Here is a 72,089-nt window from a genome sequence, read left to right as displayed (position 1 = left end):
CAAAATATCACCCAAAGTTTCTACAGCTTTTTTCTTAGCTATTTCAGAATCTGGAACAATGACTGGGGCTAACTTACTGCTGTCGAGCGATATGAATGTGTGTGATGTACTGCATAAATGCTCGTCACTTCTGCTGCCCAAACTTTGTCAGCCTGTGGGTCATTTGGTTTATTGAAAAACGACTGCATTGATTTGCATGTTTCTTGATGATGTGCCTTTTTTCTGTGGTACTCCCATGCACCATGTCGCTCACGTTGTATTATCCACCATGACCCACAGAAAAACTACTCTCTCTGTTTCGCCATCTACAGGTCTTAACCAAGAGTATTTTACGGTCCATTCGCTATTAAAAGTGCATCTTCTCTTTTTCGTGGCCACACTGGCCATGGCTGCTTAACCTGAGCGAACAGCGCGCACTCTCCAATTTGAGATTGTTGACAGTGTTGAGGAGGCGCACGACTCAGCCTATCGACTAACGCTTTTATTGCTCTCCTCTGAACTATTGGACATAAGTTGACAGTACGCCTATGGACGTATCTGTGTATTTATTAGGCAGGCCAGGGTCGAATGAAAAAGTGGGACAGATGCTCATTTGCGTGAGGCGGGACAAAGGGGAAAACTGCTGTACAGTACAACATAAAGCGGGACAGGTGGTCACTCTATCGAGCCAGTTATTCAGCCAATAAAGTGTAGGCCTATGTATTTCAAAATTGTGTCTAGTGCTATAGAAATTACAAAGGTTTAATTGACATCTTTATTTCAAACGACCCGACCGACCGCAACCCGAATATCATTAAAAATATTTAAAATATAGTCACCTCAGGCACCCGCTCATTTTGGATCAACCCGCGCATCACTGCCGGGCACCACAGCATAAAAGATGCCCACTGCTCTGGGTGTGTGTTCACAATGTGTGTGCTCTTTGGATGGGTTAAATGCAGAGCATGAATTCTGAGTATGGGTCACCACTTGTGCTGAATGTCAACGTCACTTTTTTATTTTATTTTTTATTTGTGGTTAACATGATTTAACTACTTTTTAATTTTTTAATTTAATTTATTTACTTAAATTTAATAGTAAATCCATTGTTAATTTTCTTAAGGGAAGTTGTTAAAGTTAGCCAACTTACATAACATTTCACATTTACAGTAACTGTATATTTTGTCTGATTATTTAGGCTAATAATATCCGAAAAAGCAAAGGACATAGACATGTCCCAGCCTTGCGGTTCCCTTCAACATTTCCTATGTGGTCTGTTCGTATTTTCAGCGCATTTCTGTATTTGGTCGTGCAATCACCAGAAGTGCAACCTTCGATCTCTGTTCTCTTTGCTCCATCTTATCTGTTGACTCTACCTTGGCTCCTCCCACCTTCGGCTCCTCCAGAGATACCCCTTTGTCAGTCATTACTCTGCTAACGCCAAGGACTTAGGGTTAGTTCACCCAATAATCAAAATGAAGTCATTAATAACTCACCCTCATGTCGTTCCAAACCAGTAAGACCTCCGTTCATCTTCAGAACACAGTTTAAGATATTTTAGATTTAGTCCGAGAGCTCTCAGTCCCTCCATTGAAGCTGTGTGTACGGTCTACTGTCCATGTCCAGAAAGGTAAGAAAAAAATCATCAAAGTAGTCCATGTGACATCAGTCAGTTAGAATTTTTTGAAGCATCGAAAATACATTTTGGTCCAAAAATAGCAAAAACTACGACTTTATTCAGCATTGTCTTCTCTTCCGTGTCTGTTGTGAGAGAGTTCAAAACAAAGCAGTTTGTGATATCCGGTTCACGAACGAATCATTCGATGTAACCGGATCTTTTTGAACCAGTTCACCAAATCGAACTGAATCGTTTTAAACGGTTCATGGGGGCCAACCACATGCCTCAGCTGACCTCTCAAACAGATTTATGAAGACCTTGGGGTCATCCTGTGCACCCATCTTATTGAGAGGCACATGAGTGGGCAGGGCTGGGGCAGATGGAGCTCCTGTAGCCGAACATCCCGGCTGTTGAAGATATCTAATAGGACATATGTCAGCTGTGCAGGACAGTCTTTCAGTACATGGCCTGGTATGTCAACAGGACCCGCAGCCTTGCATGGGTTAATCCAAGATAGGGTCTTCCTTACATGGGCTGGAGACAGACAGAGCACATGGTCGTTGGGAGGTGTGGGAATGTTTTGTGCTGGTGTGTCATTCTGCATTTCAAACTGTGAATAAAAGTGGTTGAGTGACTCTGGGAGTGATGTGTCATCATCACAGGCCTGTGGCGGGGGCTTGGTCAGAATGGTCTTAATGGCTTGCCAAAGGCTCTGTGTGTCTCTGTGAAATGGTTGTTCAATATTTTGGCATATGACCATTTTGCATTTTTCATGCCACAAGAAAGATTGGCTTTTGCTGTTTTAAGGGCTGCTTTATCTCCTGATCTTAATGCTTCATCTCTGGTCTTTAGCAGCCCACAAACCTCTGCTGTCATCGACTGCTTTTGGTTTGCACATGTGGTGATGGTCTTGGTGACTGTAAAATCATCAATGCACATCAAAGCACTCATGGTTTCAGTGTACTCCTGCAGGTCTGTGAGGTTGAAGGTGGCTGCCTCTTTAAACATGTTCCAGTCTGTGCACTGAAAGCAGTCATGTAGTTTTGAGGTAGCATCATCTGGCCAAACTGTTATGAGTTTTTGAACCGGTTTGATGAGTTTCAGAAGTGGTCTGTAAACTGGAATTAGCATAACAGAGATCGAGTACCCAAGGTGGGGGCTGTGTACAACCTTGTATGCATGATTTTCTATTGTGTAAACAAAGTCCATTGTGTATTTTCCCCCCTTTTTTCCCCCTTGTTGCATAGTTCAAGGCCGAAGAACATTCTGCTTGGGTTTTAGTCAAGAAATACAAAAAATTGCTGTTAATTTACAGAATTTGAACAGTATAATCCTGTTATGTTCAAAAGCAGTACACAATTGTTTTTTTCTTAGTTTTAGTGAAATTACGTAAACACAATATAACGCCATTTTACTGTTACATTTTACTTTATTACTTGAAGAAAATAAAGCATTACTATCCAGTATTTTTGTAAACTGCAGTGAGCACGCTGGGGCTTTCATCCATCTTGTTAACAGGTAAATTCTCCTTTGCTGTGCACAATTTCATAGACAAAATGCATTACATTTGCTGCTGCAACTAATGTGTAAAGTGGATATCGGAAGTAACACTTTCTTTTTATTTGCTCTTTTCAGTGATAAACACGTCAAATACGACATCATCGAGTGCAACTTGATTTTTGACGCTGATTATATTATTCCAAATTACAGGGTTAGATTTATTCGTCATGAGATAATTCTTATGCAAAGTTAACTTTTCACACACTCAAACACTCTAGTTAAGTGATAGTCATAGAATACTTATTAGCTGGATTTCTGAATTGGAAATCATATGCTTGGAGCACTTAAAATGTAAACACAAAAGCTAAGTATGAGATGTATGAGTATGAGAACCAATTTTTTCATGTGTAAAGCTAGCATGTTTGAAATTGAGTTTTTATTTACCATGAATAAATGTACATTTTAAGTTTAGTACAATATGAGAATGAGTAATTGATGAGAGGGTTTTATTTTGGGGGTGAAATAAATTTGACCCCTGGAATTTTTTTCTTGCATTCATTTGTAATGCAATTTCAAATTAATGTTATGTCAATACTGAAATTAAATGTGAATTAAATTAAGACATTAACTGTGTTTTCAAGGTTCAGGTAAAACATCAGGAAGAAGAATCCAGCACTGGATCAAACAGAGAAATTTCCTATCAAATATTTGAGCCCCAGTGAGCAGTAATAAATAAATGTCAAGGAAATAAAGAAGGACCCATCCTTCTTTAGCATTAAAATGATGATCATGTGCATATGCACCGTGACAATGTTACAGTTCTATCAGACATGTCTGAAATAGTAGGGCAGGGTTATTCAAACCTTGCCCTGGAGGGCCAGTGAACTGTAGAGTTTGGCTCCAACCCCGATCAAACCCACCTACCTGTGTTTTTCTAATGATAACAAAAAGGTGGGGACAAAGGCTGGATGGGTCATATCAAAGCGGAAGGGGAAGTTTACCCAGAATGAGAAAACCATGAACCCTCGTGTCTCCTGTCTGTTGGACAGTGTTATTCCTGCTTCCCGTTTGCCGTGCACTGCGTTCTCAAAACTCAGGCAATTTGATAATACCTAGAATATCAAAATCAACTGCGGCCAGCAGATCCTTTTCCTATTTGGCGCCTAAACTCTGGATTAACCTACCTAACATTGTTCGGGAGGCACACACACTCTTGCAGTTTAAATCTAGATTAAAGACCCATCTCTTTAACCTGGCATACACATAACATACTAATATGCTTTTATTATCCAAATCCGTTAAAGGATTTTTAGGCTGCATTAATTAGGTAAACCGGAACCGGAAACACTTCACATAACACCCTATGTACTTGCTACATCATTAGAAGAATGGCATCTACGCTAATATTTGTCTGTTTCTCTCTTATTCCGAGGTCACCGTGGCCACCAGATCCAGTCTGTGTCCAGATCAGAGGGTCACTGCAGTCACCCGGATCCAGTACGTATCCAGACCAGATGGTGGATCAGCACCTAGAAAGGACCTCTACATCCCTGAAAGACAGCGGAGACCAGGACAACTAGAGCCCCAGATACAGATCCCCTGTAAAGACCTTGTCTCAGAGGAGCACCAGGACAAGACCACAGGAAACAGATGATTCTTCTGCACAATCTGACTTTGCTGCAGCCTGGAATTGAACTACTGGTTTCGTCTGGTCAGAGGAGAACTGGCCCCTGGTTTCTCCCAAGGTTTTTTGGAGTTTTGGTTCCTTGCCGCTGTCGCCTCTGGCTTGCTTAGTTGGGGTCACTTCATTCACAGCGATATCATTGACTTGATTGCAAATAAATGCACAGACACTATTTAAACTGAACAGATATGACATCACTGAATTCAATGATGAACTACCTTTAACTGTCATTTTGCATTATTGACACACTGTTTATGAATGTTGTTCAGTTGCTTTGACACAATGTATTTTGTTTAAAGCGTTATATAAATAAAGGTGATTTGGATATTAAAACCATATTAGTATGTTATGTGTAAGCCAGGTTAAAGAGATGGGTCTTTAATCTAGATTTAAACTGCAAGAATGTGTCTGCCTCCGGAACAATGTTAGATAGGTTATTCCAGAGTTTAGGAGCCAAATAGGAAAAGGATCTGCCGCCCGCAGCAGATTTTGATATTCTAGGTATTATCAAATTGCCTGAGTTTTGAGAACATAGCGGACGTATAGGATTATAATGTAAAAGGAGCTCATTCAAATACTGAGGTGCTAAACCATTCAGGGCTTTATAAGTAATAAGCAATATTTTAAAATCTATACGATGTTTGATAGGGAGCCAGTGCAGTGTTGACAGGACTGGGCTAATATGGTCATACTTCCTGGTTCTAGTAAGAACTCTTGCTGCTGCATTTTGGACTAGCTGTAGTTTGTTTACTAAGCGTGCAGAACAACCACCCAATAAAGCATTACAATAATCTAACCTTGAGGTCATAAATGCATGGATTAACATTTCTGCATTCGACATTGAGAGCATAGGCCGTAATTTAGATATTTTTTTGAGATGGAAAAATGCAGTTTTACAAATGCTGGAAATGTGGCTTTCTAAGGAAAGATTGCGATCAAATAGCAAACCTAGGTTCCTAACAGATGACGAAGAAATGACAGAGCAACCATCAAGTCTTAGAGAGTGTCCTAGGTTATTACATGCAGAGTTATTAGGTCCTATAATTAACACCTCTGTTTTTTCAGAATTTAGCAGTAAGAAATTACTCGTCATCCAGTTTTTTATATCGACTATGCAATCCATTAGTTTTTCAAATTGGTGTGTTTCACCGGGCTGCGAAGAAATATAGAGCTGAGTATCATCAGCATAACAGTGAAAGCTAACACCATGTTTCTAACACATTAATGCCAACAAAGTGTTCAAGTCTATGCAAAAGAATGTTGTGGTCAATTGTGTCAAACGCAGCACAAGATCCAATAAAACTAATAGAGAGATACAACCACGATCAGATGATAAGAGCAGATCATTTGTAACTCTAAGGAGAGCAGTCTCAGTACTATGATACGGTCTAAATCCTGACTGGAAATCCTCACATATACAATTTTTCTCTAAGAAGGAATATAATTGTGAGGATACCACCTTTTCTAGTATTTTGGACAGAAAAGGGAGATTCGAGATTGGTCTATAATTAACTAGTTCTTTGGGGTCAAGTTGTGGTTTTTTATGATAGGCTTAATAACAGCCAGTTTGAAGGTTTTGGGGACATATCCTAATGACAATGAGGAATTAATAATAGTCATAAGAGGATCTAAAAAGAGAAGAAAGGTAATCGGATTTAGCAGTTTTTAATGCTTTTCTGTAGGATAGGTTACTTTCCCACCAAGCAATACGAAATACCCCTAGTTTTGTTTTCCTCCAGCTGCGCTCCATTTTTCGGGCTGCTCTCTTTAGGGTGCGAGTATGCTCATTATACCATGGTGTCATACTGGTTTCCTTAACTTTCCTTAAGCGTAAAGGAGCAACTGTATTTAAAAATGCTAGAAAAGAGAGAGTCCATAGTTTCTGTTACATCATCAAGTTTTTCTGAGGTTTTGGCTTCAAACGAGTTATACTTGAAGCCTGCCCTCTGAGAAATACTGAAAACGTTGTTATAAATTGAAGCAACACCTCCCTATTTGCATTTTAGACGCGGCTCATGTTTATAACAGTAATCTTGGGGGGTGGACTCATTTAAAATAATGTAATCATCAGGTTTTAGCCAGGTTTCTGTCAAACAGAGCACATCTATTTTATGATCAGTGATCATATTATTTACCAAAAGTGTTTTCGTAGAAAGGTATCTGATATTCAATAAGCCAAGCTTTATCATTTGTTTATCCGTATTGCATCTGTGTTTTTTTTGTTGAACCTCAATTAAATTGTTAATGTTAACTTGGTTTGGAAGTTTTTTGTATTTTCTAGTTCGGGGAACAGACACAGTCTCTATAGTGTGATATCTAGGTGAAAGAGTCTCTATGTGCTGAGAATTAGCGGACCTCTGTGACGTGAGGCAGCTAGCAGACGGTCGGTTTAGCCAGTCTGTCTGCTTCCTGACCTGGGCCCCATTTAGTCAAGTATAAACACTAAGACTATTTGCCATATTTCTAGAGAGAAGAGTGGCGCCACCCCAGGAGGGATGAAGACCATCTCTTTTCAACAGGTCAGGTCTGCCCCAAAAGCTCGTCCAGTTGTCTATGAAACCTATGTTATTCTGTGGGCATTGAGTGATGACAATCTGCTATGCATCTCGTCACCATGGTAAGCAGGGAGGGGACCAGAGCATATTACAGTGTCTGACATCGTGCTTGCAAGTTCACACACCTCTTTAATGTTATTTTTAGTGATCTCCGACTGGCGAAGTCGAACATCATTAGCGCCGGCATGAATAACAATCTTACTGTATTTACGTTTAGCATTAGCCAGCACTTTTAAATTTGCCAATATGTCAGGCGCTCTGGCTCCCGGTAAACATTTGACTATGGTGGCTGGTGTCTCTATATTCACGTTCCGTACAATAGAATCACCAATAACTAGAGCACTTTCATCAGGTTTCTCAGTGGGTGCATCACTGAGTGGGGAGAACCTGTTTAATGTTTTGATCGGAACAGAAGAGTGGTGTTTTGACCCACGACTACGCTGCCTCACTGTCACCCAGTTGCCCTGCTGCAGGGGCTCTGTTGCCGGAACCGAACAATGTACAGGAATCCCTGAGCTAGACGCATCCAAAGCCGTATCTAGAGCCCTAACATTCTTACTGTCATCAATTAAAGTTTGGATGCGTTTCTCTAATTCTGAAATCTTCTCTGTCAGCCTAACTATTTCCCTGCACATATCACATTATCACATGTTCCCGTTCCTGTTCCCTTCCTGTTACTTCCCTGTTTGTTTTCTGTTGGATTGTTTTCTGGTTTTGACCTGGCTTATAAAGACCCATCTCTTTAACCTGGTTTACACATGACACACTAATACGCTTCTAATATCCAAAACCATTAAAGGAATTTTTAGGCTGCTTTTTTTTTTCACAAGTTCATCAAACAACCACATTTCATCAAGCACGGTGAGTAATGGCTTCTCCCGTCATTGTTACTTGCACCTCTTGCCACATGTACAGTTTATCTATCTCTGTCGCTGATGAGGGATTCACATGTGATAAATGCAGGGAAATAGTTAGGCTGACAGAGAAGATTTCAGAATTAGAGACACGCATCCAAACTTTAATTGAGGACAGTAAGAATGTTAGGGCTCTAGATACGGCTTTGGATGCGTCTAGCTCAGGGATTCCTGTACATTGTCCGGATCCGGAAACAGAGCCCCTGCAGCAGGGCAACTGAGTGACGGTGAGGCACCGTAGTCGTGGGTCAAAACACCACTCTTCTGTTCCGATCAAAACATTAAACAGGTTCTCCCCACTCAGTGATGCACCCACTGAGAAACCTGATGAAAGTGCTCTAGTTATTGGTGATTCTATTGTACGGAACGTGAATATAGAGACACCAGCCACCATAGTCAAATGTTTACCGGGAGCGCGAGCGCCTGACATCTTGGCAAATTTAAAAGTGCTGGCTAATGCTAAACGTAAATACAGTAAGATTGTTATTCATGCCGGCGCTAATGATGTTCGACTTCGCCAGTCGGAGATCACTAAAAATAACATTAAAGAGGTGTGTGAACTTGCAAGCACGATGTCAGACACTGTAATATGCTCTGGTCCCCTCCCTGCTTACCGTGGTGATGAGATGCATAGCAGATTGTCATCACTCAATGGCTGGATGTCTAAGTGGTGCCCACAGAATAACATAGGTTTCATAGACAATTGGACGAGCTTTTGGGGCAGACCTGACCTGTTGAAAAGAGATGGTCTTCATCCCTCCTGGGGTGGCGCCACTCTTCTCTCTAGAAATATGGCAAATAGTCTTAGTGTTTATACTTGACTAACTGGGGCCCAGGTCAGGAAGCAGACAGACTGGCTAAACCGACCGTCTGCTAGCCGCCTCCCGTCACAGAGGTCAGCTAATTCTCAGCACATAGAGACTCTTTCACCTAGATATCACACTATAGAGACTGTGTCTGTTCCCCGAACTAGAAAAAACAAAAAACGTCCAAACCAAGTTAAGATTAACAATTTAATTGAGGTTCAACAAATAAAAAACAGAAGCAATATGGATAAACAAATGATAAAGCTTGGCTTATTGAATATCAGATCCCTTTCTACGAAAACACTTTTTGTAAATAATATGATCACTGATCATAATATAGATGTGCTCTGTTTGACAGAAACCTGGATAAAACCTGATGATTACATTATTTTAAATGAGTCCACCCCCCAAGATTACTGTTATAAACATGAGCCCCGTCTAAAAGGCAAAGGTGGAGGTGTTGCTTCAATTTATAACAACGTTTTCAGGATTTCTCAGAGGGCAGGCTACAAGTATAACTCATTTGAAGTAATGGTGCTTCATATAACATTATCCAGAGAAACAAATGTTAATGATAAATCCCCTGTTATGTTTGTACTGGCTACTGTATACAGGCCACCAGGGCACCATACAGACTTCATTAAAGAGTTTGGTGATTTTACATCCGAGTTAGTTCTGGCTGCAGATAAAGTTTTAATAGTTGGTGATTTTAATATCCATGTTGATAATGAAAACGATGCATTGGGATCAGCATTTATAGACATTCTGAGCTCTATTGGTGTTAGACAACACGTTTCAGGACCTACTCATTGTCGAAATCATACTCTAGATTTAATACTGTCACATGGAATTGACGTTGATGGTGTTGAAATTATTCAGCCAAGTGATGATATCTCAGATCATTATTTAGTGTTGTGCAAAATTCATATAGCCAAAATTGTAAATTCTACTTCTTGTTACAAGTATGGAAGAACCATCACTTCTAACACAAAAGACTGCTTTTTAAGTTATCTTCCTGATGTAACCAAATTCCTTAGCATATCCAAAACCTCAGAACAACTTGATGATGTAACAGAAACTATGGACTCTCTCTTTTCTAGCACTTTAAATAAAGTTGCTCCTTTACGCTTAAGGAAGGTTAAGGAAAACAGTTTGACACCGTGGTATAATGAGCATACTCGCACCCTAAAGAGAGCAGCCCGAAAAATGGAGCGCAGCTGGAGGAAAACAAAACTAGAGGTATTTCGTATTGCTTGGCGGGAAAGTAACATATCCTACAGAAAAGCATTAAAAACTGCTAGATCCGATTACTTTTCTTCTCTTTTAGAAGAAAACAAACATAACCCCAGGTATTTATTCAATACAGTGGCTAAATTAACGAAAAATAAAGCCTCAACAAGTGTTGACATTTCCCAACACCACAGCAGTAATGACTTTATGAACTACTTTACTTCTAAAATCGATACTATTAGAGATAAAATTGCAACCATTCAGCCGTCAGCTACAGTATCACATCAGACAGTGCACTATAGACCCCCTGAGGAACAGTTCCACTCATTCTCTACTATAGGAGAGGAAGAATTGTATAAACTTGTTAAATCATCTAAACCAACAACATGTATGTTAGACCCTATACCATCTAAACTCCTAAAAGAGGTGCTTCCAGAAGTCATAGATCCTCTTCTGACTATTATTAATTCCTCATTGTCATTAGGATATGTCCCCAAAACCTTCAAACTGGCTGTTATTAAGCCTCTCATCAAAAAACCACAACTTGACCCCAAAGAACTAGTTAATTATAGACCAATCTCGACTCTCCCTTTTCTGTCCAAGATACTAGAAAAGGTGGTATCCTCTCAATTATATTCCTTCTTAGAGAAAAATGGTATATGTGAGGATTTCCAGTCAGGATTTAGACCGTATCATAGTACTGAGACTGCTCTCCTTAGAGTTACAAATGATCTGCTCTTATCATCTGATCGTGGGTGTATCTCTCTATTAGTTTTATTGGATCTTAGTGCTGCGTTTGAAACAATTGACCACAACATTCTTTTGCATAGACTTGAACACTTTGTTGGCATCAGTGGAAGTGCATTAGCATGGTTTAAATCGTACTTATATGACCGCCATCAGTTCATAGCAGTGAATGAAGATGTATCCTATAGATCACAAGTGCAGTATGGAGTACCTCAAGGCTCAGTACTAGGGCCGCTACTCTTCACGCTTTATATGTTACCCTTGGGAGATTTCATCAGGAAACATGGTGTTAGCTTTCACTGTTATGCTGATGATACTCAGCTCTATATTTCTTCGCAGCCCGGTGAAACACACCAATTTGAAAAACTAATGGATTGCATAGTCGATATAAAAAACTGGATGACGAGTAATTTTTTACTGCTAAATTCTGAAAAAACAGAGGTGTTAATTATAGGACCTAAAAACTCTGCTTGTAATAACCTAGAACATTGTCTAAGACTTGATGGTTGCTCTGTCAATCCTTCGTCATCAGTTAGGAACCTAGGTGTGCTATTTGATCGCAATCTTTCCTTAGAAAGCCACGTTTCTAGCATTTGTAAAACTGCATTTTTCCATCTCAAAAATATATCTAAATTACGGCCTATGCTCTCAATGTCAAATGCAGAAATGTTAATCCATGCATTTATGACCTCAAGGTTAGATTATTGTAATGCTTTATTGGGTGGTTGTTCTGCACGCTTAGTAAACAAACTACAGCTAGTCCAAAATGCAGCAGCAAGAGTTCTTACTAGAACCAGGAAGTATGACCATATTAGCCCGGTCCTGTCAACACTGCACTGGCTCCCTATCAAGCATCGCATAGATTTTCAAATATTGCTTATTACTTATAAAGCCCTGAATGGTTTAGCACCTCAGTATTTGAATGAGCTCCTTTTACATTATAATCCTCTACGTCCGCTACGTTTCTCAAAACTCAGGCAATTTGATAATACCTAGAATATCAAAATCAACTGCAGGTGGCAGATCCTTTTCCTATTTGGCGCCAAATCTCTGGAATAACCTACCTAACATTGTTCGGGAGGCAGACACACTCTTGCAGTTTAAATCTAGATTAAAGACCCATCTCTTTAACCTGGCATACACATAACATACTAATATGCTTTTATTATCCAAATCCGTTAAAGGATTTTTAGGCTGCATTAATTAGGTAAACCGGAACCGGAAACACTTCCCATAACACCCTATGTACTTGCTACATCTTTAGAAGAATGGCATCTACGCTAATATTAGTCTGTTTCTCTCTTTTTCCGAGGTCACCGTGGCCACCAGATCCAGTCTGTGTCCAGATCAGAGGGTGACTGCAGTCACCCGGATCCAGTACGTATCCAGACCAGATGGTGGATCAGCACCTAGAAAGGACCTCTGCATCCCTGAAAGACAGCGGACAACTAGAGCCCCAGATACAGATCCCCTGTAAAGACCTTGTCTCAGAGGAGCACCAGGACAAGACCACAGGAAACAGATGATTCTTCTGCACAATCTGACTTTGCTGCAGTCTGGAATTGAACTACTGGTTTCGTCTGGTCAGAGGAGAACTGGCCCCCCAACTGAGCCTGGTTTCTCCCAAGGTTTTTTTCTCCATTCTGTCACCGATGGAGTTTCGCTGTCGCCTCTGGCTTGCTTAGTTGGGGACACTTCATCTACAGCGATATCGTTGACTTGATTGCAAATAAATGCACAGACACTATTTAACTGAACAGAGATGACATAACTAAATCCAATGATGAACTGCCTTTAACTATCATTTTGCATTATTGACACTGTTTTCCTAATGAATGTTGTTCAGTTGCTTTGACGCAATGTATTTTGTTTAAAGCGCTATATAAATAAAGGTGACTTTGACGTTGACCTCAGGTCCATTTTGGTGTAGTACTGGGCAGTGCGAAGCTGTTCGAGGGCTGAAGGAACCAACGGAAGTGGGTATCTGAATTTCACTGTCATCTCGTTTAGTCCACGATAATCGATGCAAGGACAAAGACCACCTTCCTTTTTTTCACGAAGAAGAACCCGGACGAAGCAGGGGATGTGGATGGTCTGATGAAACCCTTCTGGAGTTCTTCCTTGATATAATCCTTCATGGCTTCGGACTCAGGTTGAGACAATGGGAAGATGCGACCCTTTGGGGGAGAATGCCCTGGCAGAAGATCGATGGCACAGTCATATTTACGGTGAGGAGGTAAGGTGTTGGCTTGTTCCTTACTGAAGGCCTCCATAAGATCAGCATATTCCTCTGGCAGATCGGGAATGGTGCTGGAGCGAGTGACACGGAACAGACAGGAATAGGTTTGACCAGAGAAAGACAGTTCTGTTGACAATAATTGCTCCACTTCACAACTTGACCCTCTCTCCAGGAAATCTGGGGGTTATGCAGACGCAGCCAGGGTAATCCAAGAATCACGGGTGTGTGAGATGTGGGGAGAATGTAGAATTGAATCCTCTCCTTGTGAAGTAAACCAGCCGCCATCAGGATCTTGCGAGTGAGGTGAGTAATGGATCCAGAACCCAGTGGTCGACCATCTATTGTCTCCACTGAGAGAGAGATAGAGCATGGAATCAGTCGAATGTTATACCTCTTAGCAAACTCCTCAGAAATGAAATTGCCCGCAGCCCCAGAATCGAGTAAAGCGGAAGTAATAACTTGTTTGTCGTTTATCCATAATTCAATGGGAATGCTTATGCACTGAGTATCACACATGGAAGTGAGAGGAGTACTCACCGAGCATTGTGAGGAGGTAGATGCACGAGTGGGGCAGTTGTTACGTTGATGGCCAGGTAATCCACAATACATGCATAGCCTGTTAGAGATACGTCGATCTCTCTCCTCCATAGACAGGTGGTACGTGTTAATCTGCATGGGCTCAGTAGGTTCATGAGACGGCATGAAGACTGGGTGATCCGTGCGACGAGAACTGGATCGTCGGGCACGTTGCAGATTGTCAATGGAGATGGTCAGTTCGATGAAACTATTAAGATCTCTGCCCTCGTCTCTGCATGCTAGCTCAGCTTGAAGATCATAATTCAGACCCTTGCGGAAGAGTACTTTTAACGTGTCGCTCACCCAGTTAGTTTGTGCCGCCAGAGTGCCAAATCGTAGGGCATAATCAGCCGCCGTCATTTTGCCTTGCGGTAACTCCAATAGGCGATCTCCAGCTCCCTTTCCCTCCTTAGGATGATCGAATACGGCCCTGAACTGTTGTAGGAAATCCTGAAAGGAGGTGAATGCAGATCCATTGGAGCCCCATACAGCAGTAATCCATTCCAGTGCTTTCTCAGTCAGCAGTGAACAAACAAAGGCGATCCTCCCAGTATCAGTCGTATACAGCGTGGGTTGCTGTTCAACAAACAGTGAGCATTGTAAAAGAAATCCCTTACACTTGCTGTCGTCACCGTTGTATCTCTCCGGGAAAGCGAGACGGGGATTAACCTGGGATGGCGTCCCTGCAGCGTGGGCAATGGCAAACGCTTCCGGCATTGGTGTGGCCGCGGGAGCTGTATGGAGCCTCTGAACGGCTTTGACGAGTTCCTCTGTGATAGACGTCAGTCGATTCAGCTGAAACTGGTTAGCAGCGATCTGACTGGCTTGGGCCGCCATGGTGGTATGAAGACCTTCATAAGCCACTGGATCTCGTGTTGGCGAAGTCTTCTGTAATGAACCAGAACTCGACAAGGGATCCATATGCAGGCTTTATTGCAGAGACTCGTAGTCGTACAGGCAATGGTCAATACCAGCAATATCAGCAACGTAGGAAGGACAGAGAATCAAAATCCAGTAACAAGCAAGGGTCGTTGGGTAGGCAGCAAAGGTGCGTAAAGGATATCAAACAGGATTGGCAACAGGAAATCAAACACGGGTAATAACGCTCAGAAATGACAGACACAGCAAATCAAGACTTCGCGTTGAGCTGTGGTGATAGTCCAGCTTATATACAAGTCCTGATGATGAGCACCTGTGACGGTGATCAGAGTCCAAAGACGGGGCTTGTGGGAAATGTAGTGTAGTCAGTCTAGATGATTGAGTGGATGCGTGTGTGTCAGTATTCAGTATTCACACACACACATCAGACACACACTCTCGCTCTCTCTCTCTCTTTCTCTATCACACACACATACACAGTCACTTGGATCTCTAATTTTTTTCAGGTATTCATTACTTTCTATTCACTCAAAAACATTTACTCAAGTGTTCTGTAAGTTTTTCACTTAATCTTTGTTTCCAGCAGGGCTCTGAACCGGTTCAAGGAATGAAAATGAAAACCGGAAACGAACGAAATTTTGACAGGAACAGAAACAGAAACAGAAACAATATCAAATTTTATAGTTCCGAACAGAACCGAAAATTTTAAATGGCCATTTACCGGTTAATAACGTTATTTTATCATTCCATTTAATATTTGAAATTTGCTGTCAACCAATGACGACTTCCAGTAGTACGGCATATGCAAATGGGACGCTGAAGCCAACGAGTGAAATGTCCGTTCAGCTGTGAACATAGGCATGTCTCAATGGCAATGCACCACCTTCAGGGCCGGATTAAGACCAAATTAGGCCTGATGACGCAGTGCAAAAATGGTGCATGTGCATTCGACACTCAAGCACCAGCATGCTTAGCCTTTCCTGCCCAACTGAGGACCGCAGCTCTCCTTTGATTATTGTCAACTTTGAGAAGCTCTGCTTGCCGGTGGCATTGGACATCATCATGCACAGATAGATGCACAACCCAATTTCTACATTTGGAAACGTCTGAGAAAGATTTAACAATGACAAAAGCTCGTACAAACTCTGATGATTCGTTCACAGTCACCGTTTTCTGAGTGTGCATAAATGCAGCAAACTGTATCAGCTAACCAATTAATAATCAGTTAAACGGTTTAAAAAGTCATTTATTTATTTTATGTAAATTTATCTTAAAATATTTAAAAAGGTTTGCTGCATGGTTAAAATACGCTACGTATATATATATATATATATATATATATATATATATATATATATATATATATATATATATATATATATATAAATATAGACAGAGAGAGAAAAACTTGTACATAAGTTTTTTAGAGAAAAAAAAGGATTATTTCTTTCAGAAATAGACATAATGCAGACACAAAATGTTAAAAGGCTAGGCTATAATAAACACTGTCAACATAGCTACGCTATTTCTATAATCATTTGTCATTCAAATAAATTGGGAACACGGAAACATTTGATTTTGTGTTGAATGAGAGAGCCAATGCTGGTTTCAGTTTTGTTTTAGCCTAAATTAATTAGTTTTGGTTTGTTGTTAATATTGCTATAGTTTCTTATATTTGTAATTCTTGTTCTTTTCTAAATACTGTTAATTGAAATGATTTGTTGTGGAGTGAGGGGAACTAAAATCGCCTAGCGGAGCTTCTCAAATTTCCCAGAAGCTGAACAGTTTTCATTTGCTATATTAACCTCAAAATAATTCTTAAGCCCTATTCGGACAGGACTAGTTTTCTAAACTAGGTTTGAGTTTCGATTCTTACCACCCGTCATCTGCGATTTTCATGTACCAATTCAGACGGGACTAACATCTCTGTGTTTATTACAGAGGTGGGAGGGTCTGATTTGTGCATCTGGGCGTCACAGAGATCACGCACTCTGTATACATACAGACGGTTGGTCTGGGAACGCCCCGTCACGTGATGTGAATTTAGCCCGTGGGGGAAAACATTGCCTTGACGCCAATTGAAATACATGGAACAATCATGCCGAAGAGTTGCTGTGTCGTTTTCTGTACCTCCAATAAACTAACAAATTATTAATTAAAGTTCTACATCCTTTCTAATAAACATACAGAACCGGAAAGGAGGACAAAATGGCTACAAGCAATAAATTGTGAGGATGATCAAGGGAAGTTGTGGAATCCCAAGACTAAGCATGTGGGTGTGTGCAGTCTGCCTTTCATCACAGGCAGGCTACGTTAACATTGTGTTCATTATAACGTTATCAAAACTGTGTAAGGTTGTTTCAGAAAGTGGCATGCATATATAATTAGCCTTATTATTCTACCTGAAGCAAAACTATGTAACGTTAGCCTAGTGTCGAACCTAAACTCGCATGAAAACACGTCTGCTAAGAGGTGTAGTCTACATGATACCACTAGAAAAGACCACTTAAAAAAGCATGAGGATACGTAACAACTTAGTTTTGTGTCTGAACTTTTACACTTTTATTCATAAATTCACCCCGTCTGTGTTTGCGAAGCGACACGGATAGAATCGCAGAATCAAGTCACAAATGGACCTGGCTATATAAAACAGAACGTCACGGAATATGGCTATTTTTGAATGAATACATCTACAGTACGGCTGTAAAATGAATCAAATATCGATATGGACTAGTTTATATGAATATTAAAGTTAAAAGAGACTAGAATTGTTCTACGCGTCTCTGGGAATGAGTGCTCAATATGTGCATTTTTGTCATTCAAATACAAACGATGTTCGCTGTGTTTTCCCCCACGCCGACTCCGCCCCCAACTATGACTAGATGCCGACTGTATGTATGCGTGCATTGCATTAATTCAGAATGATTGCCATTAGTATTATTACACAATAAATACTACCGTATGTTTAATTTTCATAAAGGTACATATGTAATTAAAACATTATGTAACTGAGTGCATAAATGAACATGAGTAATCTTACCTGATGCTGATATTACAATAGCCGGTATTAACAGTTTACGTGATCTTGCTCTTGATTTTATTATTTTTTTTATTATTATTTATTTGCCGGTAAGCAAATATATCAAACATGCGCGTGGTAAGAGCATCTACGGTAATTCATGTTGGCCAAAACACACAAGGAAACGCGTTGTGAAATAAAATAACACCGGCAATTACAAACATTCGCATTCGGACGGGAATAGTTTTCTCAGAGGATCACTGAGAAAAACACAGACGTGGCAGATTCGGACGGGATTAAAATCACCAAGTACGTCTGTGAAACACATATTTCTCTAACAACCCCCTGTAAAACTAGTCCCATCCGAATAGAGCTTTAGAATGAAAGTTGGATTCCAACTTTCGGACGCATATACAGCGTTACTTATTACACATTTACTACTATTATACACTCACCTAAAAGATTATTAGGAACACCTGTTCAATTTATCATTAATGCAATTATCTAATCAACCAATCACATGGCAGTTGCTTCAGTGAATTTAGGCGTGTGGTCCTGGTCAAGACAATCTCCTGAACTCCAAACTGAATGTCAGAATGGGAAAGAAAGGTGATTTAAGCAATTTTGAGCATGGCATGGTTGTTGGTGCCAGACAGGCCGGTCTGAGTATTTCACAATCTGCTCAGTTACTGGGATTTTCAAGCACAACTATTTCTAGGGTTTACAAAGAATGGTGTGAAAAGGGAAAAACATCCAGTATGTGGCAGTCCTGTGGGCGAAAATGCCTTGTTGATGCTAGAGGTCAGAGGAGAATGGGCCGACTGATTCAAGCAGATACAAGAGCAACTTTGACTGAAATAACCACTCGATACAACCGAGGTATGCAGCAAAAGGATTTGTGAAGCCACAACACGCACAACCTTGAGGAAGATGGGCTACAACAGCAGAAGACCCCACCGGGTACCATTCATCTCCACTACAAATAGGAAAAAGAGGCTACAATTTGCACAAGCTCACCAAAATTGGACAGTTGAAGACTAGAAAAATGTTGCCTGGTCTGATGAGTCTCTGGTGATTTCTGTTGAGACATTCAGATGGTAGAATCAGAATTTGGCGTAAACAGAATGACAACATGGATCCATCATGCCTCGTTACCACTGTGCAGGCTGGTGATGGTGGTTTAATGGTTTGGGGGATGGAAACATTTGGATTCATGCAGAATGAGAGAGGTAGGCATCAGCTTCAGCTTAAATTAATTTGTTATTTGTTATATACTTTTTGAGTAAAGAAAATGCTATACTTTATTATTATTATATTATTATTATTATTAGGCAAATTATAGGCAAATAATATAGTTTAAAAAAAATAACATTATTAACCGATATTTCTTCCACCCGAACCAGTTTCGGAACGGTAATAATATCAGAGGAACGCAGAACAGAAACATTAACATATCGATTCTGAATCGAAGTGAATCGAAGTGAATTCCAGAGTTCATTTTTTGAAACAATACTTTAAAGCTGTTTTACTTGTGTTACATTTCAAGTTGCTATTTCAAAGGGTAAATATATATTAAAAACTAAGAAGAAAATGTTGTCCTTTTTACTAGCAGGCCATTACTGATCGAGTGAAAAATAGCATAGTATATTTGTATTGTAGTTTACACATTGTTAGTTTAAGTTGTGAAGAAGAGCAAAAAAAGTGTTATACCATATTTACAGTAGTAACAGTAGCCAACAGTAAATTACTGTTAATTTTACAGTAACTTGCTGGCAACCAAGCTGGCAATTCTTTACTGTTTTTTAACAGGAATAATTTTAACGGTGTAACTTATATGGTAACAGTCTTATTCTCTTGCAGGTGCAGGCTGATACAACAGAGAACCACAAAGTCAGACAGGACAATCCACAGATAAGTATTTCTGGAGTATTAAGGAGTCAGTTAATGCTGGGTGAACACCATAAGATAATTGGGCTGATTTCTCCCTTTCTGACAATCCCAGGTAATGTTGGGTTTATCTTGGTGGCTCTAAAGATTATCTTATCAGATTTCCCTGTGGTGTTAGGCATTGAAGAGTGACTGAATCACCTAGGAAGAACGTTGGAAGCACCCCGATTGCAAATTGTAAACATTTAACATGTTAAATATTTATGATCAGAAATCCTGTCTTTTTGCCACATTGCAGCACAACGCACACTATAGGAGCAAAATAGTTAAATCTAGGATTTTTTGTCCTCATCTTAGAAGTCTCTCACATTTTAAAAATTTAGTGTGTATCCAGCATAAGTCATCACAGGATAGTGATCAGTGAGATCAGATGCTTTGCCGTGGTAGAGTGAAGGCTTATATGGGGTGCAGGGATGAGCGATGCAGGTGTGTATGATTAGAATTTTGGTGATTGGGAACGTTTAGTTTAGCTCTAATCCTTATCAAACACACCTGAGCATGCTAATCAATGTCAATCAATGTCTTTGGGATTATTAGAAAATCACAGGCAAGTGACTTTGATCAGGGTTAAGGTGGGCTTACACAGTGCAATTTTTGCTGTCATACGAGTTCACATGAGATTTATTTCAATTGCGTGGAAATCGTCAAGTTAAATCAAGTCACCTTTATTTATATTGCGCTTTAAACAAAATACATTGCGTCAAAGCAACTGAACAACATTCATTAGGAAAACAGTGTGTCAATAATGCAAAATGATAGTTAAAGGCAGTTCATCATTGAATTCAGTGATGTCATCTCTGTTCAGTTAAATAGTGTCTGTGCATTTATTTGCAATCAAGTCAATGATATCGCTGTAGATGAAGTGTCCCCAACTAAGCAAGCCAGAGGCGACAGCGGCAAGGAACTGAAACTCAATCGGTGACAGAATGGAGAAAAAAACCTTGGGAGAAACCAGGCTCAGTTGGGGGGCCAGTTCTCCTCTGACCAGACGAAACCAGTAGTTCAATTCCAGGCTGCAGCAAAGTCAGATTGTGCAGAAGAATCATCTGTTTCCTGTGGTCTTGTCCTGGTGCTCCTCTGAGACAAGGTCTTTACAGGGGATCTGTATCTGGGGCTCTAGTTGTCCTGGTCTCCGCTGTCTTTCAGGGCAGTAGAGGTCCTTTCTAGGTGCTGATCCACCATCTGGTCTGGATACGTACTGGATCCGGGTGACTGCAGTGACCCTCTGATCTGGACACAGACTGGATCTGGTGGCTACGGTGACCTCGGAATAAGAGAGAAACAGACAAATATTAGCGTAGATGCCATTCTTCTAATGATGTAGCAAGTACATAGGTTGTTATGGGAAGTGTTTCCGGTTCCGGTTTACCTAATTAACGCAGCCTAAAAATCCTTTAACGGATTTGGATAATAAAAGCATATTAGTATGTTATGTGTAAGCCAGGTTAAAGAGATGGGTCTTTAATCTAGATTTAAACTGCAAGAGTGTGTCTGCCTCCCGAACAATGTTAGGTAGTTATTCCAGAGTTTAGGCGCCAAATAGGAAAAGGATCTGCCGCCCGCAGTTGATTTTGATATTCTAGGTATTATCAAATTGCCTGAGTTTTGAGAACGTAGCGGACGTAGAGGATTATAATGTAAAAGGAGCTCATTCAAATACTGAGGTGCTAAACCATTCAGGGCTTTATAAGTAATAAGCAATATTTTAAAATCTATACGATGTTTGATAGGGAATCAGTGCAGTGTTGACAGGACCGGGCTAATATGGTCATACTTCCTGGTTCTAGTAAGAACTCTTGCTGCTGCATTTTGGACTAGCTGTAGTTTGTTTACTAAGCGTGCAGAACAACCACCCAATAAAGCATTACAATAATCTAACCTTGAGGTCATAAATGCATGGATTAAAATTTCTGCATTTGACATGGAGAGCATGGGCCGTAATTTAGATATATTTTTGAGATGGAAAAATGCAGTTTTACAAATGCTAGAAATGTGGCTTTCTAAGGAAAGATTGCAATCAAATAGCACACCTAGGTTCCTAACTTATGACGAAGAATTGACAGAGCAACCATTAAGTCTAAGACAGTGTTCTAGGTTATTACAAGCACAGTTTTTAGGTCCTATAATTAACACCTCTGTTTTTTCAGAATTTAGCAGTAAAAAATTTCTCGTCATCCAGTTTTTTATATTGACTATGCATTCCATTCCAAATCGTGTATGCTCGTATGGTAACGGCTCATATCATTTGCGATGAATTATAAGCCGAGCAGAGTGGCTTAAGCCAGGCATACACTGTACGATTTTCATCCAATTTTGAGCCGAATTCTGACTCGTGCGACTCTTTTTCGGGTTGGGCCGATTTTCATCATTGTCGTGCGTCGTTTGTCGTGCAGCGTTCGTGCAGTGTACAAGGGGAAACGAGAGACGATTAACCTCTCCCGACCAGCAATCGGTTGGTCGGATGGATTTCTGACATGTCAGAAATTTTGCTCGCCTCTCGAGAGGTATTGCACTATTGAAGCAGGGCTACGAACCGATTTTCCGCGTTTCCCTCACTAAGCATGCACGAAACCATAAATCAAACCATGGGTGCTTCTGAATTCTTATTTGTGCATCCTCGCTTCCTTTCCTCGTGTCTTAGCTCCACCTCTTCAGGATGCGACGGAAGGACGCAAGGAAAAGACGTGAGGATGGAGGACTTGAATCAAGTGAAATGATTTATCCTCACTCCCTTCAGCGTTACTTCAAAGTGTCATCAGCTGTGATTAAAGGGATGTGCCCTTATGTTAAAGTTTGTTAATTAAGACATTCATAATAAATATGAATAAAGCAAGATGCCCTGTTTGAAATATATGACATGCGTGGTTTATTTGAAGTGAAAAGGTAAAATATAAATAAAAATTATTAAAACAGATGTGAAGGGGGAGGAGAATTTATACGTGCGCCATGTTAAGTCGATAAAAGACTTCCGCATAGGATACACATGTGTATACTCGCTCATCGCTCCTCATGAAGCCTCCTCCCTCCTCGATCCTCGCCTCCTCGTGGTGCAGTTAGAGAATTGAGATGTACTTCAAGATGGCTGTGCTCGATCGGTTTCCGGGTCATAGGATGGAGGACGGAGGAGCGAGGAGATGAAGAGGGATATTGAGAAGCACCCCATGGCGACGCTGCGTGTAGTGTGGGCTGAAGTGATGGAGGGAAAACTTGTGGAGTTATGGCAGCAACATGTAAGCCTTTTCGACGTGTCATCATCAACTTAACACGACAGGAATGCCAGAGAGAAAAGTTGGGCGGATATAGCTGCTGAGCTGTAGCTGCCTGGCTGGCTTTTTATTTGTTTTTTGTTTTTTTTGGACGTTTCAGCACACAGAATTGCGCATATCACCAAAGCAGTGCGTTTATCCCTCTATGGTTTATCCCGGGAAAGCATGTTTATTCTGAAACAGCCACAAACATCCGGGTTCTGAGGGATCCTACGTGTTGATTCCCTACGTATAGTGTGAGCACTCAAATCGCAACTCAACGATCGGACCGTACAGTGAACGCATAATATTCGTGAGCTTTGGCTTTACATCGCATGTGATCTGCTCGTACAGTGTGAGTTGATACCTTGCCGAAATCGCACAGAAATCACACAGTGTATGCCCGGCCTTACGAGCACTTCCCGACCTCCCGATCATTTTTAAACATGTCTACATTGTAATACCTATGTCAGATATTTATAAACCATATACAAGAACATACACACACACACTAGGGTGACCAGACATCCCGGTTTCCTGTTGCTGAAAAAAAACGCGTACGTGTAGGAAACGGTCAAGGCTCATATCAATATATTATATGCAGTTATGAGAGAGGGAGAGCAGTTATATTAGGTGCGTTCGACTTGAAGCAGAGCTGCACAGAATGATCACTTATGACATCAAAGTACCGCGAGAGCGATTCGAATGCATTGGATATAGGCTTGTTTGATTAGCACCTTGCCTCGCCTGAAATGTAGGCGAGAGTAGGCGGCTGCAGTAAGGGGAGGGGTCAAAAAGACCTTTAAAGTCGGACACTTCCTGAATCTCGCTGTTTTGTCACCCGGAAACGTCAGCAATGGAGGAGATCACGTTCGCGTTTTTTATTGCAGATAAACTAATACCACTGTTTTGTCATCATGTGCAGATCACGTCCATAGTATTTTTTCCAAACTTTGCAAGTCAAAGCTGTTTTGTAGCAAACATTCTTCAGAATTGCTTCCCTTGTTTTAAGCCAGACCCTGACACTTCTCAGATGAAACCACACAAAGATGAGGCATAATGGCTAAACAGTCCATTTAGATATGTAAGTGTGCTGTATATATTTAATGGATTGATTTATTAATTCACACAAATATACAATAGAATAAAGTGAAAATTACAACAAGGAAGAAGTCTAATTAAGAGAAAAATAAAATAAACGCATGCCTTAATTCTAAACTTCACTAGGAGTGTTTTGTTTTTGTTTAGTTCGCATTTAAATATAAATGAATAAATGGGTAATCTAATTCTTAGAATAAATAGAAAATGTATCAGTTGACATTCTCAGCCAATGAGCATGAAGCTGATCATGCTTTTGATCAGCGCAGTCGGTGGAGAGCAACTGTGCGCGACTGCTCAATCCAACACAGCTGCCTCGCCGTCGCGAGAGTTTTTTGGCATGACATCAGAGCAAGGCGGACGTAACTTGTACACTTTTCTAACCGGCATGCATCTCGTGGTGATCACCAGTGATCGGTTCTGCGCAAATTTTGCTCATCTCAAACAAGCCTTATGTGTGCTCTCTTATCGCTCTCGCGGTACTTTAATGTCATACAGTGATCCTTCCGTGTGTGCAGCTGTGCTTCAAGTCGAACACGTCTATCAACTTCGTGCGATTGCTTCCGGAATTTGCTGGTCGTAAAAATCGTGTCGTATATCATCTCGTCCATACGATTTTCAGATAAACTCACTCGTGACGTGTGCATAGACATACGAACTTCCGACCATCCGAATTCGCACCGTGTACACCCGCCTTTAGAGCTAAACTCTGCAGCACTTTGGACCTCCAGGGCAAGATTTGAGGAACCCTGTGATATGTTATTTCAGTGACAGAAGTTCAGGTGCAGTAATAATATAACAAAGAGAAAAGAAGAGACTCTTTTGCATCTCACAATCATTGATTTATCATGTTGCTCAAAGAATTATGGACAGAATCTTCCTACACTCTGTTCTTATTCATCAACACATTTTCACTGATGATTTATAATCTATCCAAAACCCAGGATAGAGCGGCTGAGTGAATGTGGACTGGACTGTGTGGATGAGGCTCATTGTGTCAGAGACACTGTAGAAGGACAGAGTTCCTGCACTGTGATCCACAAACACTCCTATTCTCCTGACAATATCATCATCATCATCAAACACTCCTATTCTCCTGCTGATGGGAATCACAGGGAGAACAGTCTCTATGTTATTGTGTCTGAATGAGCAACTGGATGGAGAGCAGAACAAACTCCAGGACTGATCATTACGTCCAAACACACACTCATTGCCCAATCCCTTCCTGCTGATGCTCTTATATGACACTGATATACACACACCGTGATTCCCACTCCACTCCAACTCCCAGTAACAGCGTTCACACACACTCTCTCTACACAACACCTGAGACCACTGATCAAATCTGTCTGGATGATCAGGATATGGCTGCTTTTTGCCAGTGTTTGTAATCGCTCGATTCCTTTCAGACAGACGGAGCCATTTATTCACTGTGTTCAGATCCAGACTGAGCTGATGGGAATCTGATGGAGATAAAAAATTAAAAATATATATATTATTCCTAATCAGAATTAGGAATCTGTTAGATCTTTTCATGTAGAGAACTCTTCATGTTCAATGTACAGTATAATCAGTATATCAGTACAGATGACCAGATATCTGTGCAAATCATCATTTACATCATCAGTTATAAAACTCTTCTTTCAACTTCTACAGGAAGAACATTAAGACACTCAGAGAGCTTTTCTGCTGGTTTTCTTACTGACTTACATTGTAGGAAGTCCTTCCTGATCCTGGGAACAATGTTGGTGAATGTGACTGTGGAAATCAACAGAAATGAACAGTGTGATTCTCATGATCCTGTATCTATTCCTAACACATTTCTAATATGATATTCTCCATGATATGAGATGATGATGGACTGGTTTCTGAGAGCAGATGAATCTCCAGGACTTTACCTCTGTCTGAGATCTTATTGAGGTGCTCTTTGCAGAAATCCTCCAGTTTGTCTCTCAGCTGATGGACAGATTCTCTCAGAGCATCAGAAGAGACGAGATAACTGAAGAGATCTTCATTTACATCTGTAGATTCAGGAGGTGCTGAGAGAGACTGGAAACTCTTAAAAAAAAAAACCCGGAAATCAAAACTCATCAGATCAACACTTCATCCAGTAACCTGCACTAATATCAGATTTTGCTTCTCTTGTTGACTTGACTGATCTTTAGTAAAATACCTTAATCCAGCACTTTCACAGCATCAGCTTCATTCTTTTCATATTTTATATGTCATAATAGAGCTACAGATTCGAGTATTTGCCAGTTATACTATATGTGGACTTTCTAGGAAATAGTTTGGATGCTAAAATATCTGCTAAGAATCGTCTCTAGGTTACATATGTAACCCTAGTTCCTCGAGGGAACGAGACGCTGTGTCAAATGCGCTTTGGGGAACGCGCCCAGCGTGAGCAACTCTGAATATTGTGTGTAATCAGTCCAATGGAAGAGCGTGACGTCACAGGTGGGGTGACGTAAGCGACCAGGAAGCTATAAAAGCACGTGCCGCGCAGCTGGCGTCAGCTTCGAGTACCAGCAAGTGCCGGCAGGGGTGCCGGGGGTATGTCTCCGAGACACAGCGTCTCGTTCCCTCGAGGAACTAGGGTTACATACTTAACCTAGAGACGTTCCTCTTCAGGAACTCGAGCTGCGTCAAATGCGCTTTGGGGAACGAGTATCAACGCCGCCAGACTACCAAACCCCTGCCTAGTGTGTATCCGAAGAGCACAGCTTAGGACGAGAGGACAGAAGCGCCTGGAGTGACTGGCATGTCTAGGCCATAGAATTTAACAAATGTAGAAGGCGTGGACCACCCCGCAGCATTGCAGATGTCCAGCATGGATACACCTGCTAGGAAGGCCTTGGAGGCCGCTATACCCAGAGTAGAGTGAGCCTTGGCTCCCAACAGCGGGGGACGACCAGAGGACTCATAGGTGGCGTTGATAGCCTCGACTATCCAACGACTAAAAGTCTGCTTAGAAGCAGGAGAACCCCTCTTGGGGGGACCGTAGCATACAAGCAATTGGTCCGTTTCTCTCCACAGGGCAGCTCTGTGGACATATGTGTCCAGCGCTCGAACTGGACACATACAATTTAGCTTCGCTTGGTCGGGCTCCCGAAAGGGAGGAGGGCAGAAGGCCTGCAGCACTACAGGTCGTGGTGTAACAGAGGGAACCTTAGGAACATATCCCGCTCGAGGGTATATGAACGCTTTGGTCATGCCAGGTTCAATCAAAAAAAAGTGGGGGCCACAGAGAGGGCCTGAAGATCTCCTACTCTCCGTAGAGAGGTAATAGCCAACAGAAAGGAGGTTTTAAGCGTAAGATGTCTGTCTGAAATATCTTGAATAGGTTCAAATGGGGGTTTGCACATTGCCTCTAACACCACAACCAAGTCCCACGGGGGAATACGGGACCGTACTGGAGGTCTCAGCCTCAGTGCACCGCGGAGGAAACGTGTAACTAGGGGGTGTCTTCCCAAAGACTGGCCATCGAGAAGGACGTGGTAGGCCGCAATGCCTGCCACGTAGACCTTCAGCATGGAGTGGGTCAACCCTGCAGAGAGTCTAGCCTGAAGAAACTCCAGAACTGTACCCTCAGGGGTCACACCCACAGCTTCCACAACTCCGGGCGAGGGTGAATTATCATACCCTGCACCTGTGAGAGTAGGTCTGCCCTGATCGGTATCTCCTACGGAGAGCCGTTGAGGAGCGAGACTAGATCTGCGAACCATACTCGGCCCGGCCAGAACGACGGATCCCGTCCCGGCGTACTCTCGCCAGAACTCCCGGGAGCAGAGCAATAGGGGGAAAGGTGTACAGACGAAGCCTCAGCCAGGTCTGTACCATAGCGTCCAGTCCCAGAGGAGCTGGATGAACTAGAGGGAACCAAAGGGGACATTGTGATGTCTCTTGAGTCGCAAATAGGTCTACTTGAGCCCTGTCAAATACTCTCCATATCTGCTTCATCACCTCTGGGTGAAGTCTCCATTCCCCGGGCCTCGGCTCCTGCCTCGACAGTATGTCTGCTCCCACATTTAGTTTCCCAGGAATATATACTGCTCTTAATGAGAGGAGTTTGCTCTGGGACCACACCAGGATCTGGTGCGCCAGCTTGTACAAAGGGCGCGAACGCAGACCTCCCTGGTGGTTGATGTAAGAGACCACCGATGTGTTGTCGGTGCGCACCAACACATGGTGACCCCTTAGGTCTGGGAGGAAGTGCTTCAGTGCACGATAAACTGCTAGCATTTCTAGACAATTTATATGCCATGTAAGATGGCGACCACTCCACAGACCACGATCTCTGAAATTGTTTGACAGTGAGTGACTGGCCTACTCTGACTCTCTCGACTGAGATGAGGATCGACTCGATACAAGCAGGGGACAATCGTGCCTGCATTGCGGTCGAATCCCATACTACGCCTAGATAGGTGGTTCTCTGAACCGGAGAAAGCACACTCTTCCTGGTGTTCAGTCTCAAACCCAGCTCCCCCATATGTGCGAGAACGACTGAGCTAACTGACTGAGCTAAAATCAACCAATCGTCAATGTAGTTGAGAATGCGAATGCCCTGCATGCGCAGGGGGACCAGAGCCGCGTCTACACATTTTGTGAACGTGCAGGGTGAGAGTGCAAGGCCGAAGGGAAGTACTCGATATTGGTAAGCTTCACCCCCAAAGCGAACCTCAGAAACTTCCTGTGTTGTGGAAGGATGCATATGTGGAAGTATGCATCTTTGAGATCTATTGGGACAAACCAGTCCTCGGACCTGATCTGAGCTACAACATGCTTGATTGTGAGCATTCTGAACTTCAATCTCATAACTGAATGATTTAAGACCCTCAAGTCTATAATCGGACGCCGCCCCCCATCCTTCTTTGGAACTATGAAATACTGGCTGTAAAATCCGGACTCCCTGTCCTGAGGAGGGACCACCTCGATGGCCTCCTTCTCTAATAGGGTTTTCACTTCCTGTTCCATAACTAGACCCTGCCTGGGGCCGACTATCGTCGGGATGACCCCGTTGAATATTGGCGGCGCGGAGACGAACTGAATACGGTAGCCTTTTTCTACTGTGTGCAGGACCCATTGAGAAACATTTGGCAGTAGTTTCCATGCTGCTAAATAATCTACTAAGGGAATCAGTCTCTCGAGACTGACTTCTGGTGGAAGAGGCCCCCGCAGGGGCGGCGAGCGTCTCAGCCCCGCTACGCGCACGGGCGGAAAATACTGAGACCGATGCTCGCTGGGGACCGCTGCGCCCTGGAACACTGGCAGGGTTGGCAGACCGGCCCCCAGACGGGCACCGTGTACTGCGGTGTGTACCGCTCTACCCCAGCAGAGGCTGCCCTCTGAAACCCTGGGTTTTTGGCGTCAGGGTTTCTTGGCCGAGGACATCTTAGCTTCAATAACTGCCCTCAGATCTTGTTTAGGCTTAGAAGACCTCGGCCGAGAGCGTCGCTGGGACTCTCTGTTTTTGGGCCTCGCGGTACGAGGAGCTAGGGTGCGGCTGGGGCATCTCCCGCCCAGATGCCCAGAAGGAGCGACGAGGGAGGAACTTATGGAACGCCACCGCTTGTTTGCGGGCCTCCTGAAACCTGTCGACGACAGAATTGACTGCGTCGCCGAACAGGCCAGTAGGCTGAATTGGGGCGTCCATGAGGCAGACCCTGTCCCGCTCTTTCATATCGGACAGGGTCAACCATAAGAGCTTCTCCGCGGCCTCCATCGCTGCCATGGACCGCCCAATCGCTCGGGCCTTGGTGGTGCGGAGGGAGAGATCAGCGGTCCTTCTTAGCTCTGAAATATCATGGGACTTGATCTCCTCTCCCTCGTCTAGCTCTTTAAGCAGGTCGGCTTGGTACGCCTGTAACACCGCCATGGTGTGCAGACAAGCAGCAGCCTGACCTGCAGCCGCATACCCTTTGCCCACCAAAACCGATGTTGTTCTGAGGGGCTTTGAGGGCATCCATCCCCACCACATTTCCATAATAATCAGATGAGGGGATGTAGAGGCGGGAAATCGGGGCCGAGAATGGGCGTTTCCACGACCTGGCGATCTCTTCATGCAGGTCGGGAAAGAAAGGAATGCCCCGGCTGGGAGGTGGCTGACTCGCGCGCAGGAAGCGTTCATCGAGCTTGCTTCGCTGCGGTTCGGTTGTCTTTTCGGCGGGCCAATCAATGCTTAACTTGGCCACCGCTCGAGTAACCACCTCCAAGTGCTCCTCATATTGCGGCGAGTGGGTTGGCGAATCCCTGTCTACCGACTCCACATCAACCTCCTCGGAGGAAGAGAGGCGGAGCATCGACCCCTTTCCCTGAGTGGAAGGAACCACAGAGCGTGCTTCCGACTCTAGGGATTGGGTGCCGGATCTGGCAGAAGCGGAAGGAGAGAGTCTCCATTTCCTCCACCAAATCCACTTGCGAACCCCATGAGTGCAGCCGCCGTTCTGCCTCGGCAGAAGCGGGACCAGCACCGCGAGGAAAGCTGGCAAAGGCCCCCTCCTCGAAGAGGGCCCTCCGGGAACGAAGCAGCCGCACTGACATTCGCACACAGTGCGGACAGTCGGCCCCCTCGAGAGCCGACTCAGCATGCCTCGCTCCCAGGCAAACCACGCATAGGCTGTGTGTATCCCCACCCGTTATATATCGCGGGCAGGGAGGAACACACAACCTATAAAGCGATTTGGAATCGCCATCAAAATGCTTAACCTTCGCCTTGCTCTTTGGCATGTCTAGGAGCTCTAACTGGACAGACAACAGTAAATAAGACTCACAAGACAGACAATTGACATTCACACACAGAGCGCTTGCTGAAAGATGCGAAGCTGACGCCAGCTGCGCGGCACGTGCTTTTATAGCTTCCTGGGCGCTTACGTCACCCCGCCTGTGACGTCACGCTCTTCCATTGGACTGATTACACACAATATTCAGAGTTGCTCATGCTGGGCGCATTCCCCAAAGCGCATTTGACGCAGCTCGAGTTCCAGAAGAGGAAATAAATGTCCATCTAACAGCTCAAGCACATCTATGGATTCACATTGTAGGTCTTACAGTGCTCGTTGACTTTGCTTAGTACTCACAGGGATGCGCATCACACAAACATGCCAAATACATATATATATAAAAAAGGATAACAATGTAAAAGAATATTATTGTGTAGGCTACATAAATATAAAAGTGTAATGATGGATAGTCATTGCGTGTATTAGAATTAGGGTACCCATTTGCAATTCAGCCTATTACTACTTATAATGATGAATGAAATTGGCTAATTAATTGAACAATCATGCCAATACACACACATATATATTAACTGACTCATCGCGTGGAGCTATCTGAAAGCCTGCATCCAACGCAGATGACTCAAAGATTGACTGGCCACTTAACAGCAAAACATCACTCGTTGAACTCTTTTAATTAGAACCAAAGCTTTAATGAAAAAAAATAAATACATTTCTATTAATAATAATAACTAATATTCTTCCTCTTTGGGCTCGCAGGCGGGAAGCACCACGGCAAAGGAGGGTAAAGGAGCAGAGGAGCGCAGTGTGGACATGGATCAGGTGGACAGAGAAGAGCCGGTAGAAGGAGGAGTTATTGCAAGAGATGTTGCAGTTGTAATGCGCTTAACTGAATCAGCGAGCCTTCCCACGCTGTCTGCGATGCGTCCGAGGGGCAGCAGCAACATCTCCAAGCGGCTCAAGTGAGTGTTCACATGCCGCATACTCTAATGGAGTGCACCCAATTCCCTCTGCAGCATATTGAAGCTGTCCTGCTGGAGTGTAAGGAATGGGTAGTCTTCATGCCTGACGTTCTCGTGTCGTGCTATATGTCGCCTCGCCTCTCCCCTTAAACTAGATGGTTGTTCCACTGTTACTTCTCCATCCGAAACGTCCCTCTCCTCCTGCCTACTGGGTCCAGCCGAACAATCTTCAGCCAGCAGAGCTGAATGAAATTTCATGTTTATATATTTTATGACTTTTGATAAATAAAATATTTTTGTGCTTGAAATTTGTGTACATTTTCACATTATCATTTCATTAACTTGGACGCCCACCTCTAAGCCCCCAAACCCTTCAATGATTCAGCACTGAGGGTAGAGGCAGTGATGTCCTCCGCTGGCGTTAGGTCTGGAGTGACTGTAGGTGGCCCTCCTCCCGTGGCCACCTGCTGTCTTTTATTAGCAGCAAGCTTTTGTTTTCCCCGTCGCCTGACATCATTGTACTTTTTTCAGCATTGTAAAGCCGTTCTTCTGATGCCAGAAGACGAGGACACAATCACTGCTTTAACTTCGTGCACGAGCAGATCGGTTTCTTTGCTTGAGAAGTGTTCAGCTTTTCCACCAACAAGTGCCGCCATGTAAATAGTGATCCGCCATGGCACGAGCGCATCTCCCTATTATAGGGAATGGGAGATAACACTCTGATTGGTTTATTGAACGTTACACCCATTGCTTATTAAGAGAATAAGGACAACCCATTCCAAAAATGCGCCCCGGCGCACAGACCGTTTTTCTGTCATTATAATAGCAACAGTGGATTTGGACACGCCCTGCGTGCCCCTGGGCCGTGCGCTTTACACTTTGAGTTTAGATTGTTAAAATAGGGCCCACGGTCAAGTTTTGTTTGGTTTCAATACATTGAAGAATTGCTCAGACACTATGCAAATGCAAAATCAAGCTATAGAAGCTGTTGATTCCTGCATATTTTTTTATTTATTTTTTTTTGCTTGCAAATAAAGAAAAGACTACTGCTATTTGTAACTAATCCACCCGACCACCGGAATGAGCCCTCACCAGAATACTAATCTTGCTCACTGCCTCACCAGCAGCAGCAGGCTTCAGCAGGATGGGGGTATTGGTCCTTGTATCGCCTATAAAGGCATCAACAACGTCACAGTGAAGTACAGGTATCCATTGCCTTTACATATTGTAAGGCGTGGGGTTTAACTGCCTGTGGGTTGATGTGAATAGACAATGGACTTGAACATTTCAACGGCTAGTAACTTTTTACTGAGCAAAGTCCTTGAACTGGGGAGGAGAGCAACACTAGTCTCCGTTCCTGCCACAGTCCTTTCTCTTTTTTCTTGCATTTTCCTTCACATTACAAGATCAGAGGATGCAAGACCAAAATAAAAGTCCTTGGCAAAAACATGAATATTAAACAAATAACTTCACAATATCAAGGATGTCAAGACAGTCCTCTCTCATCTTCAGGAGCATCAACTTTATGTCAGACTAGAGAAATGTGAGTTTCAAAACAAAACATTTTTTTTCTGGGCTACATAATTACCCTTTATAGTGGAGGTTGATGCCTCTGATTATGGAATAGGAGCTGTTCTCTCACAACTTCACGGTTATCCCTGATAAGCTCCATCCCTGTGCCTTTTTCTGCTGTAAATTAAGCAATGCTGAGAAAACTGTAATGTAGGCAACAAGGTACTACTCTCCATTAAGGTAGCTTTTGATAAATGACACAACTACAGAGAATGATCTATTCATCTTTTTCAGGTTATAAATGATCACAAGAACCTGGAATACATCAAACAGTAAAGCGGCTGCTCTATCATGCCGACATGGCCCTCAACATGACAAATGAAAGTGAAAGTCATGACATCTGCCAAGTATGGTAACCCATACTCAGAATTGGTGCTCTGCATTTAACACATCCAAGTGCACACACACAGCAATGAGCAGTGAACACACACCTGGAGCAGTGAACACACACACACAGCTATAGATCCAGTGCCCGGGGAGCAACTGGGGGTTCAGTGTCTTGCTCAAGGGCACTTCAGCCATGAGTATTGAGGGTGGTAGTTAGCACTGTTCATTCACCCCCCCCCCCCCCCCCACAGCCCCCCTGTCTTTTAGTTCCTGTATATGCCTGTTGATGATTAAATTTTAAATTAGATTAAAATGTGAAGAATTCTCCCGCATCTCCTCGCTCCTTTCCAGTGTAACGTGACAGAACAGCAGACCATTAAAGTTGATCTGGGCTGAGGATTTCCTGCTGCCGATCCAGCAGGGGGGATGGCTGGAGGACTATGTGGAGGAGTTCTTGAGCATGATACATCTGGTGAGTTGGAGCGATTCCATGGTTTATGCGTGCTTCCAGATGGGACTAAAAGATGACAATCGGTTTAGTATTTTGACTCCTGACAATTGCTGCAGACCCATGGCAGATTTTGTTAATAGCGCATTAGAGATGAATGGTTCCAAGTTCCTAGTAGTTGTGGAAGAATCCTATCCTCCTCCCATCATTACATTTATATAGTGCTTTTCTAGGCACTCAAAGCACTTTACATTGTCAGGGGGGTATCTCCTCATCCACCACCAGTGTGCAGCATCCACCTGGATGATGATCCAGAACGCCCCGCACACACACACACACACACACACACTTAGCTTACTGGTGGAGAGGAGACAGAGTGATGAAGCCAATCAGCGGATATGGGGATTGTTAGGAGGCCATGATGGTCAAGAGGCCAGTGAGTGAATTTAGCCAGGATGCCGGGGTCACACCTCTACTCTTTTCGAAAGACATCCTGGGATTTTTTTTAATGACCACAGAGAGTCAGGACCTCGGTTTAACGTCTCATCCGAAGGACGGTGCTTGTTGACAGTATAGTGTCCCCATCACTACACTGGGGCGCTAGGACCCACACAGACCACAGGGTGAGCGCCCCCTGCTGGCCTCACTAGCACCTCTTCCAGAAGCAACCTAGTTTTCTCAGGAGGTCTCCCATCCAAGAAGCTTAGCTTCAGTGGGAAACCGGTCTTGGGCTCCAGGGTGATATGGCTTAATATACAGAACGGTAATAATGCATATATTCCATGGATATGCATGTTCATTTATAGAAAAGTTTGTCTATAAATTTAATGGAGAAGTGTCCTTTATGTCCTTAATGGGCATTATGTGGTTAGTTTGGGTTGTAAGGACAGTCTGATCTGGATACTGTGTCCTTGCTGCTATAGTAGCAATGGGTCTGTTGTGCTGTGGACAGCATAATCATATTTAATATTTCCACATAATCTCTCTCAGTCATTCATTCACAACCTACAGGTCTATTTCTTTGCAACCTGTTAGTTTCTGAAATGTGTGAGAGAGATACGGCTGAGCAAGCTTGTTTATATTTACATGTTAAGTGTGTGCGACAAAATTAACATTTCTAGACAAGAGCTTTAATGAAGGCTACTATTAAACATCTACATGGAATACTGAATATAGTGTATATTGGATTGAATATTTGCTATTTGGCCCATAATACATGATTTCACCAAAAATATTATTTTACTAGTATAAATTGTAAAAGAAAAATACATAATAATAATAAATAATAATAAATCACTGAGTGACAATGTGCAAATCAGTGTTGGGGGTAATGCAATATAAGTAGGATTATATGTATAAATTACATAATCATATTACCTTTTTTCAAGTAACTTTGAAAGTAACACATTACTTTAAAATTTACATTTTTACAAAGTTACTTTTTCCAATAAAAAATTCCAGTTACTTTGTTTTTTCATGTATTGATTGACATGTTGAGAGGAATTAGGAGTGAGGGCAGATGCGTTGTGTGCTGTGTGAACATGATGTTACTGTAGTTCTAGACTAAATGTCAACATGCATTTACTCATCTCACTCACACAAAAACAGATTCAGCATCAGTATATCAAACGCAGAATATTATGCAAGCCTGTGATAATTAAATGTTAATGCAAAAATGATTTATGTAAAAAGTAACACAAAAATAATGAAATGCAATTAGTAGAAAAGTAGAATTATTAGTATTTCTTGGTGTCTTGGTGTGACCATTGACTGAAACACAATTTCAGTAATTATGCATAAAAGTAAATAAGGGGTAATTGTACTCTTACTGTCACTGACTTAAATTAATTAAATTAATTGTGATTTCACTGCAAACAACACACAAAACTGCTGCAAATATTGCCATAATAAATATTTAAGAAAAACCACCACAAATTCAGACATGTAAGGCTGCAAAAGTCCCTGAAAACCTGATGAGACTCATTACTGTTATTCAGCCTCACTTCATGTTTGGGGTTTTCAAGGTCAGATTCATCAATATGTTATAGGCAAATAAAAACAGAATAAATAAAATATAATACAAGCCCAAGCCCACTATGATCCTGTTCTTCTAGATCTGTGTTACCTGCAGGAACTGGATGTGATCCTGTGTGTGTGAAAGCTGCTCCAGCTCAGCGTCTCTCCTCCTCAGATCATTGATCTCCTGCTCCAGTCGCTCCAGTCGTTCTTCAGCTCGACTCACTGCAGTCTTTTCCTGATCTCTGATCAGTCGTATCAGCTCAGAGCGGCTTCTCTCAATGGAGCGGATGAGCTCAGTAAAGATCCTCTCACTGTCCTCCACTGCTGTCTGTGCAGAGCGCTGTTAGGACACACAGTGATTCAGCTTCAGTGAGTCTGAACTGAGACCGAGACAAACTTCTCTTCTTCTCCAGACTCACCTTATGAGACTCCACAGTCTCTCTCAGCTGCTGGAGATCTTTCTCTCTCTGCTGGATTCTCTGCTGGAACGACTTCTGCGTCTCCTTCAGCTGCTTCTGCAAGACAAACAGATGATCGTCAGTCTCACAGAAAAACTACTGGCTCTAAATCATCATGTGAACAGATGAATCCAGTAAAAGAAAAAAGAACTGAGAACTATTGGCTGTAGGTTAAAACTCCAGAACATTTACCATCTTTGTACATTAATTAAAATGAAGATTAAGGTCTGTTTCATAATACAAGCATAAGTATCATAAAAATTAAAATGACACAGACGTAGAGCTTCACACTGACAGTTCTGTGTTCTATACAATTAAGATTAGCCTCTACTTAGAAAATGATCTATTGGATCACTACACTGAGTATTAACTAGATCATCATGAAATCTAATTTACATAAAGACGAGCATCACATTTACAACCCCTCAAAAAAGATGATTAATCTACACAGAACCAAGGCAAAACAAACTCCAAATTGAAGCTATAAATGACTGAAATCATCTGGATTCAGAAAGTGTTTGTGTGTCTGTGTAAGGGAAACAGGTCAATTTAGCTCAAAGGGAATCAAGGGAATTTGAACAGAATCACTGTTTTACAGCTGATCACTGAGACGGCCAGCGATTCATTGAACGAGCCGTTTAACATCAACTCTGCAATGGATATTAATATCCAAAGTATAGTGAAAACATTATTAATTAACACAGTAACAAGATCAGCAGTTTAAGACATTACCTTGTAAGCATGAAACACTATGACTTTCATGAACTATGAAACACTTTCAATATGAATAAGGCTTTTTTAGATAAATGAGATAAAAAGACATATAAACTATTCTAACACATATGCACACGCACTCACACATTCACACAAGTTGCAGGAAGAGAGAAAGAATGAGTTTAAGTGTGAAATCCCAAGTTAACAGCAATATGTGAAAGGAGAATCTCATTGATTGGGAATCTGATCTAGCGAGCGAACTGCCCCTTCTCCTCTCTCCACTGGTCCCGTCCAGCCCTCCTGTTTCTGATCCAGTTTCTGATTCTCCAGTGCCTGCCTTGGTCTGGCGTCGACCATCCTGCGCCTCGGGACTCCACTCCTCTGGTTTCGCCTCATCCCTCCGTCTCCGTTAGGCTCCTTCATCCCCTCGGCTCCACCTGAGTCCTCTGTCGCTTCAGTCTCCGGCTCCGCCTAGGACCTCCGGATCCTCCCCGTCACCCTGGTTCTTCGGCTCTCCGTCTCTGCCTCAGACTCCTCCACCACCTGCTCAGCTGCCGTTGGTCAGCCCCCTAGAGTCAGCGGCCATTCCTCCTCCAAGGCTCCTCCCTCCATCGGCTCCACCATGGGCCGCTGTTATGGCTCTTCCCTGGCTCCTCCCTCCATCGTCTCCCTGGTTTCAATCTGCTGGCCCCCACCCGGGTGTCTGTCCTCCTCCTGAGCCTCCTCCCTAGTTCCCACCCATTCTCTCCCCATGTTGTTTCCACAGTGCAAGGTTGCATCTACCGGGAGGGGGGAGTAATGCCCCTGGACTCATTATGTTGTGTTTTCTCTCCATGTGTTCCATGTCCCATGTTGATTGTCTCATTCCATGCACATGTGTTGAGTAATTATCCCTAGAATTTAAGTTAATGTCTCTCCTCTGTCAGGTCTGCATTGTCCATACATGTGATATTTCTTGGACCTATGGTGGATTACCCTTGTGTTTCAAGAAATTAAAAGATTGTTTATTGTGCTCCTTGTCTCCTCGTTCCTGAAGAATTGACCGAAGGTGAGTAGGCAACTATTGTATCTGTTAGTCTTCTTCTTTCGCTTTAGAAGTCTATGGCAGGCAAAAGAATTTGTATGGTGAAATGCTGTAAAATTTGGAACATCAATAGAGGACAGTCTGAAAATTAACCACACCAAATTTGGAGTCTCTAACTCAAACCCTCTAGCACCTCAACTTGTCCAAATATGGACTCACATTTGTGTTAATAACTTTTGAACTGTAAAGGCTAGAAACAGTGATCTGAGGTTACCTGTGTAACCCCTCTGGTCGTAACCACCCCATTCTTGTTCCGAGTGGGACTCAAACCTGAGTCTCCAGCATGAGAGACAGGCGCTCTAACAAGGACACTAAAGCACTTGAGTTCAGGGGAGTGAGGTTTACCTGTACAGCACTTACCAGCTGGCCTCCGTAACATCTACACAGTTTCAGCACAGTGCCACCTACTGGGCCAGAAATATGAAACATTTTTGCTTATAACAGTTTGGCCAAAAATCACAAGATCTCTGCATTCAGAGTAGCATGCAGAGTCAAGTGGTACCCAATTTTCCAGGTCGTCCAATTAAAAACATAACAATTTAAAAAAGTTATATTTTACAAATGCATTGGTATATTGTTACAAAACTTTGCATGTGTCTTTGGCACCATGCCCTGAAAGTACTCAAAAAGATTCCTTGAGTCATGCCAGGAACATTGATACCAATTATGCCATAACTGGCCAAAGTTCCTTTTTTCTTTTTTTTGAAAACTTACTTTAAAAAAAAATGTGACGTGATATACAGCCAAGTATGGTAACCCATACTCAGAATTTGTGCTCTGCATATCCTGTTGTTAAGTGATGACGTAATAAGCGCTGTTTCCGGGTCCAAGCCTCATCTCGCTTCACTTGAGAATACGACCTCAGCAGCCGTTTATGAGCACTGCTTATTCATATTAATAATTTAAGCTAAACGCTTTCAAACTTACGATATACACTACAGTATCCGTGCTCACAGCGTCTCAAACACAAATAATTTCTTCATATATTTTTTTTATATTTATATTTTCATTGTCTGGCTATCTGGGACTTCGGCATGGAGTTAAAGGTTAAGATTAAGGCTGTCGCGATATACCGGTATTGACGATAACCGTGATATTCAAATAAACAATTATCGATATCGTGTTAATTTAGTGTATGACGATATACCGGTATTAGTGATAACCACAATATTTAAAATGAACAGTTCTCTTATGATAACACCACATGGAAATACTCCATCATCAGTACCTGGTTGAGTGCCCAGGTGGCAGTATTGTGCCTTAACTCTGACACCTGCCACACAAGAAGAAGACGCAGCGCTCACAGATACTCCGAGGAGAGCTGTGTTCATCAGAGTGATTTGTTATTATTTTACTAGTCATAGTATGGGAAACGTTATATTAAACTGTTAACAGAGGTTTTCTGTGTTCATATATTTGAGTAAAGGGTGATTATTTTAATAAGTACCGCGTTTTCTTTATTGTCTTATTTTCAATCAATATGGCCTGTGCGTAGTAACACTTTATTTATTTATTTGTTCAAACATATTAACAGTTACACGATTAAAACTGATCTTGAAAAACTGTGTGACCACATTGCTACATTAAACTCTGTAAAATGTTAAGTTGTCGCAGTGCCATGCTCTTAATGCCCCATCTGTGGTCATTCTTCAATGAGGTTCATTAGTTAACATTAGTTAATTACATTAGTTAACATATATAAATAACGTAAATAATAATGAACAATATCTCCACTGCATTTATAAATCTTAGTTCATGTTAATTTCAGCATTTACTAATGCATTGTTAAAATCACAAGTTGTGTTTGTAAACATTAATTGTTCATTGTTCATTTATGTTCGTTAATACATTAATGTTAACAAATGGCATCTTATTGTAAAGTGTTACCATTAATATTTATTCATCATACTGTTGAACTTGACAGTATTTTCTCTCTTGTTATTTCATAGGAGCTGCAAAGAAGACGGAGAAAGCCAGAGTCTTGTGCCCTGCGTTTATCAGTATAAATATTATGCTCATTGGGTGAAAAAGAAAAACTCAAAAAATTAACAAAGTAAAAAATTATTTGACTGATATCTTCCTCACCCCAAGGTTTCTATAGATATCACGATATATCGACATCGTGAATTCTTATGGCCACAATAACCGTGATATGAAAAATCGAATATCGTGACAGCCCTAGTTAAGATTATAACTTTTTCGCTAGTATTCTATAACATTGTGAGTTTATATTAGCACCTTTTGTTGTTTTCTCGTGGTAACTGATAGAGCGTTTGGACATGGAAGCGCTGCTATGTGACGTCAGACTTAACAAGCGAATAACCCATCCAAAGTGCACCCACACACACCATGAGCACACACCCAGAGCAGTGGGCCTTGCTCAAGGGCACCACAGTCGTAATATACTCTCTAACTCTCTAATCTTTAGGCCACGACTTCCCACTCTTCTTAGAACTGTAGGTCAAATTTTTTACAAATTCAACCCAAATTATCTTCAGACCATGCTGGCAAAAGTAATGAGCTTTGCATTGATAGGCAAAATGGTTTAATTTACCGCATTAACAAATTTAATGGCATGGTGCCAAACTGCATCTGAGAAGCTTTGACATAGTGACACCAAACATTATTTGTGTCATTGTCACCTCATACTGACCACACCACATCAATTTGATAACAGCGCCACCTATTGGTCAAAATTGATCATATTATCTAATCATATTACTAATGTTTGAAGTTTGAGTAAAATCACCCTATTTAATTACTCAATTTCGTGTTTAGCCTGACCCTCCCTGCCATGCCTGCTCCTCATTCTGCCTCTGTTGTGTTTGGTCTTTAATTGCTTCTTGCAGCTATATTTTAGAATTGCTTTTGTACAAAATGGCTTCAGTGACTACTTCTTTTAAACTACATGAATTATTTTCTCTCTCATCATGTGTAATTTGCAATTTATAAAAAAACAAAAAAATGTTAAACCTAAGCTCAAAACCCAGCATAATACAAAAATAAATAAATTAGCAATTTTCTACAATTCTACAGTAATACCTTTTTTAAATATATCCTTAAATGAAATATAATCAATTACATTGCCATCTATGTGAAAGGAGACAAATTATGATTTTTTTCTGTAATGTAAACATGGACTATATTGCATTTAATTGTAAACTGTAGAAGGCTGTCTTTTTTGTTAAAGATTATTGTATAATGCTATCTGTTTACCAAAACAATTTTTTCTATCTGAAGAATATATCTAAATTACAACCTATGCTCTCAGTGTCAAATGCAGAAACGTCAGTTAATGCATTCATGACCTCAAGGTTAGATTATTGTAATGCTTTATTGGGTGAACAAACGTAAACTAGTCCAAATGCAGCAGCAAGAGTTCTTACTAGAACCAGGAAGTATGACCATATTAGCCCGGTCCTGTCAACACTGCACTGGCTCCCTATCAAACATCGTATAGATTTTAAAATATTGCTTATTACTTATAAAGCTGACTTTAGCTGGAAAAGGACTCTGTTTTTGTATTCTTGAATTATTGACAATCTATTTTCATGTTTGACTCCATAAAGCTGCTTTGACACAATCAGTACAAGGGTGGCTCGACTTGACCTGTTGCTAGTGTTTTTTTAGGTAATTATTTTGAGTGATAAAGTTTGTTTGTTAATTTGAAAACCTCTGCTAGTGTTATGGAAGAATGGAAGAAACATGTATTTAATGTTTTGGTAGATTTGATCTATTTTGATTGTGAAATTGAAACTGCTGTGCCAAGATGAAAGTTAAAACAGGTTTAAGTGTCAGCAATATTTCATCAGTGTCTAGTGTTAAATACCTGTTTCTCTGTCCTCTGTGCTGCTGCTGATACAGTCTTGTGGTTTTTATGTTCATCCATCGTACACAGCACACATATAAACTTCTGATCAGTGCGACAGAAAACCTCAAGGAGCTTCTCGTGTTTCTGGCAGATCATCTCCTGCAGTCGTCCAGTGGCTTCAATCATTTTGTGTCTCTTTCCTCTGAAAAAGCTCTCATGTTGTTCAAGGTGACTCTGACAGTAAGATTCCTGACACATCAGACAGGACTTGATGGCTTTGTATTTTCTTACAGTACAGACGTCACACTGCACATCTCCAGCTCCAGCAGGAACAGCACTTTGGAGTTTGGTGTTCTTCAGTTTCTCCACCAGTTCAGCAAACAGCAGGTTCTTAAATAAAGCAGGTCTTGGACTGAAGATCTGTCTGCACTGAGGACATCTGTAGACTCTCTTCTGATCCTCCTGATCCCAGCAGTCTGTAATACAGATCTTACAGTAACTGTGTCCACACTGGATGGTCACTGGATCCTTCAGGAGATCCAGACACACCGGACACAAGAACTCATCCTGAGAAAATCTGGCTTTTGCCATTTTACTGCATGAATACAGAGACACAAACACACAACCACAACAGCTCGACTACACGTAAGTTTTTTCCCCCCAGAACTGATAAGCTGAAATAGTTTCCTGCTGTGTGGTTGTGTGATGTGTGTAAAACTGGAGTGTCTGTGGGACAGTTTACTCATTTCCGCTCCAGCTGAGTTTAGTTTGAACACATCCGGCTGTTATTAAAGTAAGTGCAAAGAGTTAAGTTGTTGATTCATTTGTTGACTATAGTTGATTCAGGTGTGTTTAATTAGAGATCAAACTAAACTCTGTGAGAAAGTGACTCTCCTGGTCTAGGAATGTGGAACACCAGGGGAACACTGGGGCTCCAGAATAACATTTAAGACCAGTTACCTGTTTTTTATTTATGATAATACATGTTGTGTGTCTTGGAAATGCACATTTGACAGGAGCTTGAGTTGACAGTAGCAGTAGCTTTTGACAGTAGCTGTAGCTTGATTTCGGATACAGAAGTAAATTTATTTCCATTAACACAAAAAGAGTAGCGTTTAATTTTAGCAACTAATTTTTTCATATTCTTACTGAGAAATCTATTCTACTTAAATTAACCACAGGTCTTCTATGGTATAGTATGTATAGCTCATGAAGACCACAGTTAAAAAAACACATGACGCATATGACACCTCACTACCACGGTAAAAAGCAACAATACGGTTTCTATGGTATCTAGATGACTTTATGGTATTTAGTCTATAAACACATTTGTGAAGTATAAGTACAAATGCACAAAACTGCAAGTTTATAACAAAACTCTCTGTAATTTGGCCCATTTTCCATTATTACCACCTTAATACATTCAAAAGACCTACATGTCTACAATGATAATATAATAAAATTCTATATGAATATCCTGCATTTCTGTGTTTCCCTGAAATAACTTTCTTCATTCATCTGTGTTGGCTGAGATAAACATTGGTAAAGTAAAAGATATTTAAAATGAGTATTTTGCTAGACCATAAGACTGTGTATCAAGCCATGGTATTGTATTTTATACACCTTAGAAAATGCCAGCTTAATAGAGAAAACAGCACTTTCTGTGATAGGAACAATTCCATAGAGGGTAGATATGCTTTGTGGAAGTGTCACATTATTCAGAACAGAAAGTGGCTGTAAGTAGCTGACTAATGAATAACTGGATTCAGCCCAATGTTAAACATGCTGCAGACAACAACATTGAACAGCATTTCTCATGTCAAGCCATTTTAATTCACATTACATTTACATTTACATTTAGTCTTTTAGCAGACGCTTTTATCCAAAGCGACTTACAAATGAGGACAGTGGAAGCAATCAAAAACAACAAAAAGAGCAATGATATATAATGGCGCTTTTCCATTACCAGTACCAGCTCGACTCAACTCGGCTCGGCTCGCTTTTCGCTCCGTTTTCCATTGCAGATAGTACCTCCACAATATTACCTTGTTGTCATAGCGACGCTGCAGGAAACTGCCGTGACGTAATCTTCTACGCGACACACACCTGCTACCCACACACACAGGACAATGGAGGAAATCGAGTGCATGTTGTTTTTGATCCTCGGGATGTGGCTGTTTCTCACAGCAAGAAGACAAACGTTTCAGGAGAGGCTTAGGGCAGCAAAACGAAACACTGCTGAAAAAAACAGGAGTGTAATGATGACGCAGTGAATAGTGACGATTCTCTCTGACCAATCAGCAGTCTGCTGTGTTTTCACGTCACATTATAGTATCGCCTCAGCTTGCCTCAGCTCGCTTGGAACCTCGCCGGAGGTGGTACGAAAAAAAGTACCTGGAAGTCGGTACAGGTACAACCCGAATTCCGGAAAAGTTGGGACGTTTTTTAAATTTGAATAAAATGAAAACTAAAAGACTTTCAAATCACATGAGCCAATATTTTATTCACAATAGAACATAGATAACATGGCAAATGTTTAAACTGAGAAAGTTTACAATTTTATGCACAAAATGAGCTCATTTCAATTTTGATTTCTGCTACAGGTCTCAAAATAGTTGGGACGGGGCATGTTTACCATGGTGTAGCATCTCCTTTTCTTTTCAAAACAGTTTGAAGATGTCTGGGCATTGAGGCTATGAGTTGCTGGAGTTTTGCTGTTGGAATTTGGTCCCATTCTTGCCTTACATAGATTTCCAGCTGCTGAAGAGTTCGTGGTCATCTTTGAGGTATTTTTCGTTTAATGATGCGCCAAATGTTCTCTATAGGTGAAAGATCTGGACTGCAGGCAGGCCAGGTTAGCACCCGGACTCTTCTACGACGAAGCCATGCTGTTGTTATAGCTGCAGTATGTGGTTTTGCATTGTCCTGCTGAAATAAACAAGGCCTTCCCTGAAATAGACGTTGTTTGGAGGGAAGCATATGTTGCTCTAAAACCTTTATATACCTTTCAGCATTCACAGAGCCTTCCAAAACATGCAAGCTGCCCATACCGTATGCACTTATGCACCCCCATACCATCAGAGATGCTGGCTTTTGAACTGAACGCTGATAACATGCTGGAAGGTCTCCCTCCTCTTTAGCCCGGAGGACACGGCGTCCGTGATTTCCAACAAGAATGTCAAATTTGGACTCGTCTGACCATAAAACACTATTCCACTTTGAAATAGTCCATTTTAAATGAGCCTTGGCCCACAGGACACGACGGCGCTTCTGGACCATGTTCACATATGGCTTCCTTTTTGCATGATAGAGCTTTAGTTGGCATCTGCTGATGGCACGGCGGATTGTGTTTACCGACAGTGGTTTCTGAAAGTATTCCTGGGCCCATTTAGTAATGTCATTGACACAATCATGCCGATGAGTGATGCAGTGTCGTCTGAGAGCCCGAAGACCACGGGCATCCAATAAAGGTCTCCGGCCTTGTCCCTTACGCACAGAGATTTCTCCAGTTTCTCTGAATCTTTTGATGATGTTATGCACTGTAGATGATGAGATTTGCAAAGCCTTTGCAATTTGACGTTGAGGAACATTGTTTTTAAAGTTTTCCACAATTTTTTTACGCAGTCTTTCACAGATTGGAGAGCCTCTGCCCATCTTTACTTCTGAGAGACTCTGCTTCTCTAAGACAAAGCTTTTATAGCTAATCATGTTACAGACCTGATATCAATTAACTTAATTAATCACTAGATGTTATCCCAGCTGAATCTTTTCAAAACTGCTTGCTTTTTTAGCCATTTGTTGCCCCCGTGCCAACTTTTTTGAGACCTGTAGCAGGCATTAAATTTTAAATGAGCTAATTAAGTGGATAAAAGTGTAAAATTTCTCAGTTTAAACATTTGCTACGTTATCTATGTTCTATTGTGAATAAAATATTGGCTCATGTGATTTGAGATTCCTTTAGTTTTCATTTTATTAAAATTTAAAAAAACGTCCCAACTTTTCCGGAATTCGGGTTGTACAACTTTTACACAGTGGAAAACCAAACAGAGCCGAGTCGAGGCGAGCCGAGGCGAGCTGGTACTGTGTAGTGGAAAAGCGCCATAAGTGCTATAACAAGTCTCAGTTAGCTTAACACAGTACACATAGCAATGGCTTTTAAATAATATAATAAATAAAAAGAAAACAGATAGAATAGAAAAAGAATAGAGCAAGCTAGTTTTAGAGTTCTTAATATATATAAAATTGTATAACAAATGTAAAGAAAATAGAATACAAAAAGATTAGAAGTAGTTAGAATTTTTTTAAGAATAGAATTTGAATAGTGAGTGCTAAAGTTAGAGGGTCAAATAAAGATGGAAGAGATGAGTTTTAAGCCAATTCTTGAAGATGGCTAAGGACTCAGCTGCTCAGATTGAGTTGGGGAGGTCATTCCTGTCACGTTTCTGAACTTTGTTTCCTTATTTGGTCACCTTCCTTTTCGTGTTTTAGTTAAGTGATTGATCCCCACCTGTTTCCAGTTCCCACATTACCTTCTGTATGTATAATTACCCGTTCTGTTCAGTTCCTCCTCGTCCGTGATTGTTGATTGTTGATATCGTTATGTTTAGCGTTGTTGATGTGTTCGTTGTATGTATGCTAAATGTAATCCTGTTAATATAGTCTGTACCTTCGTTTTCATCAGTAAACTCCTTATTTGTTCCAGTTCCTCTTCTCTCCCTTTGTTTTACGTTTAGCACCACCACATCTGTAACAGAATCACGGACCTAAACAGTATAGTTTATTTTAGCGGCGTTTTTTCTTTCATTTATTTTTTGCTTTGTTTTTCTCCACTCCCGGAATGGCCATCCCAGCAGTCCGTCTCCTATGCCTGGAGCAATTGGACCGTTCGCTGGAGGACCACACCAGGGACTTTTTAGATCTGGCGTGCCTTACTCACTTCCCCGACCGCTCGCTCTCTAACTTCTACTACACCGGCCTGAGCGAGCGGAGTAAGGCACGCCTACCAGCGAACGGTCCCCGAGAGGATTTCGCTGCTTTTGTGGAGTGGGTGCTGAAGAAAAATGGATCTTCGTGGACCATCAGCACCGCCGAAGAGGATATCTCCAGCCCCACTCCCGACCCAGAGACCAGCCAGCCACCATCAAGACACACGGAGCCAGAGCCCACCGCAGCAGCAGAGCCCGAGCCAAAGCAGGACCTCGAGAGCGCGACTGACCAGGTGTGTGAGCCGGCAACACCGTGCATCGTGGGAGTCCTCGTGGAGATTGAGGGCGTGGAGGAAAGCCCTGCCCACACTCCTGCGACTGAGGGTGAGCTGTATTCGGTCTCGGGAAATATGGAGCAACTTGTGGATCTCATGGAGTGGTCTATGGAGGTAATTCCTGTATCCCCTGTTTTTCCGCTGGTTCCATCCAGCCCTGATCCCCTTGTATACCCTCTCAGTATCCCACTCCTACCTCCTCCAGTCAGCTCCTCTGCTCCATTTCCGCTGGTTCCGTCCAGCCCTGATTTCTCTGTTTCTCCGCTGGTTCCGCCCAGCCCTGAATTTTCTGTTTCTCCGCTGGTTCCGCCCAGCCCTGAATTTTTTGTTTCACCGCTGGTTCCGCCCAGCCCTGAATTTTCTGTTTCTCCTCTGGTTCCGCCCAGCTATGAATTTTCTGCCTCTCCGCTGGTTCCGCCCAGCTATGAATTTTCTGTCTCTCCGCTGGTTCCGTCCAGCTCTGAATTTTCTGTCTCTCCGCTGGTTCCGCCCAGCTCTGAATTTCCTATGTCTCCGCTGGTTCCGCCCTGCTCTGAATTTCCTATGTCTCCGCTGGTTCCGCCCAGCTCTGAATTTCCTATGTCTCCGCTGGTTCCGCCCAGCTCTGAATTTCCTATGTCTCCGCTGGTTCTGCCCAGCTCTGGATTTTCTGTGTCTCCTGTACTCCCTCCCAGCCTCCCTCTCCCACCTCCTCCTAAACCTGCCAGTCCCTCTGCTCCACTACCGCTGGTTCCGTCCAGCCCTGATCCTCCTGTGTTTCCTCCCATCCTTCCTCTCTCTCCTCCTCCTAGACCAGCCAGTTCCTCGTCATCCCTGCTGGTGCCAGTCAGTCCCGCAGCTCACCCTCAGTCCCCGCCATCTGGGCGCGATGGTTCGCCGCTGAACTGCCAGTCTCCAGCTCCGCCTTGGCATGTTAAGGCCCTGTCTCCGCCTCCAGCCTCCGAGCCCTGGACTCCTCCTCGTTCCTTCAACCCAGCGGCTCCGCCTTGGCTCTTAGCTCCCTCGTCTCCACCGTGGCTTGTCATCCCACCTGCTCCACCGCCCCCCCCCTGTCCCTCCGGCTCCACATTGGTCAGTCGTCAACCATCCGCCGCCTCGGGACTCCACTCCTCTGGTTCCACATCGTCACTCCATCCCTCCGGTTCTGTCAGGCTCCTCCTTCCCTTTGGTTCCACCGTCATCCTCCGTCACTCCGGCTCCACAGCGGTCTTCCAGGACCCCGCCTCCGCCTTGGTCGCCAGAGCCTTCTGCTCCACCTAGGCCCTCCGGATCCTCGACGTCACCCTGGCTCTGCGGCTCCGCTGCTCCATCTTGGGCTCCTCACCAACCGGTGCAGTCTCCGCCTGTCGGCCCCCTGGTGTCGTCGACCCCTCCTTCACCATGGCTCCTCCCGCCGTCGACTCCACCATGGATCTCTGTCCTGGCTGGTCTCTGGTGGACCATCTGGCTCCTCCTGCTCCGGGCTCCTCCCTGGCTCCTCCCTCCATCGACTCCGCCCTGGTCCCTACCTCCATGCTCCCTCGTCACCTGCTCCTGGCCTGCTCCTCGCCTGCCTCCAGAACCCCCAACCTCCCTCTGCTGGTATTCTTTTTGCGGTGCGAGGACGCACCGTTCCGGGAGGGGGCGAACTGTCACGTTTCTGAACTTTGTTTCCTTATTTGGTCACCTTCCTTTTCGTGTTTTAGTTAAGTGATTGATCCCCACCCGTTTCCAGTTCCCTCATTACCTTCTGTGTGTATAATTACCCGTTCTGTTCAGTTCCTCCTCGTCTGTGATTGTTGACTGTTGATATCATTATGTTTAGCGTTGTTGATGTGTTCGTTGTATGTATGCTAAATGTAATCCTGTTAATGTAGTCTGTACCTTCGTTTTCATCAGTAAACTCCTTATTTGTTCCAGTTCCTCTTCTCTCCCTTTGTTTTACAATTAGCACCACCACATCTGTAACAATTCCACCAGGAGGAACATTTAATTTAAAAGTCTGTAAAGGTGACTTTGTGCTTCTTTGGGATGGCACAATTAGGCAACATTTACTTGCAGAACGCAAGCTTCTAGAGCCACATATGTCTGAAGTAATACATTTAGGTAAATGGGTGCAGAGCCAGTGGTGGTTTTGTAGGCAAACATCAATGCCTTGAATTTTATGCGAGCAACTATTGGAAGCCAGTGCAAATTGATAAACAGGTGTGGTGTGAAGTGTATTCTTTTCGGCTCATTAAAAATTAATCTTGCTGCTGCGTTCTAGATTAATGGTAAAGGTTTGATAGAACTGGCTGGAAGACCTGCCAAGAGAGCATTGCAATAGTCCAGCCTGGACAGAACAAGAGCTTGAACAAGGAGTTGTGCAGCATGTTCCAAAGGAAACGGCCTGAAGGCCCTGATCTTCTTGATGTTGAATGAAGCAAATCTGCAGGACCAGACAGTTTTAGCAATGTGGTCTGAGAAAGTCAGCTGATCATCAATCATAACTCCAAGGCTTCTAGCTGTTTTTGAAGGAGTTATGGTTGATGTGCCTAACTTGATGGTGAAATTGTGATGAAACGATGGGTTTGCTGGAACCACAAGCAGTTCTGTCTTGGCAAGGTTGAGTTGAAGGTGATGGTCCTTCATCCAGCAAGAAATGTCTGTTAAACAAGCTGAGATGCGAGTAGCTACCATCAGATCATCATGATGGAATTAAAAGTAGAGTTGAGTGTCATTGGCATAGGAGTGGGATGAAAAGCCATGTTTCTGAATGACAGAACCTAATGATGCCATGTAGACAGAGAAGAGAAGTGGTCCAAGAGCTGAGCCCTGAGGCACCCCAGTAGTTAGATGTTGTGACTTAGACACCTCACCTCTCCAAGATACTTTGAAGGCCCTATCTGATAGGTAAGACTCTGGAGTACGGTTCCTGAGATGCCCTTTGCCAGCATGGTTGATTGGAGGATCTGGTGGTTAACCGTGTCAAAAGCAGTGGACAGATCAAGCAGGATATGTACTGAAGATTCTGAATTCTCGGTCTTGCCAGTCTTAGGGCTTCAACAACTGAGAGCAGACAGTCTCAATTGAACGTTCACTTCTGAAGCCAGATTGGTTGCTGTCAAGGAGGTTCTTCTGTGTGAGAAATGCAGAGACTTGGTTGAACACAGCTCGTTCAAGTGTTTCTGCAATGAAAGGAAGAAGGGAAACTGGTCTGTAGTTCTCTAAAGGAGATGGGTTGTGGTTGGGTTTCTTAAGTAGTGGAGTTATATGAGCCTGTCTAAATGATGAGGGAAAAACACCAGTGTGGAGGGATGTGTAATGATGTGAGTGAGTGAAGGTACAACTGCAGGAGAAATGGCTTGAAGGAGATGAGATGTAATAGGATCAAGCAGACACAGCTTGATGGATAAACACTCTGTGGATATACCGATCTTTTGAGCATTATAAATAGTACATTAATTTAAAATAAATGCATTACAAATTTAACACCACACCAGCAGAGGGAGCCGTCACCTGAATATTGACTGATCACCGCTACCTCTGCTTTTACAATTTCCTGTTCAACACTATTAACACAGTCAGCATGTTCACAGATTGTGAAGTATTGCCAGTTTACCTGCCTTACCAAGCATTTTCCCATTGATTATTCTGACTTCCTGTTTGTGTATAATTCTGCCTGTTTTCACGTTCTTTCTTCTTGGATTGCCCCATTGCATTTACTGCCTGATTGGACTGATGTTTGTGTTTGACCCATTCGCCTGCCTTCTCGTCTCTGCCTTTTGGGATTCCCCTTGTGTATGTTGAAAGACTGGACTGCCATTATGGTACTGACTCTCTGCCTGGTATAACGTCTCTAAGATCTTTTCCTAATAAACCTCTGCAAATGGATTCTAATACTGCCTCAGCCTCCATGTTACAGAATACTTCGCCCCAACTGACACCAGCGGAAGTTACAAACATGCAAGCAGCATTCGCTTATCAAAGTGAAGTATTAAAGCGGTACCAAGATCAATTGGGCAAACTTCAGGCGGTCAACGAACACTTGACAAACTACATCCATTCTCTCCCATAAACCATGCCTAGGGTGGTGAATTTTGCACTACCTGATAAGTTTGATGGTTCTGCTGATCAATGTAGAGGCTTTGTTCAACAAGTAAAAATGTATTTTGATAACCAAGAAGACAAGTTTAATTCTGATGTCACTGTTTTCTGGAAAGGCAAATGACTGGGCTGCAGCTGTTTGGGACACTGACATGCGATTTAGAAGATCGTTAGACTACTTCATTCAACAACTGCAAGAAGTGTTTAAATATCCTGCAGGGGGCAAGGATAAATCAACCCAGCTTCAGCAATTGTCCCAAAGCAATAGAACAGCCACTGAGTACGCCATCTTATTTTGTACGCTCTCTGCTCAGAGTGGATTGAAAGATGTTTCTCTTAAATCTGTGTTCCAGAGAATCCTCAATGTTGACCTACAGGCAGAATTGGTATGTAAAGGAGAAAGTTTATCATTTACTGACTTTGTAACACTCACGATCAAGATCGACATCTACTGCCAAGTTCAATGAGCAACCAATGCAAGAGGGTTTTGCCAAGCACTCTGATAGTGAAAGATTAAGACAACGGCAACTCTCTGTCTCTGTTTTTATTGTGGTGAACCAGGTCATCACTGTCAGGAATGCCCACACAAGGCTCAAAACACCATGCTGGTAAATATGGAACATTTCTCGCTACCAAGTAACCAGTCTTTCAAACTTCCCCTTACCTTAAGAACTGAAGACATGTCCATTTCATTAACAGCAATGATTGACTCTGGAGGCACGTTAAACCTCATTCATAAAGATATCATCAAGACGTACAATATACCCACTCAGCCATGTAACCCACCCATCAAGATTAAAGCCATCAACGACACTGCCATTTGGAAATGGTATAACTCAACAAACCAAGACATTAACCCTTCAAGTTGGTTTATTTCACGAGGAACCCAAGCGCTCCTCCCCACGAATGGATGAATTGCTGCAACGCCTGGTGGCGGTCAGTCTCCGCCAGCATCAAATTATGGAGCATCTGGCCTCTCTACAGGGTGAGACGGAACAGGAGCTCGCCGACCCTCAAGCCGCCCCGGCTGTTGCCCAAAATGTCAGCTCACGATGACGTAGAAGTATACCTGCAAATGTTCGAGAACACGGCAACCCTGGAGGGGTGGGAGCCCTCGCTCCCCTGCTCACGGGAAAAGCGAAGCAGTCCATCTTCAGCATGCCCGCGGCCCAGGCAGAGCGATGAATCCTGGCCCGCGTGGGGCTGTCCCCGGTGTGTGCGGCTCAACAGTTTCACGAGTGGACCTTTCAACCCCGGGTACCGGCTCGCGCCCAGGCCACAGAACTAACGAGGTTGGCGCAACACTGGTTGATGGAGGGAGACCCCACGGCCGCCCAAGTGCTGGAACGTGTGGTGATTGACCATCTCCTGCACGCCCTGCCCCGTGTCCATCATCAGGCGGTCGCCATGAGGAACCCGAGGATGACCCTGGAGCTGGTGGAGGCGGTTGAGCTGGCCGAGGCGGCCCGGAGCCGGGAAGTGCGAGTGCCGTCGTTTCCCCGGAGGGTGGTCCAGGGACAACGCACGCCGGAGGGCCTCCTTTAACCCCTAAGCAGGGAGACTGGCCCTGGTCCCCGGGATGAGCCGATGCCCACAGAACCCACTTCAAATCCCGCACGGACTTGGCTGGCAGGCTGTATTCTACATCAGAACCAATCAGAACAGAACGGTAGTAGCCCCGGAGGCCATGGTGACGATCAACGGCCGCCCCTTCAAGGCCCTGTTGGACTCCGGAAGCGCCGTAAGCTTGGTCCAAACCCACGTTCTCCCGCCTCGGAGTGACAGTAAAGCCCAATTCCCGATAACCTCTGTACACGGAGACACGCGACAGGTCCCTGCCCACCGCGTCACTATTTCCGCCACCCCGGGGTCCTGGCCAGTAGAAGTCAGGATAGTGAGAGACTTGCCAGTGCCCGTGCTGCTCGGGAGAGATTACCCAGCCACTACCCAGCCTGCCAGCCCTGGAGGGGCCCGTCGAGGGCGGCGCACCCAAAGGAAGCCGCGCCGCCACCCTGTTCTCCTGGCTTCGGACAGCTGGAGAGATGGTGAGTCCCCCTCCCAAACTAATAATCTGTTCTATGATGTCTACCAACAGGTCACAAGAAGTCAAGCAGTTTTGTCAAGCCTGTCCCGTGTGCCAGAAGACTTCGCCTAAGCCACCTCCCCCCACCCCACTCATTCCGATGCGCTCGAAGGAGTGCCCTTCGAGCGCATCGGGATGGATCTGGTGGGGCCATTGCCGAAGTCAGCCCGGGGACACGAACACATCCTGGTGATTGTCGACTATGCCACCAGATATCCGGAAGCCGAACCCCTTCGAAAAGCCACCTGGCAAGGGCCCTACACGGTCATAGAAAAGATGGGACCGGTGACGTATCGGGTACGCCAACTTGGAAAATGAAACCCCACACAGTTGTATCATATTAACCTGCTCAAGTGATGGGTAGGAACCCGGGACCAAGCCGCTGCCTTCGCCGCTGTAGAACCAGTGACCGTGGACATGAACCCTGATCTGTCGGCCGGACAGAAAGCGGAGTTGCAGCACTTGGTCGGTCAGTTCTCCGATGTGTTCTCTGACCTCCCCGGGCTGACCAGTGTCCTCCAACATGACATCAAGACACCACCAGGAGTCATCGTTAGGCGGCGGCCCTACTGGATCCCAGAGGCTCGCCGCTGCGCTATTGACGAAGAGATTCAACACATGCTGAAGTTTGGGGTAATTGAACCTTCCCGCAGTCCGTGGTCCAGCCCAATCATCCTGGTCCCAAAACCGGACGGCACCGCCTCAATGAAGTATCGGAGTTCGACGGGTAGCCGATGCCCCGGATGGATGAACTATTTCGACCGCCTGGGAAGGGCCCGTTTTATATCAACCTTGGACCTCACCAAAGGATATTGGCAGGTACCGCTGATGGAGGAAGCCAAGCCCAAGACAGCGTTCTCCACACCCAGTGGACACTGGCAATACCGGACCCTTCCCTTTGGCCTTCACGGGGCTCCCGCAACGTTTCAGAGGCTGATGGACGCCGCCGCATACCTAGACGACGTAGTCATCCACTCTGAGCAGTGGGAGGACCATTTCGGCCATCTGCGGAGGGTGCTAGGAGAACTCCGGAGGGCTGGACTAACCGCCAACCCCCCGAAATGTCACCTGGCTCTGTTTGAAGCGAGGTATCTGGGATTCCAGGTGGGCCGGGGATTGATCAAACCTCAAGAAAGGAAGGTTGAGGCGGTGCAGGCGGCTCCCCAGCCCAATACCAAGACTCAGGTACAAGCTTTTGTGGGGTATGCGGGGTACTATCGGTGTTTCATCCCCAACTTCTCTTCCATAGCCGCCCCTCTGACAGACCTAACTAGGAAGGGGCAGCCCGAGCGAGTGATATGGAGCCCCGAGGCAGACGAGGCGTTAAGACGGATAAAACAGGCGCTGACATCCGAACCGGTCCTCTGCGCCCCAGATTTCAGCTGCCCCTTCCTATTGCAAACAGATGCCTCGGAATCAGGATTGGGAGCCGTCCTGTCCCAGCTCCAGGATGGTGAGGAACATCCTGTTTTGCTCATTAGCAGGAAGCTGATGGTGGCCGAGAAAAACTACGTGGCCGTGGAAAGGGAAGGGCTCGCCGTGAAGTGGGCTATCCTGGAGCTGCGCTACTATCTGTTAGGAAGGAAATTCACACTGTTCACAGACCATGCGGCCCGTTGTTCATCTTCAGTTCTCTCTTTACAGCAGTTCAGTCAGTGTACTGTTTGAGTGCATGCATTACTCCGGGATATTGGTTTGTTTGAACTCAGAGGGAGTGCCAGCCACATTAAAAAGTTAACAGCTTAAGTCATTTTGGATTAATGCGTATTAGAGATGCGAACCGTTTAAAACGATTCAGTTCGATTTGGTGAACTGAATGATTCGTTCGCAAACCTGATATCACTAAACTGCTTGGTTTTGAACTCTCTCACAACAGACACGGAAGATTAGACAAGCTGAATAAAGTCGTAGTTTTTGCTATTTTTGGACCAAAATGTATTTTCGATGCTTCAAAATATTCTAACTGACCCTCTGATGTCACATGGACTACTTTGATGATGTTTTTCTTACCTTTCTGGACATGGACAGTATACCGTACACACAGCTTCAATGGAGGGACTGAGAGCTCTCGGACTAAATCTAAAATATCTTAAACTGTGTTCCAAAGATAAACGGAGGTCTTACGGGTTTGAAACAACATGAGGGTAAGTTATTAATTACATAATTTTGCTATCTGGGTGAACTAACCCTTTAACTATGTGCCTACAGATGTTGAAGTTAAGCCCCTCTGGTGTCACAAGTGAATTACTTCTACTTTAGAAAGTATATATAATTACGTACTGTACTCAAATGTAATAGAATCTAACCAAATAAACCCCCAAAAAGGGCTATATCTCAGGTGACAAGATTACTGAAATGGTCTCTGTAACAAAACTCAGAATTAAAGGAACGAGTGAATCCACTTGGAATTAAACGTACAAACATCTTCACTCTAGATGTCAGAAATCACTTTGAATATTCAGTTAATAAGCGCGCTGAATAAACACAATGTAAAAGAAGATTAAACTTTGTGGGTCCACATACACAAACACACACACAGTTGCAGGCCTGGATCGTAGCTTGTGTTCGTGGTGGCCGGGAAACTGAAAATGGCCCCTTCACTCTCCTGAGCACAAGCAAAATCAACACTGGTACCTCAATTTCATGTGTTAAGCAAACCGCGATCCTGGACTCCAGTATTAGGCCTCCCGCAGCTCCTCGGTCTTGCTCTCTCTCGCCCGCCAAGGAAACGCTCCTCCCACGCAGCCAGAAGAACCCCGAATATCACGGCTATTTGGGGCGCTATCTGGTCCTCAATTTCCCCCTCGTCGTGAAGGGAACAACACCACTTCACGGGTCAATCAGTTCTGTTCAAGTGTTCCGCTAATTTAATAGTCCGGTTCAGTTGAATAAACTAAATGGGATATTAAGTAACATTCCGTGCGCGTGACTGAATGATTTACTATACCGGAATGTCGTATAAACACTCACCGCGAACTCACAATAAACACAAATAAATATGAATCGTGTGTTTCAAACGCAATCAATATTACAGTTCAAGATTTTAAACTTGTAAACTCGAAGATCATTCACCACTCTATTCCCGCATACTGCGCGTCTATCTCCTCCCTTACATCTCCCCTTTCCGCCTTGTCAATCACCCCCTCAACAACCACTAAAAAAAACATACGACATAAGCGCGGGCAGGACTTAACGCTCTTGAACCAATAAAATAAAGACCTAACTTGTAGGTTAACACCACGTTGTTCACATGTGTAAAACAATCTAACTTGATATATGCTCACGTTCTTAAAAGCATACACTCATTCATTTATATATATCAATGTATAAAGCAGTAAACTCATTACCTGTAAAATATTATTTTACTGGGTTACATGCTCCCCCTACTAAATATCTCATATCCCCTACTTCTAAACACTTTAAAAGTGACTTTAGGCTCAGTATAAGCATTTACTTGAGCACAATAATTACACTGTGCCATAGGGTGACACCACATGGTCTTACAGGGTTTCATTTCTGACTCTTTCCCACCCTCTACACTTATAACCATACCTCTATGGACCAGTGTTACAGGTCGGTTAGTGGGCCGGCCTAGGCTATCTTGGCTCAGTCTGACAACTGGTCTTATGTTTCTTTTGGGGCGGAAATTAACAGTCTCTACTGCTTCTTTAGCATTAGCTATGCCAGGCTCTCCCCCTTCTTAATCAGGATCTCCCATTTCCTCTAAAATCTGATCTGACAGTTTTTCATGGCTTTCTTCAGTGAACATTGGCTCTGCCATTTCTGCAAGGGATCTATCCAGTTCACCTCCATGGTAAGCAGTTTCCTCCTCCACTGCAGTTTCTTCCAGTGTAACACTTTGTGTCTCAACCCTGTCCGGGCAGTAATACCATAGGTTATCCTCTTCACTTTCCGAATCCGAGTCATTCCTCACAGCTGCATTTCTTTCTCTTAATCCTCTTCTCTGAAACCGATGACCTGTCGCACTCAGCTTAGCACTTGACAACACATAAGTAAGTGGATTGTTGTCTGTTTTCACCACAAACTGGGCACCATACAGATAGTCATGGAACTTGGAACGCCAAGAACTCCAGTTGATGAATGGGGTAACGTTGTTTGGAAGGACTTCGTTTTCTGCTTGCGTAGGCCACCAGGATGCTCCTGATTCAGTACGGCACCCAGTCCACTCAGACTGGTGTCAACGTGCAGTACATAGGGTTTGTTTGTATCTGCAAAAGCAAGTACTGGGGCATGTGTGAGACAGTAAATGATTTTATGAAAAGCTGCCATACAGTCGTCATCCCAACACTCTCCAAATGGCTCAGATGCTTTGAAGTATTTCTTGCCATCTATCATCTTTTGGTTTTTTCCCAGATATTGGTGGGTAACCTTTGGTGAGCTCGGTCAAAGGCCTCACAATGGCAGAGTAATCCTTTATGAAACGCTGGTAAAATCCACAAAATCCCAAGAATGACCTCAATGACTTTAGGTCGGTGGGCATTTTCCAGCGTGTTACGGCTTCAATCTTGGCTGGGTCTGGTGATACGCCTGGTGATACGCCAGCAGCTGACACAATGTGACCCACATAACGGACTTGTGACTGGCAAAACTGACAGTTGTCAATCGAAACTTTCAAGCCACACTCATGCAGACGGTCTAGAACTTTGAATAGTCTCTCTTTGTGTTTATCAAGTGTGCGTCTGAACACAATGATGTCATTGAGGTACACTATATTGCCCCACTCTTCTTCCGTGCTATAACTATGGGTGATGCATATGGACTCCTAGACTCTTTGATAATCCCAGCCACTATCAAGTCTGATGCTCAACTCCTTCAGCTTATCCCACATCCCACTCACGGGTAGAACAAACATCACCTCTGGTAGCCAACTTCTGACAATCTCCGTTCCCAGGCCTCAGGAATGGCTGACTCACCAAAATTAAACAAGCTTGGGTCTACTGTTTTGGAGCTTTGTTCTCCAGAACTTACGGTGAGCGTGTCCGTGGGATACATGTTGGCCATTACTGTTCCATATCTTTGGATGTTTCATTTTGGACCAAGACTTGAATATTTCGTCCTTCCATTGCTGAAGAGGGGAGCACCACTGGAGTTATGAACGTTCCAGCTGGAAGATTATTCTCTTCAGGGGGGGGTCTACCACAAAGATCTCCTTTCTCAAAGGCTTGTCAGTCTCCACATTACATATAGCACATACTTCTGCACTTTGTGGAACTACGCAATCACCAGGTCCTATCCATCTGACTTTTCCATCAGGTCTGTCGGGAATGGTTTCAGTCTCTAGTTTTGACAGCTGTACTGCAGGGTGTTGAGTCTGGATTCTCAAAGCATGTGCAACACTGGATCCTTCAGCATCATGGCTAAGAGCAGCAAGGCGTTTGAAGAAACTGGCATTCGTACCAATAATGACTGGCACTTGGGAGGGACCCTGGGGCTCAGGACATACTAGCGCCAAGATGGACAATGGCTCCTCCGCACCAGTGACAGAGGCAGGGAAGGTGACATCCACCACAATATACCCCTTGTATGGGTAACTGGAAGAACTGAGACCCCATATGGACAATCCAGTCAAGGGGTGAATGGGCACATCAGGTAGGTTCTTTGAGTACCAGCTGTCAAACACTATCATCACTTGTGAGCCACTATCTAATAGTGCTTGACACCCATAGCCATTAAGCTTCACTTCTACAGTGGATGCTGGCCCTACTAGACCTTTGGGAAGGCAGGTGGAGTTGTAGATGTCTGTCTGGCTACTTTTGGAAAAACAGGCCTGGTTTGATGCAGTTCTACCTTCACCCATCTCGTTCTTCCCATTCTTTGCCTGCCGCAAGGAACGAATCAGTTTTTGAATCACTTGATCAGAATTTGGTGGAGCTTGAAACTTTGTTGCAATATGACACCTGTCACACCTGTAGCAGAAGTAGTCATCTCTTGTTCTGGCTGACTTGTATCTGAGAAGGACGTGGATGCAGACTGAGACTGGGATGGGATTGGCCGCTGTTCTGGAACATGAGGTGAGTATGGAGTAGAACTGACACATAGATCGCCACTGATAGAGGCCCTGTCCTGTTGTAAAAGCCGTCTTTTCTTGGTCCTCCTCTGCAACTTCCACCTGCCAGTAACCGTTGGAGAAGTCTAATGTGCTGAACCAGGCAGAACCTGCTAGTGCATCCAGTGTGTCATCCACTCGGGGCAGAGGATGAGAATCTTTAATAGTCACACTGTTTAAACGTCTGTAATCCACACAAAAATGCCAGGTGCCACATTTCTTTCTCACCAAAACAACCGGCGATGCCCAGGGACTACAGCTCTCCTCAATCACACCATCTGCAAGCAAATCAGCCACCTGTCTTTCTATTTCAGCACGTTTTTCAGGGGAGGCACGATGTGCACGAAGTTTGATGGGAGACTGCTCACCAGTTCTTATGTAATGTTTCACCAGCTTACATTTGCCAACATTCTGTTTGGATGAGCTGAAGATGTCATGGAATTCCAACAGCAAGGCTGACAGTGCAGCTTTCTCTGATTCAGAAATAGGTGACTCGTCCAATTATATAGGAGGCGCAGCTGTGGAAGAGGTCACTGCAGCTACATCAACTGGGGCATGAAACAACTGAACATCAGAATTCTCAACTGAGTATAACTCACCCAGGTGCATCCCTTGTTTCAATAATATGTCGTGTCCAGTAAGATTCAAAATCCGAGCCTTTGTCAGTCCATTGTGAACCCCAGCCATTGTGTGAGCTACTATTAGACTGGAAGAATCTGCAACATTGGGTTCCAGGTATCCAACAAAGTCACTTGTTGCATGAGCTGCATTAGGTAGACACACTTTGACTGGTACCACTGACTCACTGAGAGGTGGCACATTTATAGTGGTTGCAAGTGACACATTGCAGCATGTCGGAATGAAGTCTTTGCTGGTTAGTAGAGGAATCGTGATGTCCCACAGTTGGAGCTTAGTATGGCTGAGGTCGAGTAAGGCATGATTTTTCAACAGAAAGTCCCAGCCCAGCAACACCGTCTGTGTGGTCTCTCTTAGCACATGAAATACATGCTTCCATTACTCAGTTCCCAGCTGGAATGTTACAGTGAAGGTGCCCAGTGTATCCAGCATTTGTCCATTCACTGCATTGGCTGACACATAGTCTTTTCTCAGCGGGCGATTATGAAGTGTAGGAATTGACATACGAAAATCTGCACTCATAAGAGACACACTGGAACCAGAGTCAAATAACATTTGAACCTCCATGCCTTCAATAACTCCTCTCACATATGACACTAACAGCTACTTGCCAGCGTCCAAACATAAATCATTGTCTTTTGATACAGAATTACAGTCGTCAACATTGTCAATTTGAGGGCCCATAGGAAACATAGCTGGTGTTTGGGCCGCAACATCAGCTACAGTCAGTTTCCCGGCTGATAGCAGCGCTCTTCTCTGTTAGGTGACATGAAACGCACTCCCGGCTTTCTTGAATCATCCTCATAGCTGTTCCATCAGAGAGAACCTGGGCTGGGGCTGCGTCTCGCAGGAGACAAAGGAGAGTGTGAGTCTTTATAGTTACGCATGTCCATACCTGATGTACGCTCATCACAGTGCTGGAATTTCCTCTCAGGTGAGCGGCCTCTCCGAGTGCCATCAAAGACACGTGACTGGCGTCCTCGACCCCCGCAGACACACTGGCACCTTCCATTAAACGGAGAGCGGCCTCCATCCCAATCGTCCATCGCTCTAGAACTCACTCTGATTGATTTTGATTTTCATCGCCCAAGCGCCTCATTTCCATTCTCATATCCCTCATTTCCTCAGTCAATCGATCCATAGCTCTGTGCAGCCCTCCATTATCAGTCACAGAATAAACAGCAGCCACTGCTCCTCCATCATTAGTATTTCCTGCCACATTAACAGTCTTGTAATCAGTCTTTATTGCGTCTCTAGCGTTTTCACACCGACCTGCAATTATCACAACCTCCTCCAAATCCTACTCCTTGTTCATGGCACTTAGCTCTGAGCCAAGGATCCATACCAGCAAGGAAATGACAAAATTTTTCTTCCCTCTGGGCTCTGTCGCCGTATTCAGGAAACGCTTCATCCACTAATCTGCTGATCTCTGCAGCATACACCTCCAAAATTTGCCACGGCGCATGAGGGCGGGCTGATAGGCTGGCTCTGAAACGATCCATGAACTGCCGCTGTCCGAAAGCTTCCTTGAGTCGTTCTTTGGTCGCTGTATAATCAGCCTGAAGAGTATGAGGAAGGCTGTCCCACAAAAAAGTCGAACCCGCGCGTGCTAACTCCACCTAGAACTTTTGACTATGAACTAACTAGTTAAACACTCGCCGTAACACTGAACCACGTAAATGCGAACAAAACAAAACCGCTGCCACCAATGTAACCGAGCGTTTATGCAGGGTCTGCCTAAACACTTAGTAATAAGAAAACAATAAAACGAGAGACAGTCTGAGCACTTCTTGATTTTTATTATTCCTCACACCAAAGAGAACTTCCCAAAAACCCGCAACACTCTAGAGAAGAAAATTGCGCATGCCCATTGCCTATCTACAGCAAGCCCCGAGGGGATAAATGCATTACACACACACACATATAAAGAGCGCCTGTACATCCAGAATTAGTGCAATATAACAGAATCAAATAAAGTCTGTTACAATTGTATATAGGTCATGCTGCAATTTTGTAGTCCAAAACAATTTTCCTCTCGAGGACAATAAAGTATGCTACTACTACTACTCATCATGAGGCGCGTGGTCCGGAGCGATGTATGACTGATCAGTTCAATTGAACTTTACTCCAAATATATGAACTTACCTGTTTTGAATACTTCATATTTAACGTGTTCGTTTATGTCCAATATTAGTGTTAAACTGTTGGTCTTCAAATGAAATCTACTTTTGATTTTCACCGTTGACTGATTTTGCAGAACATTTAGACTGATAACTTCCGTGCACAGATGCGGCAGATTTGTCACAGGACGCGTGATATGACAGTTGCGCCTGACTATATATGAACTGTTTTAAACACAGTATTTTCAATATTTAACGTTAGTTTATCAGTATATTTGAAAGTATATTTTTCCAATTATTGGTGATTCCATGGGCTATCTCTCGCACACCTACGCGGTTTAAAACACCAAACAGTTATGTTATGACGAGAACAAAGAGTCTCTCTCTTGCTCCACCCATACACATGTATCGTCGATCTAACAATATGACGATTTGAAAAATGGCCATATCGCCCAACACTACAGTCATCTGTTTATTGCTGGTGACTTCATCCAGTGTAGACAGTATCATTGATTATAATGTGTTCTATTAGCTTTTGACTGTAATAAGCTCTGGTCCCCTCCCTGCTTACCGTGGTGATGAGATACATAGCAGACTGTCATCACTCAATGGCTGGATGTCTAAGTGGTGCCCGCAGTAAAATATAGGTTTCATAGACAATTGGACAAGCTTTAGGGACACACCTGAGCTGTTCAATTTATAACAATGTTTTCAATATTTTTCAGAGGGCAGGCTTCAAGTATAACTCATTTGAAGTAATGGTGCTTCATATAACATTATCCAGAGAAACAAATGTTAATGATAAATCCCCTGTTATGTTTGTACTGGCTACTGTATACAGGCCACCAGGGCACCATACAGACTTTATTAAAGAGTTTGGTGATTTTACATCCGAGTTAGTTCTGGCTGCAGATAAAGTTTTAATAGTTGGTGATTTTAATATCCATGTTGATAATGAAAACGATGCATTGGGATCAGCATTTATAGACATTCTGAACTCTATTGGTGTTAGACAACACGTTTCAGGACCTACTCATTGTCAAAATCATACTCTAGATTTAATACTGTCACATGGAATTGATATACCATCAATCTTCATATAGCCAAAATTGTAAATTCTACTTCTTGTTACAAGTATGGAAGAACCATCACTTCTACCACAAAAGACTGCTTTTTAAGTTATCTTCCTGATGTATCCAAATTCCTTAGCATATCCAAAACCTCAGAACAACTTGATGATGTAACAGAAACTATGGACTCTCTCTTTTCTAGCATTTTAAATAAAGTTGCTCCTTTACGCTTAAGGAAGGTTAAGGAAAACAGTTTGACACCATGGTATAATGAGCATACTCGCACCCTAAAGAGAGCAGCCCGAAAAATGGAGCGCAGCTGGAGGAAAACAAAACTAGAGGTATTTTGTATTGCTTGGCAGGAAAGTAACCTATCCTACAGAAAAGCATTAAAAACTGCTAGATCCGATTACTTTTCGCCTCTTTTAGAAGAAAACAAACATAACCCCAGGCATTTATTCAATACAGTGGCTAAATTAACGAAAAATAAAGCCTCAACAAGTGTTGACATTTCCCAACACCACAGCAGTAATGACTTTATGAACTACTTTACTTCTAAAATCGATACTATTACAGATAAAATTGCAACCATTCAGCCGTCAGCTACAGTATCACATCAGACAGTGCACTATAGACCCCCTGAGGAACAGTTCCACTCATTCTCTACTATAGGAGAGGAAGAATTGTATAAACTTGTTAAATCATCTAAACCAACAACATGCATGTTAGACCCTATACCATCTAAGCTCCTAAAAGAGGTGCTTCCTGAAGTCATAGATCCTCTTCTGAATAATATTCATTCATCAATGTCTTTAGGATATGTCCCCAAAACCTTCAAAGGGGGTGTTAGTAAGCCTCTCATTAAAATAAACACAACTTGATCCTAGAGAATTAGTTAATTACAGAACGATCTCACATATCCCTATGATTTATCCCTTCATTTAATTGAAATAGATGTATAATATAGTATAACATAGATGTATAAAAGTTCATTTTGAGCGCCACACTTGCAGCACCAGAGGGTAAATGAGCAAAAGACAGTTCCTCATCCTGCAGCAGCTTCCTAATTGGCAACTTACATTGATTATGATAAACGTTCATTAGAGCGCATTATTGTTTAACAGCAGGTCACGTGTTCAGTGGCGGATTTCAGTCTGTGAGTCAGTGATAAAGAGGAAACAAGAGGCTGATGTGACTGTTCGTGTGTGGGACCATCAGAGACACAAAAATCATTGTCTTCTGTGGCACAGATACAAACAGAGAGGAGGGCTGAGTGTGTGTGTGTGTGTGTGTGTGTGTGTGTGTGTGTGTGAAATCAGCCAGTGCTGCAGTGAATCATTGAGATACAGGCAGATTAATGGCTGCTATAAATAGCATCTACATAAGCTCTACTCTGACAGTAAAGCCCCTTTGACAGACGTGAGGCGCTCAGATCTGAGCTTCATTCACAGCATCAGCACAAAGAAACACACTGAACCCCCAAAACAAGAGAAATCAACATGTCTGCACTCTGTGGGACATCAGGACATAATTTCAGCTGTCATTAAAATCATCCTGTTTATTGTTTTTGAAAGCAGTTTCTTCTGCTCAACTATTAATGTTGCATTTATTTGATCAAATCTGCAGTAAAAAGAGCAGGCAACACTTTAGATAAGAGAACACATTTTAACTATTAACTATTTTCCCTCACTAAACTCCTGATTACTGATATTAAGTTGTAGTAATGTCTATATGGTCATGCAGAATAATTCATCGATATGTGCTTTATAAGTATTAATAAACAGCCAATATGCTAGTAATATTAATGATAATAAGCAAATAGTTAACAGTGAATAGGGTTCCATAATCTGGTGTTACCAAATAGTGAAATATTGAATTTTTTGTGTAATTTGTGTAATGTATTTCTGTGATGCACAGCTGTATTTTCAGCATCATTACTCCAGTCTTCAGTGTCACATGATCTTCAGAAATCATGAAAAATGATGATTTCTATATGAAAAATGTTAATGAGAATGAAAGCTGTTTATACATTTTATAAATGTGCAGGAGGAGCCACAGATAAAACACTGACTGAACATTATGAATCCAGACACAGTCAGTGAAAAACACTTTTATTCATTAGTATTTAATGCTGAAACTGATGAACTGATATGAAGGCAGAAGCTTCTGGAGGTCACTGCTGTCCCTCTAGTGGTGTGTCAGAGTAAAGCACTACACACACATACACCATTACACACATGATACATGCATGATACACAGTAGGCACTTCTCTTTGTAAACTGGAATATTATTTTGCTTTATCCCACATTAATCAAGCAGATGAACTGAAGAAACGTTCAGTGATTTATGTATGGGTCTCTATGAGAAAGTTAAGGCACATGGAAAACTGTCAACAGCACAAATATACACTCCAGCAACTTCAGCGTCTGTGTGATTATGCTTTGGTCAATTTCCAGTTTATATACAGCAGTTCATATTTCAAAAGCAGAGGAATGAATCTGTTTTACTCTTGTATGCATGGTTTTCATTCAGGTTCAGCTCCAGATGATCCAGGGCTGTGAGCGTCAGATGACTTCAGACTCGTGTCGGGCCAGAGCCACAGGAAGAGTCTCTGCACAGCGGCCCGGGAAATGAAACCTGGAACCAGACGGAGTGACCATCACATTATTTGTGTAATAAACAGCTGTGGTTTGTGATCTCTGGACATTATTCCTTGTGTGATAATATTCAGAAACAACATGTTTTCTGTGTTTCAGTGTGAGCTGCAGGATAATCTCACTTGAAGCGTGGTGTGTTTGCTGTGGTTTTAGTGTTGAACTCGGCCACTGGAACGCCGCGGGCCCCCACCTGAGGACCAAACATGGCTGCTGGGTAAACCACGGAGGACGTGCCGACCTGAAGACACAATCACAGAGCACGCAGGATTTCAAACGAGCATGATTACAAACCACGCTTGTTTCACTCATCAGCAGAAGCTTTCACATCTGAGAGAAACTAACCACCAGACAGAGGTCACACGTCTCCAGCTCCTTCTCTACTTTAGTGAGGATCTGAGAGTCCAGAGTCTCTCCAAACCAGATGACATGCGGCCGCAGCAGTCCATCACAGCCCTTCTCATCACACCTGAGATATCACACACACAACCAGCACTAAAGGAAGAGTTCACCCCAAACTGAACATTTACTGAAAATGTCATCAGGGTCTCATCAGTGGATGCTCTGCAGTGAATGGGTGCCGTCAGAATGAGAGTCTGATAAAAGCATCACAATAATCCACAGCACTCCAGTCCATCAGTGAACACCTGGAGAAGACAAAAGATGAAACACATCCAGCATTAAGATGATTCTAACTCAAACACATAGAGTCTATAATCCATAATAACACTTCCTCCAGTGAAAAAGTGTTCTGGTCTGAATCAGGAGAGAAATCTGCACAGATCAAGCAGCGTTTAAACAGCTCTAAACAAATATGTGAGAGACCACAACAGATGCACTTTTTCACTGGAGGAAGTGTTATTATGGATTATAGACTCTATGTGTTTGAGTTAAAATCATCTTAATGCTGGATGTGTTTCATCTTTTGTCTTCTCCAGATGTTCACTGATGGACTGGAGTGCTGTGGATTATTCTGATGTTTTTATCAGCTGTTTGGACTCTCATTCTGACGGCACCCATTCACTGCAGAGCATCCATTGAGGAGGCAGCACATTTTCTCTTTTGGGTGAACTGGGTTGAGTGAGTGGGATACCTGGGCAGGTCTTTGACAGGTATGAGCGCGTCAGGGGCGTCAGGATCAGGTGATCTGGCAGAGAATGAAGGGTGACAGACATGTTACATCAACACAGTCATCATACTGACCAACGCTTCATCAGTCCGAGTCTACATCAGCGTTATTAACGGAGCTGCTATGGTGGACTGTCCAGCGTCTGACTGAATACAGCGAGTCTCTGGGATCTGGACTCTAATGATTTCTGGTACAGATCAGCGTCTCCTACCCTTTTCCCTCCAGCGACGGACAGATGGGGCTTTTGTGATTGATCTCCACATCTCCACAACTCAAACATCTGGTCTGAAACAGATTTCCTACACACAGCACAAGATTTCAACACATCTCTCAAACAAACACCAAAACATATCCTAAACAACCAAATCCAAAACTAAATCTATTCAATCAGTTCTGCTGATTGAGTCATAAAACTGCATCAGCAGACTGAACTACCAGGACGAGACATAATGTATTTATTGAGGTTATTTATTAGGTTTTCTCTAATAGAGATCAAACCTTTGCTTTAATGTCGTGCTGCGTCCACAAGTCTCACTAAATCTGAATAGTGCTTTTCACAGCACACATTATCATAAAGCAGCTTTACAGGAAATTATGATGTTAATGTTTATAATATCTGAATGCCTTATAGTGTCATTTAGCAGACTAGAGCTGGACATCTTTATATATTGAGATGTATAGAGAAAATATGTATGTCCTCAAAATGAATTCTTTAGTTTAAGCAAAATGTAATTTCAGCGTTTTTTAGGGTTCATCCACTTTTCTGAAAGTGAAATTCAAGCTCTTTTCCGAAAGTGAAATTCAAGCTCTTTTCCAGTATTTCCAAAATACTTTAAACAGCTATGAATATTTCTCAAATATAAGATGTTGTTTGTGTGTGGTTCAAACAGAAGCCTCATTTGTAAGGTTTTAACACCTATAGAAGGATCTATTTTATTTGCACAGGGAATCTAAGGATGAAATCAAGCTTCTCCCAGGACTATACTCAGTATTTCTGATCTTGACAGCATACTCTATCCTCGGGTGTTTCTGACAGAGACGGTGTGTGTGAGCTCTGACCGTGGACCTCCAGCACGTGTCTGGATCCGGCGCGCTGGTGCAGCTCGTCGATGTTCTGCGTGATCACCACCAGCGAGCGTCCCTGTCTGCTGAGACGCGCCTCACACTCGGCGATGGCTCTGTGAGCGCCGCTCGGCGGGGCGTTCAGGGTCAGCTCTCGCCGGTACTGGTAGAACTCCCACACACGGCTGGGGTGACGAGAGAAACACTCCGGCGTGGCCAGATCCTGCCCAGACACACAGAGACCGACATAAGAGTCTTCCACAGTCAGAGCTACAGCAAGAGTGATTCACTACAGCCGTGGAGCGAACCGACATATAACACCGTTTCTACCATTTCCAGTGAGCGGTGTGTCAAAACAACGGGTCAGGGCTCAGGGTGGTTCATAGTAAGTCCTCTAATATTTTTATCTAGAGCCAAACACGCTTCATTAATGTCCTTAAATAATATCTCTGTCTTATCCGAATTTAATAGGAGAAAATTATTGGTCATCCAATCTTTTACATTTTTAACACACTCTGTTAGCTTAGATAATTGGGGAGTTTCATCTGGTCTCGTTGAGATATATAGCTGAGTATCATCAGCATAATAGTGGAAGCTAATTCCGTATTTTCTAATAATATTACCAAGGGGCAACATGTACATTGAAAATAGAAGAGGACCTAGAACAGATCCTTGTGCCACTCCATATTTTACTGATGATAAATGAGATGACACCCCATTTAAGTAAATAAAATGGTAGCGATCGGACAGGTAGGATCTGAACTATCTTAGAGCCTGCCCTTGAATACCTGTATAGTTTTGTAATCGATCTATGAGTATGTCATGATCTATGGTGTCGAACGCAGCACTAAGATCAAGTAAGACTAGAAATGAGATGCAGACTTGATCTGACGCAAGAAGCAGGTCATTTGTAATTTTAACAAGTGCAGTTTCTGTGCTATGGTGGGGCCTAAAACCTGACTGAAATTCTTCATACAGATCATATTTTCGCAGGAAGGAAAACAATTGAGAAGAACTTTTTCTAAAATTTTTGTTAGTTTGTTAGGTCTTTATTGTCATTGCATATATGATTCTCAACATTCAAACAAACCAGGTTTGTGACAAGTTTTTTTATCTACATTTATAGCATAACTAATCAGCATGTTCAGAGCCTTTCATAATAAACAATGTTTTAATGGGAAAAAATAATTTGTAGATGGCAAGGAAAGACAATAACTGACTTTGTCTTACATTCATGACGAGAGCATTTTTATTATCTTGTACATTGTTTCTTTTGAATGTTTAACAATTTTTTAGGCAATATTGTCGGGTAGATTGCACAGTCACTATTGGAGGAGAGCTGAACTGAGCTGATGATGAATCATTGAATCAATGATGAACTGGCTGTTTTCTATCATCCCTGGGCATCATCAGCACAAATTTTTCCTGTTCAACACTGTGGAGCTGCTGTGGCACAATCAGTATCGTATAAAAAACTATATAAATAAAAGTGACTTGACTTAAGGAGGCACTTATTTTAAGCAAAATATAAAAAAACAATATTAGCCTGATAAAACATCTGATCCTACCTTTTGAATTGACAGGTCAATTAATCTCAAGTGCTCCGCAAAACCACCAGTTTTTTTATTTTGTTTTACTTGGTTTAATGAAGTACCTTGTTATTGATGTCCACTGTATGTAAATCATACACAATTACAGTGAAATACTGTTCATTATGATTAATTATGCTTACATCATCTGTTCAGTTCTCAAAGCGCATTAATGAATAATTTCTATTATGAACGCACCCAAAAAGTGGACTTAACCCCCACCTCCAATAGGATCTATGACACTGGTGATTAAGTAAACTAATTTAATATAACATTTTTGAGCACTTAGTTGAATTATTCACAGTAAACACATTCATGCATTAATTACTGTAGTATTATGATTCTGTCTCAGATGGCTAAAATGGAAATGCAACTCTTATGCATGCAGTTCATTTACAAACTTTCCTTGTTCTGTGATGGGGCTTGCTTTGCAGATTTGAGAGTTTTACTGAATGGCTCAAAGTCATAGCAGTCTGTTTCAGTAACTTTATTAATGCGGCAAGAAATAAGAGATAACTCTTTGGTCTACTTAGCACATATGAGACCAATCATCAGAGGATGCTCATTTCTGTTGCTATTCAAACTTCCTATCATGTCCACAGCCAGGGTGTGAGAACTGGTGAGGTGAGACAGAGAGGTAGATGTCTGTGAAAGATGTGTTCGGTTTTGAAAGGATGAACACTGAACTCATACCTTTGTATATTTGTACCATTGTTCATATTTATTATAGATTAGGGGTGCATACTTTTATCAGTTGTTTATTATTTATGCAACAATCCATATTAAGGTTATAGTTCCCTTTCGAGGGAACTTCGAACTGCGTCCTCTAGGGGCCGCTTTGGGGAACACCTCATTGTGACCCGTGTCTGAAGCATACATTGAAAAAACACCAACAGCCAACAGCCAAAAAAGGCAGCCATCTGCTTCCCGCGGTTCAGGACCTGTCCACGCTGAGGCGTGGAAGAGAATGAGCTCGTGAGAATACAGGTGGATCTGTCTGAATGGTTTAAAGAGGGACTTTCCCTTTCGCGCTCGTAAAAAAAAGAAAGAAGGGCGGCAGACGAGAGAGAGAGAGCCTTGGGAGGATAATGTTATATCTTTAACACTTTCTGATACTGAGGTTAGTGCTCTGCTGGGTCTTTACCCAGGAAAAGCAGGAGATATTTGAGGATGGTGAAAAAGCTGAGGCTGAGCTTTCTCAATTCTCCTGCCCTGCGTATGTAGAGCTGTTGGAGGTTATTGAGCGAAAATTACCTTTTGACCTTAGCCCTCCAGCTCAGGTGAGCCTTTTATTTCTGCATGATCTCCATACAGAAATTAAAAAGAAATGAAAGATGCCGTTTTCTTCTCGCATCCATCGGTTTCGGCATGAAAGTAATCTGCCGACATCAAGGTGATGCGCGAAAGCGGCTATGAGGGAATGCCCCCTGTAGAGAGAGCAAAGATTTTTCTAAATAATTTATAAATAATTGGGGAAGTCGTGGCCTAATGGTTAGAGAGTCGGACTCCCAATCGAAAGGTTGTGAGTTCGAGTCCCGGGCCGGCAGGAATTGTGGGTGGGGGGAGTGCATGTACAGTTCTCTCTCCACCCTCAATACCACGACTTAGGTGCCCTTGAGCAAGGCATCGAACCCCCAACTGCTCCCCGGGCGCCGCAGTATAAATGGCTGCCCACTGCTCCGGGTGTGTGTTCACAGTGTGTGTGTGTGTTCACTGCTCTGTGTGTGTGCATTTCGGATGGGTTAAATGCAGAGCACAAATTCTGAGTATGGGTCACCATACTTGGCTGAATGTCACTTCACTTCATAATTTTTATCTGTGAAAATGTTTTTTCTTTCTGCAGGGGAAATATCCTCTCTTAATCTCCCTCCTTGCCATTTAAGCCCCTTCAGAAAATCATCTTGCTTAAATGGCAAGGCATACGCAGTAGCATATCAGGCTGTGGCTTTATTACCCACAATGCTGGTGCTTCAAGCATATCAGACTGATCTGCTAAGAGACCTGGATAGAGGCAGGAGCCTTTTTCTGATCAGGTAGCTGAGCTGCGCGCACCAAGGATCTCTCTCCGAGCTAACAAGCAGGCCACCTCCGCCATGGGCAGGACTATGGCCGCCATGGTGGCAGCGGAGAGACATCTGTGGATGAACCTGGCAGACATCGGGAGGAAAGAAAATGCTTTCTTCTCG

The 72,089-nt window shown here is 43.0% G+C and overlaps 2 protein-coding genes across 2 annotated transcripts in view; both read right to left on the bottom strand.

The window, feature by feature from the left end:
- Positions 1-24,774: 24,774 nt before the first annotated feature.
- LOC132154375 (tripartite motif-containing protein 16-like) lies at positions 24,775-42,794 on the bottom strand. Its single transcript, XM_059562901.1, has 6 exons — positions 42,187-42,794; positions 36,521-36,616; positions 36,208-36,441; positions 25,935-26,094; positions 25,747-25,794; positions 24,775-25,499 (listed from the first exon to the last, which is right to left on the bottom strand). Exons 1-6 carry the CDS (start codon positions 42,757-42,759, stop codon positions 24,937-24,939), a joined length of 1,674 nt encoding a protein of 557 aa, XP_059418884.1. The 5' UTR covers positions 42,760-42,794; the 3' UTR covers positions 24,775-24,936.
- Positions 42,795-65,650: 22,856 nt separating this feature from the next.
- The window catches only part of LOC132155315 (NAD-dependent protein deacylase sirtuin-5, mitochondrial), a 14,271-nt gene continuing 7,832 nt past the window's right edge, over positions 65,651-72,089 (bottom strand). Inside the window, exons 4-9 of the mRNA XM_059564201.1 lie at positions 68,312-68,537; positions 67,464-67,551; positions 67,217-67,270; positions 66,469-66,592; positions 66,249-66,364; positions 65,651-66,106 (exon numbers count right to left, since the gene is read on the bottom strand). Of these exons, the coding sequence (XP_059420184.1) occupies positions 66,034-66,106; positions 66,249-66,364; positions 66,469-66,592; positions 67,217-67,270; positions 67,464-67,551; positions 68,312-68,537 (681 nt within the window). The 3' untranslated portion in view covers positions 65,651-66,033. The remainder of the gene's footprint in view (positions 66,107-66,248; positions 66,365-66,468; positions 66,593-67,216; positions 67,271-67,463; positions 67,552-68,311; positions 68,538-72,089) is intronic.

This window comes from Carassius carassius, chromosome 12, assembly GCF_963082965.1.
Source record: "Carassius carassius chromosome 12, fCarCar2.1, whole genome shotgun sequence".
NCBI classification, from domain to species: domain Eukaryota; kingdom Metazoa; phylum Chordata; class Actinopteri; order Cypriniformes; family Cyprinidae; genus Carassius; species Carassius carassius.
This window is presented reverse-complemented; position numbering and strand designations above follow the sequence as displayed.

What these genes read in the sequence shown, in the direction of transcription:
- LOC132154375 (XM_059562901.1), bottom strand. Translation starts at nt 42,759, where the DNA reads ATGGCAAAAGCCAGATTTTCTCAGGATGAGTTCTTGTGTCCGGTGTGT. An exon ending in CACAGAGGACAGAGAAACAG is followed by an intron (nt 36,617 to 42,186) that starts GTATTTAACACT and finishes TTTGTCTTGCAG; the next exon opens with AAGCAGCTGAAGGAGACGCA. An exon ending in CAGGAAGGACTTCCTACAAT is followed by an intron (nt 25,500 to 25,746) that starts GTAAGTCAGTAA and finishes TATCTCCATCAG; the next exon opens with ATTCCCATCAGCTCAGTCTG.